Source organism: Cornus florida, unplaced genomic scaffold, assembly GCF_030987335.1.
Source record: "Cornus florida cultivar Cherokee Brave unplaced genomic scaffold, ASM3098733v1 CherokeeBrave_3.0.0_Hap2_Chr09, whole genome shotgun sequence".
In the NCBI taxonomy this organism is placed as follows: domain Eukaryota; kingdom Viridiplantae; phylum Streptophyta; class Magnoliopsida; order Cornales; family Cornaceae; genus Cornus; species Cornus florida.
The window spans coordinates 93468238-93533938 of record NW_026775579.1 but is presented as its reverse complement, the minus strand read 5'-3'; the positions used below and the strand labels follow the sequence as shown (position 1 = coordinate 93533938).

The 65701-nt window shown below is 34.0% G+C and overlaps 6 protein-coding genes and 1 non-coding gene across 7 annotated transcripts; 4 read left to right on the top strand and 3 right to left on the bottom strand.

Moving 5' to 3' along the window:
• Positions 1–8905: 8905 nt before the first annotated feature.
• Positions 8906–14822, top strand: LOC132275285 (uncharacterized). The gene is made up of 9 exons (XM_059776745.1): positions 8906–9070; positions 9211–9366; positions 9503–9615; positions 9963–10055; positions 11993–12095; positions 12180–12254; positions 13097–13192; positions 14318–14393; positions 14653–14822. The coding sequence occupies exons 1-8, from the start codon at positions 8984–8986 to the stop codon at positions 14375–14377; spliced, it is 783 nt and encodes a 260-aa protein (XP_059632728.1). The 5' UTR covers positions 8906–8983; the 3' UTR covers positions 14378–14393; positions 14653–14822.
• A 1728-nt stretch (positions 14823–16550) lies between these two features.
• On the top strand, positions 16551–22497 carry LOC132275283 (probable protein phosphatase 2C 40). Its single transcript, XM_059776744.1, has 4 exons — positions 16551–16898; positions 19613–20818; positions 21462–21726; positions 22062–22497. The coding sequence occupies exons 2-4, from the start codon at positions 19613–19615 to the stop codon at positions 22214–22216; spliced, it is 1626 nt and encodes a 541-aa protein (XP_059632727.1). The 5' UTR covers positions 16551–16898; the 3' UTR covers positions 22217–22497.
• A 5632-nt stretch (positions 22498–28129) lies between these two features.
• LOC132273497 (uncharacterized) lies at positions 28130–33321 on the bottom strand. Its single transcript, XM_059774452.1, has 7 exons — positions 33018–33321; positions 32744–32782; positions 32597–32650; positions 32423–32476; positions 28729–28782; positions 28584–28655; positions 28130–28468 (listed from the first exon to the last, which is right to left on the bottom strand). Exons 1-7 carry the CDS (start codon positions 33072–33074, stop codon positions 28355–28357), a joined length of 444 nt encoding a protein of 147 aa, XP_059630435.1. The 5' UTR covers positions 33075–33321; the 3' UTR covers positions 28130–28354.
• Positions 33322–35916: 2595 nt separating this feature from the next.
• On the bottom strand, positions 35917–36563 carry LOC132275282 (uncharacterized). Its single transcript, XM_059776743.1, has one exon. It carries the CDS (start codon positions 36328–36330, stop codon positions 36139–36141), a length of 192 nt encoding a protein of 63 aa, XP_059632726.1. The 5' UTR covers positions 36331–36563; the 3' UTR covers positions 35917–36138.
• Positions 36564–45555: 8992 nt separating this feature from the next.
• LOC132275281 (vesicle-associated membrane protein 724) lies at positions 45556–50691 on the top strand. The gene is made up of 5 exons (XM_059776742.1): positions 45556–45872; positions 48494–48635; positions 48746–48866; positions 50080–50142; positions 50224–50691. The coding sequence occupies exons 1-5, from the start codon at positions 45683–45685 to the stop codon at positions 50371–50373; spliced, it is 666 nt and encodes a 221-aa protein (XP_059632725.1). The 5' UTR covers positions 45556–45682; the 3' UTR covers positions 50374–50691.
• Positions 50692–53328: 2637 nt separating this feature from the next.
• LOC132273496 (flowering-promoting factor 1-like protein 3) lies at positions 53329–54500 on the bottom strand. The gene has a single exon (XM_059774451.1). The coding sequence runs from the start codon at positions 54404–54406 to the stop codon at positions 54092–54094; it is 315 nt and encodes a 104-aa protein (XP_059630434.1). The 5' UTR covers positions 54407–54500; the 3' UTR covers positions 53329–54091.
• A 5586-nt stretch (positions 54501–60086) lies between these two features.
• On the top strand, positions 60087–60157 carry TRNAG-CCC (transfer RNA glycine (anticodon CCC)). Its single transcript has one exon. It is a non-coding gene; the product is annotated as a tRNA-Gly (tRNA).
• The last annotated feature ends 5544 nt before the right edge of the window (positions 60158–65701 follow it).

Below are 65701 nucleotides of genomic sequence, written 5' to 3'. Positions count from 1 at the left end.
TGGGCGACAAGAAGACGGCCTCGGCTGTGGATAACAGGCTGATAGCACTGACCGCCGGTGGATAGCTTGGCTGGACGGAATCGGCTGCAGTTGGCTCGGTTAATTTCGGAACGGCAGTGACGGGCGCGGTTGACTAACAGTGACGGTGACGGGCTCTGACTCGTCCGAGTTAGACTCGGTCGGGTTCAATGGCTATGCTCGGAAGGATCGATGGCAGAGGGCTCAGAAGGTGGAGAGATGGGGACGACAAATAGCTCGAGTTCAATTGGCTGGGTTTTGGTTTTTAATGGGTTCAATTGGCTGGATTTTTTGTTGGTTTTTCATGGGATCAATTGATGGGTTTTGGTTATGGTGGTAGAGGTTGCAGTGGTGGGTGGAGAAAGAAAGAAAGGGTGGGCAGTATTGGTGGCAGCAGTGGCGGTAACATAGCCAGGTTCAATAGCTGTCTCTTTTTGTATGTATGTACATATAGATATATGTGTGTAATTACCCTATTGTTTTGTATGTATGTATATATAGATATATGTGTGCAATTTTGAATTGTTGGGTTTGTGTGATGGTGGTGAAACAATGAAGAAGATGGTGGTTGTCCAGGTTATGGTGGTGGTGAGTGGTGGTTGTGTATATTGGCTGAGGTTACTTTGGTCATTTTACGTGGTCAAAGGGTAAACATGTACTTTCATCCTGTTTGTGTGTCATTGTTTAAGTTTACAAATTTGGGGGGTCTCATTGTCCAAAAAAGAGCTAACTTACATATGCCTGTCAATACGGTAAATGTGATACCCCTCGGATCCGAGACACGGGTTGATCAGGCCCAGGTCCAAACCCGAGGGATATCAAACAATTAATACTTTAAAACGAACACGGAATACAAAATGAATTTAAAAATAAAATTTAAAAGCTGAAAGAAAACTAAAAAATAATCCTTAATAATTTAAATATTTAAAATTCGATAAACCAAAACTCCATAAGTTAAACAATTCGGGAATCCATCTCCAGTGGACCCCTAATAAAAAATCCCAAACTGAATGAAAGTAAAGCTGAAGATAAAATCCAAATCTATTATCTAGAAAGAAGTCTTACATCGTCGGTAGAGTGAATAGAAACCTCTGCCCAGCACGAACACGTCTAAGTCTGGAACTGTCGTGTACCTGAAAAATAGAAGTGGGTCAGGCCCACGCGCAAGTTCTATATTACTACAATCCAAACAGAGGCCCGATACGCATGTACACTCTAAACAATTCAACATTAACTAATAGTCCGTAAATATATATATAGTCACACTAAAGGACTCTCACTGGACTACAGGCCGGTCTCAACCTGAATAGAGGTAACATGCTAAAACACACACGAAGTGGGCATGTGTACCTAAACCTAAACAGGGTACACCTCTAACTATCGTATCCAGCTATGCATCTCTAATACATATATGCTCCCTAACCGTCGATCCCGAGACTCGAGCTCATATCGAGGTACCATAACAATATATTTAAAATCCATCCTGAATCCTAGTAGTGCCGCTCAACCAGTCGTTGCCATGACACTACAACCAATAGGACTTAACTTTTAGTTAATTCAATTCTTAATCCAGAGTAAGTAGGTTTTGGTATTTTGAAGCCAGACCGTCTCTAGTATACCACCGTCCCATACTGGTATATACTATCCAATTATCCAGCAATTGATAATATCAACAATTACAGTAAACATCAACCAAATCCATATCTCCATCAATGATACTAACAAGCATAGTATAGGCATCAATAAACATAATCAGCTATATACATAAACATGTTCAGTTGTATATCCAACACTGATACTAACAGTCATAATGTGAGCATCAAGAAATATAGTCTCCATATATATATACAAACCTACTCAGTTTAGGTTGTTTCATTAAATATGATATAACGATATAATTATTTCAAATTATCATTCAACACTTAACAATTGATATTACATACATTTAGAGTAAACATCAACGAAGTCCATTCCCCCAACAGTTGATACTAACAGTATTAATGCAAGTATCAAGACAGAATCACAGTATGTATATATACATGTTTAGTTTAGATTGTTTTACCAAAATCTCATTAGTGTTAAATTTAAAACTTAATTCCGTTCAACACTAACATATCCCACCCATGTATAATTCAAATACATGATCACGGTACATAGTTAAACATGTTACAATTATATTATCCGTCTCAAAAGATTACTAGTGCAGAGAGTTAAACTTTACTAGTTTTCCAAATCTAAACACAGTGTAATTATCTGATTAATTCCACTACTGTCTAAGCAATTCCAGGTAATTAGATTAATTAACATTACATCTGGAACCTTAATTCAACCATATGCTTCAACTAGACCTCCCACATCCAGTCCTAAACATATTTGAAAACTCCAGAAAACATCACTGTATGCAAAAACTAGCAGAAAACGAAAAAAAGAAAAAGAAAACTGGAGCAAGAGCCTGCTCCAAACAAGTGTGGAGCCGGCTCTTTTGCCCTTGGAGCCGGCTCCCACACCCTTGGGAGCCGCCTCCCATCAAAGGGAGCCGGCTCTCTCCAAGGGAGAGCCGGCTCCCCCCTTCTCTGCCTCGTCTCTTTGCCTTCTGTCTCCGTTTTACACCTCTGCCACCTCACGCCATGACCTCTAGAGGCTGCAACCCAATCCCAGTACACTCCCAATCCATGCTTAAGTCCAGTTAACATTACATACATAGCTTTAAACAGGGATTTATGCAGCCAAACATTATGTTTTTAACAATTTTACAAGCATAAAACACACTGACAAGTTTCAGTTTAAGCACGAACAGAGAATGTTTTTAATTGATTCAATTAATCCTAAAACTGTTTAAGAATGCAAAGAACACGAAGCCTAAGGGAGAGAGTAAGGATAGAACTTGCCTTTGAGACTTTTGTTCAAAATCTCTACGCCGTCTTTGAAGGTTCCCGGCAATTCCTACTGAAAAATTCATCTGTTCCTCCTTTGCCTCCACAGACGTATACAGGTTTATTTTTCTTTTCCTAAAACCCTAAACAGAGGTAACCTATATATTTATAGAGCTGTACCAAACCCTAAATTAATTCCAAGCCCCAAGCTGAATCCTAATCGACCCAAAGATACTTAATTAAAAACCTACGTCGGCTACAAACGTGACTTCTAAAAATAAAACCCTAATTAAATTAAATTAAATTAAGACAATTAACAATTAAATTAAAATAATTAAACTATTATATTCAATTAAATTAATTTAAATAACACAACTAAAATAAGCCACTTAAACAGAAATAAAGAATTAACTACAACAATTAAATAAAACAAGTCATAATTCAAGTAATAACATTTAAACACGTCACACAATTTAAATAAGTAACAAATATGTCAAACAAACAATTAAATAATTGAAAATTCAATTAAAAGAATAAATTAAATATCAGGACTATCCTTTTGAAATTAGGAGTATTGCAGTAAACCTCAGGGGGTGTCGTTGTAATTAACCCTTAAGCTTTTTATAGTTTATTTATTTCTTTTGCACCTCCATAATATTCAAAATGGTTAAGTGCAAAAATCCCCCCTCTACTATCAATATAATGCAAAACGGTCCCTATGTGGTAAAAAACCCATATACTATCCATTTGGTGCAAATAGGTCCATGTGTGGTATAAAATGACGATAATACCCTCACTGCAGTTAAATAAATTAATAATTATAAATATAGGCAATACAAAATGACCTTTTTATCCATTTATCAAAAAAAGAAAAAACGAAAAAAAAAACTAACCCCAATTGCAAAAACTAGCAGGACCCATTAAACCTAAAATTGACGGCCAAGATTACTAGAGATTGTGTTAATTGCTTCAATTTGGTTAATGGGTTTGAGAATCAAAGGCATGTTAAGGCTAGAAGCAAGAATGATTTCCTCATTGATGATGTATTAGCTATGGGAAGTGGTGGAATCAGAATTGGGTTTGACTTATCGTAATTGGACCCGCGTCATAATTGGAATCAGAATTGGGTTGGACTTACCGTTTTAAAAAAAAATTAAATTATCATAATTGGACCCGCATTGAAGAAACTGATTTCAATTTGCAAACGCTGTTTTGCTATGGATTTTATGTGGCTCTCTGCATTTATATAATTCATATATAAGATTTTTACAGGAATTTGACATATAATAAGGTTTCAAATTTTTTTGGTAAAAAATTTCCGATTTTTGGTATTGCCCCATTGGCAAGGTAGAAACTAAAGAGAGGATGATATCTGCAACAAAGATAAATAACAAAAACATAGAGGAATGAGAAAATGAAGCAACACAGAGACGAGAGGTATATAACAGCATGTGTATTATTAAATGGATGGAGGAGATGCAGAAATCAAAATATCAACGTGGTGGAGTCGGCTAGGGTTTCTGGGATGGTCCATGGAGGAAGATTAGGGTTCATACTGATGCTTAATATTTGAAGTTGTTGTAGTCCAGGAAGACTTATTCGAGGGATATAAGGTTGGAGAGGGAGGGTAAGGGGCCGGAGAACTGGTTTTGTTGGAGAGATAAGGTTTTGAGGTGAGGAAGCTGGTTGAGATCGGATGGTAATTCGCCGGAGAGATCGATATTTGGAGGAGAGGTTGATGTTGAAGAGGATTATCTCATTCCATCTATTGGCCCCCAAAAGAAAGGGTTAATTGAATCAGATTCTTGCCCCAATCTTAGAACCATCATTGAGACATTATAGAGATGAGAGAGAAAGAGAGCCAAACGTGATCAAAACCACATTTTGATCGCATAATAAGATCTACAAGATCAAGACGAACACGATGCTGCAAATAAAAGTCACAGATGATGTTACAAGCGCCACCTGAATTTCTGCGCGTAGATCTCACGAGCCCCATGAGGTTTCTCCGGCGAAAATCCGATTTCGACAAAAATCCGGTCACATCTTCGGCGAGCCAAGCCGTTCAGCCAGTACCAGTCGAGTCGAGTTAGAGGGGCAAAACGAAATCAAAAGGGTAAAATAGGATTTTCATATTTAGTTTTTGTCTAAAAGTGGTCCGATGGGCTTATTTGCACCTTTTATTTTATTTTATTTTATTTTATTTTACTAAAAAAATATGAACTAGTTTTGCACAAACCTGGAGGTTTTTTTTGCACTTAACCCCGTTCAAAACACTATTTTCTTTCTCTAATTTCAGAACGACAACAAACTCAAAAGTATAGCTAAAACTACAACCGTTTGTTCCAAAATGGGTCAACCTGTGATACAGAGCATGATATTCTGGCCATTGGAGCACCCCCACAATTGTCAGATTCAGGTGGAATGACACACAATTATAGGGTTCCACCTTGGATTTGTCATTGAAAAGGAATAAAAAGTAAAGACGCCATAGGCGGAGGAGAGAGAGGAATCACGATGAGCAGCGGAGGCTAGTATGGCTTGAGTGGCCAGAGATGACGACGGCGAGGCCAAAGAAGAGAACGAAAAGATGTCGCGACAGGGCTTTTCCTTGAAGGTGGAAACCCCAGTGATACATTTTCTCCTTCTATAATTTCAGAGAGTGGGTGAGAGAAATAAAACATGTATAGATGGGAGACCTAAAGGGACGAGTGTGATACACTCAAAACTCTCTGTCTATATATATATATATATACTCCGTGTATATGTGCATAAGTTACATAATTATTTGCTTCTGTATTGTTCAACTGAATTGTGAAGTTTAATGTATATGTGCATAAGTTACGTAATTATTTGCTTCTGTATTGTTCAACTGAATTGTGAAGTTTAATATATATTTATATATTTCAATTTCACTGTAGAATTCTAATTTTGGTTTAGTTATTGAACTTATTTGGTTCTGTTATGTGATGGGCGTGAATTATCCGATATTGCCGTTGTAAATACACTCCGTACAAAAATAATTGTTTTCTATAATCACTTTGTTAAAAGTGTACACTGTTAATGAAAAACTAATAAAGTGTCGTCGTAAGATTTATTGAAGTTAATTTAAATCTTAACACAGTAAAAAATTGGTTGAAGAGTTGATTTTTGAAATAAATAATTAAAATAAAACAAAAACAAAAACAAAAATAATAAAAGATAAAATATATGAAATTAACTTCAACACAAATCTCATAACAATATCTAATTGTATCTAATATGAGAAAATTCATTTTATGTATGATTATGATTCGTGTGATTACATGCACACAACGATATCGTCAAAAAGATAAATACACACATAACCAAAAGCCAAGTATAACCCATTTTCGGCTACATTACTCTAAGGTTGTAGTACGGTCCGTCTTTCCTAAGCATGGCCTATCAAATCCCTTGCATTACATGCTATGAAAACTATTGCACAATCATCATTCTCATTGTTAGTATAATGAATGATTTTGAGCTCACTCAAGGTATATTTTATGTCTAGATTATGCAACTATCACACATATGAATAAAATTCCCCAATTATAAGCACAATCAGAAAATCATTACTTGAATGTAATTAACATCAATCCCAAATCAGAAAAACAAAACAAATAAAAATAAAATACAATAAATAGAAAAAAACACAGAACGAGCTCCTGTTGCCCCTTCTTGGACTCCAATCTGTGGCTCTTTCTTGATGTTTGAATCCAAATCTTTTATGAAAATTTATAGCTAAAATCCCAAAAAGTCTACTTTTTGTATGAAAATTTATAGTTGAAATCCCGAATCATAATTCTCCAAGAAATATTTTTCTTGATTCTTTTCGTTCCCATGATTCTTACCGTTCCCATAATTATTTCCATTCTCTATATTTCCTCATTCTTTATTTTCATCATTATTCACTTTCCTTTTATATTTATTTCTTTCTGCATAACGTTGACGAGGCAGTGGGACCCGAATGATGAGGTGACTGGCTTGATGACGTGGAATGGCTGATTTGGCAGGCGATTGATGCTTGCTCTTTGTGTTTTCTTTCGGTAGAAAATAGATATAACATTGTGATGTAACATTGTTTCCCACAGCAATTACTCCCCACTATTTTGATAGTCTTTCACCTGATTTAGTCACTTGTTACAAATAACTAAAAATACACAAATATCTACTAATAAAATAAAATACTAACAAATACAAATTTAGGGATAAAATATATAAGAAATATGAACTCATCATTATATGTGATTTATTTTTTTTTATTTTTTTCACAGGCATACAAACAAGAAGCATTAATTTTGTTAGGTTCATACTTGAAATTGAGGGGACATATTTGTTATGATTGAATGAATTTACTGTTTTTGAATTCAATTATGCAATTTTTACTATTGTAAGGTTCATGAATCATTTTAATTCACCATTTCGCATGAAAAAAATCAGTCTAAAAAATTGAGAATTTATTTATTTTTTTTGTCATTGGCAAGAAACTCACACACATATCACTCACATACCAACTTTGCTCTTTTGGAGACTTGAACTTTCACCATCCAGTTTGGGAGGTAGAGAACCCAAGGCCCCTGGTTTGAAAATTTATATATAATATATACATATAATATACACACATAGAGAGTGTATTTCCTTTGCTGGGAAAACTTAACCTGAAAAATATGAGTTCAACTAATGAGTGCATTGAAAAAAAAAAAAAAAACTAATGAGGGCATTTATGTTATTTAGTTTTTTTTGAGATTTTTTTATTTAAAAAAAAAAAATTAATTATACAGGTAGTTTGATAATTGTGCAATAATATTGGTCGAAAAGCAATCCGTGGGGCAAATTGTTCACTTTTAAAATTATTGGCATTAATTTGCTCACTTTAATAGTATATGAGGGTATTTTGTTAACTTGGTAAAACTTTAGGAAATTTTTTTTTTCACTTTTACCTTAATTTAAAATATCATATCTCTGTCCCTCCTTAAGTTAGAGTATCTCCAACTTAAAGGGTTGCTTTGGTTTTTAGTTAGTTTGCTCTTTTGTTTTGCAGAAACCCAAAAAAAAAAAAAAAGAAAAAAAAAAAGAAAGAGGTTTCATAAGAAAAATGTATTAAACATCACTTTTTAGCCTAATTTTATTTATCTTAATTAACATATTGTTGTTGGACTTTGATATACATTTTGAGTGATTTTTTTAAAAATAGTTTATTATTTTGGACGAATATCTCTAATTTCATTTTGTGGAGATATGAACAGCAAAATGTCAATGGCAACATGAAACCAAGCAAACTTTGTGCACATAATTCAAAAAAAGAGAAGCAAACTTTGTACACACTTCCAAGTGTTATTACTTACAACAACTTTTATTCTGAGTTAGGGAATACAGAATTGAATTCATTAATTTTAAATCAGGGAATTTATTTCAAAGTTTCAATTTTCTGTGTCTCATGAATAATATTATGGTAATTAACCACCATAACCCGCCTTTGTATAGTTAACGAAGAAACTGAAAAAGATCAATCTACATGGAAGTTCTCATCTTTTGTTTTGATCTATCCTCTTATGTGAGAACATTATTGTAAATGAAGCAGAGGACATTATAAAAGTTCGTCTTCAAATTATCTCTCTTGAACTGTAGTTGATAAAACAATTTAAATTGTAAAGCAACACCAACTGTTTTTAAAATGAATAATCCAAATAGATTTATTTAGAACATTCAACAACAAATACTGTATTAAAAGACATTAGGACTAAAAATTTAGTATTTTTTTATTGACAAGAAAAACGCATAATTTTTCTAACGTCTGATCAGAATTAGTATCTGATGGATGGAGAGGAAGAATTAGATTCTACATTATTTTTCTAACGTCTGATCAGAATTAGTATCTGATGGATGGAGAGGAAGAATTAGATTCTACATTATTGGGAGTTAAAAGCGTGTATCTGAAGGATGGAGAGGAGAGCCGTCAAAGTCGAGTGACAAGTGCGATCCGGGGCGGTTCAGCACCGGATCCGGACTTGTAATTATAAATACAGTACTTAAATTGGGGAACCCCAAATGTGGACGATCATTCAGCGACGATGGATCATCTGACCGCAACAAAGCTCGATTACTATGAAGACATGTGGAAGTATCAGTCCACGGCCACCTTACTCTCTCACTTTCAGGTTACCTATCAACTCCTTCCAACTATGCTCAGACCTCATATGCGCGCGCACATATGCAAATTTATACACATATATAGATATGTATGCTACGGCCATCGAATTTGAATGAATAAGCTAGGGTTTTTTTTTTTTTTTGCAAGAGTGAGGACGGCGACGGTCGACGTGCTTTAATATTGGACTCCACTATCTTCCACCCACAAGGCGGTGGTCAGCCGGCCGACACTGGTTTCATCATCATTTCTACCGATTCCGACTTCAAATTTGTCGTCCAAGACGTTCGATCCAAAGACGGAATAGTAAGTTACTTGAATTCAGTATACTATTTTTTTTGTTGGTAAGTAAATTTACATTTTTTTAGCTCCTCAATTATTGTTAATTAGTTTATTTTCTGATTGTAAATGCGTTTTTCCTACTTATTCATTATGAAAATAGGTTTTTCACTACGGGGTTGTTGAGAATTCTGGCGACGGATTCGAATCAAAACTCGAGAAAGGGATTGGAGTTCACTTACATGTTGATGAATCTCGACGCAAGCTTAATTCAAGGTATACAACATTTAGATGAAAACTTAATTTGAAAGCTTTGGATTATTAGGAGTATTTGGGCCTACTTAAGATGTATAATCCATTTCGGTTGCAAAATTCAGTCAAGCTCTGTGTGCGTGTAATTTTGAATACTGCTAGACTCTGCATTTCCTTTTTGTGAATTCCACATTTATCTAAATATTGGCTTTCTAGATATCATAATTTGGTACTGCCCCTTCATCTTAGCATTCAACATATAGACATAGTGACTCGTGACTATTTCAAACTGGAAATTTTGATCACTTATTATTTCGCCTGATTATTTTCATTATTATGCTATTTTATTTTGAGATATTGTCTTTATGCAGGCTACACTCAGCTGGGCATTTGCTGGATGCATGTATGCAAAATGTGGGATTAGGTCACTTGGAGCCAAGCAAGGGCCACCATTTTCCTGATGGGTACGATTTCAACCAGTTAAAATAGCAAAAACTTTCAAGTCTTTGGTGCAAATAATATTGCGTAAAGTATTACCTAAATGTAAATAGAGTATTCTAATAATAAAAATCAATCATATGTCCTTTGAGAATTTATTTTGTTTGCACAATGTCTTTAATCATTTCCAGTTTCTACACAAGATTGTCAAAACACTATGGAAACTTGCATGTTAGTATCAAAGATAATTTCAGTGGGTTGAATGCTCTAATCTACATCAGTTTTTCTTTTTTCCCCTTGCACGTAAAATATTTATTATTGTGTTGAATTAACATATCAGATCTTGTAGTCTTTTAAACATTGTCATAAGTCATGGTGAAACAGATTGATCCTTGGCAAGAAATAATTTATGTGCCCATTACCGACGAACGTAATTAGCTTTTGATTGGCCCTTATTCATGTCTCAATGTGTACCTTAGAATGTGTGTGGCAACTCCTTAAAATATTATATAAGTCCTCCAATCCTGTTTCTATATAACTATATGTGGGAACACTACCATCTATTTGTTTTGCAAAACGAACAGTTTCAATTGTTTTTCAAGGAAATGGATCAGAGATTGCATCTCATTAACCAATTTCACTATTGTGTTTTGAGTCATCAAAAGGCTTATTTCCCTCCCCCCCCCCCCCCCCCCCCCCCCCTTAGATGTTTCACCAGAGATTGATTCTATAACTTGACCTAATGAGAGGCTTCACACGGCGAGTATGGGACAGAAACATTGCATCTCAAATAACAAACAATGGCACTACCAATGGCCTAGTGGTATCTACTCCCCTTTCAAAGTGAAAGGTATGAGGTTTGAGTCTCCCCAAAACATTGTGGGAGTTCTTTGCCAGGACAAAAATAAATAAATAACAGACGATGGCTTTGTTTATTGAGCAATTGAACATGGCGTATAACTTGTAAGTCTGAATTTCAATGATTGCAGCTCTTCCTGGCATTTTGATTGATGCTAACAAACCTGATGTGCTTAAACACATTCCCATCAAACATACTGTACATTTCCTGGTTGTCTTTCTGACTTGATACTACCTTTCCGGTCCCAATGGACTCCTGAATGATGTATGGTGATTTTAGATGTAAAGAACTATGAAAGCCCAAGGAAGGCCTCGATTAATGGGAAATCAACTTATTGAAGCCCTAGCCAACCAATTTGGGCCTTGTTGCAATTATTGTTGTTCTTATTAATGATAAAGAAAAGTAATTTTTTTTTTTTTCAAACAATCATCAATCAAAGTTGGGTGAAGTAGGCTAAGATAAAGGATACAATATGTCAATATTTATAGTGTATGATACTGCATAAAGAAATTTCCATCATTATGTGTTTCACAGTTGACTGTATACATGCATCATGAATAAAGCACTACTTTAAGCAAATATTTTCCAGAAGTTTCTTTGACTATTATCATCAACACGGCCTTTAATGAAGGCATCTGCTCCTTGTGGTTTCCACTGCTTTCTTTGGATAGGTTCCTGATCATTGGTTTACTTAAAAGTAGTGTAAGTGAAGGTTCATTCTCTTTCTGCACATGTGGTCACTTCTGGTGTTGCCTTGTGTTGCAATCATAAGTTGAATCCTCAATCATAAGTTCAATCCTCAAGAATCATGTCAAATAATTTTTACTTATTGAGAGAGGAAAAAGAATACTTATGAACAGAAAGTGAAGTTGCAGTGAGGAAATAAACATTTTTTTGATAGGTAAGAACACACTCACTCACTATTGTCTCCAACGGGGATTTGAACCCTCAATAAGTAAGTTGATGACTGATCTCTTTCTTGCCCTTTTTAAACATCTGGAATATATAGTAAGTCCTGCTTTACCATATCGAGACATGAACTTATATTCATTTGCTGACCTGGTTTCTTGGAATTAATATTTATGAAGTTCACCTTATTGCCAGGCCATTTGTTGAATATAAAGGCACAGTTCCACCAAATGAATTGCAAACTAAACAAAAGGAGTTAGAGCTAGAAGCTAATAAATTAATATCTGTAGGCGGTAAAGTATGTTAATTTACTCTCTCTTTCTGAGTGACTGCTTATTTCTCATGAACTATATTTTCTGAAATACTTCCATGTTTCTGTCAGGTGTCTGCAGCCATTTTACCGTATGAAGAAGCTTCTGAGCTGTGTGGTGGCTGTCTTCCTGATTATATCCCCAAGGTCAGGATTGAAAGCAATCTATAAGCATTCTCTCTTCCCATCCCGCTGCATAAAGAATACACTGTCCTAGTAGAATGGTCAGGGACCTCAGGGTTATTATGTCTCGGTCAGGCCAATGGTAATGCCTGTACCAAGTCCCCCCACTCTCACCACTTTCGAGTAACTGGACTAAATCTGGAAATGGCCTTACTGATGGGTGCCAAATTTACATGGGGAGATTGGTGGGCCAGACACCCCAAGGAACCATGTATAAGAAGTTAAGGACATGAAAGACCCGTTAGATGATCATGACCATCCTTTTTTTTTTTGGTTGGTCGACCATCCCTGTCCTGGTATCACTCAGGATTACATTTTCTGTGCTCACTCATAAAAGAACATCCTAGAGTTATATGATCCCATCGAGTCAATCAGTTTCTTGGTTTGAAGATCCTTATGGGAACATGCTATGGCCTCAGGCCTGTCATCGTAAATTGTGCATTTTCAATTTTTTTTTTTTGGTTGGATGTCACTAATCTCTAATCAGAAAGTACATAAAATAAATCCAATTTTAGGTTTTGACACTTCAATCAGAGCCTAACCAGATAGCCGAATTGTTATTTGGATAAATGTTACTTGAAGCAAATTCTAAGGGAGCAGCTGCAGAAAGCAAGCCCGATATCTCACATTAACGGAGCTTTATGTATATAATGTTGTAGAAACAAATAAATGTAATTCATTAATTCAGTCTTGACATTAATCTGGTTCTCTTCATATTTTGTTATCTTATGGATTTTGGATCCTCCAGTTTCACAAATACGATTTGATAAAGATTTATCCTTTGCCTACTCTTGCAACTCATGCAGGGGAGCACTCCTCGAATTGTGAAGTTAGGGGACAATCCTGGTTGCCCTTGTGGGGGTACACATATTCCTGATATTTCAGAAATCATGAACCTGAAGGTATTTATATTAATTCATTTAACTTCCAAATGATATTGGTTAATGTTCACTGCATGTAATGGTGAGCTGTGAAGAATCTTCAAATCTATGTCCCCATATTCTGTTCAGAATATGCTGTATCTTCTTACTTTGCAAACCTATGAAGGAAGCAGTTCCCGATACTCATGGTCAAGATGATTATGGGCAAGATGATTATTACATCCATTCCATAGGCTTCGTGCCTAATGGATGACTTCCCTTTATATCTTTTATTATCCCTTTCCATCCATTGTTTAAGATGGTTTCATCACCTTGAAGTGCCACCATCTGTAATGATTATGTAGCCTTTAGGTCAATGTATGAACTAAAACGGAATCATGTGTGTTGATTGGCCTTTGGCTTCCCCTCCCCCTCCCATTCCCCCACTGTAACAGGAAGGTAGACATGGCCCACATGGGTGTTTTTGTTCCTGAAGATGTCCGACACAACTGTGCAGCCAAGGGATGTGGTTTATACATGAATATGAGGTGTGACAGATGGCAAAAGAAGCCAAAATAGAAGTCTTCTATCTATAACTTTTTCATTAGACAATAACCATAACATAGTGTCAAGCGGAATGATACAATTGTGGTCATAAGATTTATCCAGACAAGATGGATTGAAACAATGCAGTGGTTGTAATGTGTGTGTGTTTAATTTTATTCTACAAGTACTGCTCATGGGTGTTGAGTTACCTAGAAGTCTTGTGAAATGTGAACCGAGATCTAGTTCAGAAAACTAGATTGACAAGATTAAGTAGGTGATAGCTGTCCTCTATGAGGGTCTTGCTTTTATTAATGTTGGACATGCTTTTGCATCCTTAAAATTTTTTTGTTTCTTGTTGGTACCTATTTTTATGCTGTTGTAGTTGTTATTAGTAGTACTGTTGTCATTTTTTTTCTCACCAGCTGTGGTACGTCAGGCATTGTTTTTCCCAATAGCTGTGGCACTTTAGCATTTTTTTTTTCTCAATAGCTGTGGTACATTATCACAAATAAAGGTTGTGAAACCCCATCTTTTGTGGCTTCATTTTGTTTCCTAATGCCACTGCTGGATTGTTGTAAATATGTTCCTTCTTTTAATAACTCGTTCTGATTTCTTGTCCAGGTTTCTCAAATTCGGACAAAGAAGGGACTGACAAAAGTCTTTTACAACATTGGATCCTAAAGGCTATATCTCGAGGGTATGCCATTTCCGTAAAAGCATATATTATATGAAAGTTTCTCTGTGATGCACAGTTCATGTCTGGCCTCGCTTCATTTCTCTACACTGTTGTAGAACATAGCAAGATTATAAGGTGCATTGGAGTAGCTAAGAAATCCCCGTGTTTTCAGTTTGCTATTATATAGAATCTGTTACTGCTTTTGGTTACTTGGTCTCCCTCCGAACCAAGCATCAACCATATGTCATATTTAGCACCTCTATCTTTTCTCTGTTGGTAGGGAGCTCAGAATAAAGTGGCAGCTTCAATTTACAAATGGCCTGTTGATTCTACCCGTTAGTTTCCAGTCACCATATGCTGTTGCAATGTTATAATCTTTATTGACAAGAAAGTCCCAACATTATGAAAGTACAATATAAATTATACAGAACTGTGAAAGTATTTGAAGTATGTCGGCTATTTGTATATGGTTTTCGGTATTATTTAGATAAGTGCAATGCTTTGACGTGGGACTGGAAAATTGTGGGCTACAAACTGTATGCTATAAATGGTAGTATGTTTAATGAAACAATGCGATGATTTGAACCTGCACTGCTGATTTTGGATTTCCTACCATTTTATTGAATTCATGCTAGACGATATTGGATTGAACGGTGGATGTATGTCAATCTATCAATTCACATATCGAGCTCAAATGGACATAGGACTAAATGCATGCATGGGATTTTGACAACTGACACAGATAATTTCCTGGATAATTCGAAGCGACTATTCGTAGCCACATCCTCACGACTACGAGGCATTCATGTATTGAATGCTGTTGGTTTGTATCAATTCTGTAATGGGAATTTTAGTGAAGAAATTATGGATGGTAGGACTAGTTCGGGATGGTGTGTTCGTGTCTCAGGCTGATTACAAGCTGTCACGCAACTTTTAAAAGTTTGAAAAATTTCTCGTGCACGGCGAACAAGTTGCATGTGTCCACTGGGTTCCAGTCCAGTGTACTAATCTGGTCCACGTATAAGTTGCATGGCCCCACAGGGTTCCAGTTTGAGGCTCCAATCTCCGTGGCTGTCCTGGTCTTGTGTCCCCACTTCCCAGCCCCCACCCTATACAGGCTTGTACCGCATGTAAGCTTGTTTATGGTCCGCGAATAATAGAATGTAGTAAAAAAAAAGACAAAAGAAATGGAATCCAATGTATACATGGTATCTCAGTTTTTCTATCCAAAACTAGAACCCATTGCTTTCAGGCATTTAGAATCCTCAAAAAGTTGTGGCATTTTGAATTTGATACAGAAGTCAATTTTAAACCACTGAAGCTATATCTTGATTGCATTAGGTCTAAATTAATTTTGATGACCACTCAAAATTGTTATTAGAATCCAATTCTGCGGACTGGTAGGTTACTAAGCCAAAAGGATCAAGTAATTTAAAATTCAAGATGCTAAGGGCTTGCCAAATTTCTGGTAATAAGTTTGGTACTTAAATATTGATGGTGACAGACAAAAAAGTGGATATTCTTCTTTTATGTGGTATTGTTTGTATACTGATCATGTCAAAATAGAACTTACCAAGTCCCAATTATAACTGTATTTTGTCCATATAGTTGGCCACAATGCCTCACCTCAAAACCTTCAAACAAAGGTTAAAACCCAATGAATAAAAGAAAAATGAGATATTTTTATTTAATTTTTAATTTTTTTTTCTTCCTGGAATTATATTAGAACTCCAACAAGAAGTTAACACATAAACCAAACTAATTTGAATATTCTCTAACGTATGCAATCAGAATTCTCATCTCTTCAAGAGTTTTAATATAAAATAAAATAAAATAGATGTATTTATAATAATATTACATGGATTTAGACATTACCGAAATCAAACAAAATAAATGAAAACTCTTTCCTTGATTTCAGCTATGGACATAAATATATACCATTTATTTCATTAAATAAAATTGTAGTCTCACCTCAAATTCAACCCATGAAAAAATATATATCAACAAATAAGAAAATATGTATTCATATTGTTTTTACATTTTTTTTTCCCTTTGTAAAAATAATAATAATTTTTAAAAATATTATAGGTCTGCTTCCTAATTGTACGTGGCAAAAGAAATAAACATGTATATATAATAATAAATGGGGTTGATAGGAAGTAATTCAAAGAGACTATTTCGCATCCGTAGTAGAGTCCAATTAAAATGAAATTGGATGGCGGCACTTGCTGGGCCTTGGCAAAAAAAGACCGGTTTTGGTGAATCGACGACCATTCGACCCCAAAATCTGAGCCAAGTATAAATTCCTTCAAATGTTTCGCTAATTTTAGCCAAGTCTCTTCTTCACCATTCAAATCAGATCTAACTCTCACACCATACCTGACAGATTCTCCTTTGCTCCTCTGCTTCGCTCACTATATGTATATATATATGTATAGTCTCTGTATCTATGCATTCTATATATAATTCACATTCTTCACTTATCTTTCTCTGTTGATCTAGGTTTGCTTTTGGAGATTCTTAAAGGTTCGCTCAGTTTTCATCACTCTGTTTCAATTGCTTATTGTGTGCTCCAAGTTCTGATGATATATTAGTATTATTTGACTTGATGATATATATACATACACGTATACAGTATTTATGTTTGTATATTGCGTTTGAAATTTGATCAGATAGCGACTCCAGTCTCTACGTAGCTATTTGATTTTTGGGTCGGAAATGTTAATGTTTATACTTGTTCCTTTATCTCTTTATGCTTAGTAGTTTGATTATTTCAGTTCGATTCAATATTTATTTTTATTTTTTATATTTATCTCACTGTAATATATATTGATTCATCGTCTTAGTACTCACCAATGAACTTAATAACTTATATTAAGTAAAATCAGGGAAACAAGAAATAAGCTTTCTCTCTCATCCATCTTAGATATTTATCATCAGTTATGATAAAGATGAGTTTGTGATGTTCCGAGAAAGTCATTTCTTGTTAAATATTATGCTATTTGTTTGGAAAATCGAGTATGAATATATATATATATATCTGTTAATCTCCCGTGTCGATCCTAGAGTCCTTGATTTCTCGAGTGAACATTCCAAAGTCCTTAGCTATGACTATTAGGAGTAATCAAATTTCCGAGAAAAGAAGAAGAAGAAGCAAGGAGTTATCAATTTTCTATAGGGGTGCACATGGTCGGTTTGGTACGGTTCTTACCGGACCTGAACAACGGTTCTTAAAAAATTAGAACCGGAACCGAAATCGAAATCGGTGGGACATAGAACTGAACCGTGAAGACTGGTGTGGTTCCACGGTTCTCATTATAAAAATTAATAAAATAAGTTGTTTGCTTTTTTAAAAAAGAATTATACTTTTGATATGTTATTTAAATTAAAGCATAAATGCTTACTAATATCACATTTATTCCGTTAATTAGTATGTCTAAGTCGCTTTAATAAACATTCTTATAAACTCTAGTTGCAAGAACCAAACATTTTGGGCTAATGAAGTAATGATCAATAGTATATATATATATTGTATAAACATTGAAATAATACTCCCTTTGTCCCAAATAAGTGTCATGCTTTCCTTTTTTGTCTGTCCCAAAATAATAGTCCCTTTTCCTTTTTCAAACAATATATTTCACATCTTTCCATATATGTCCTTTGAGTTTTAAATTTCAAACTTGAATATTCAAAACTTAAAAGGGCAAGTTAGTAACTTTTTAGACAGACAATGCATGTCCCATTAAAAATTACTACTCCCCCATAAACGACACTTAAATTGGGATGGAGGGAGTAATATATTAGAAAGAGTTGAAGATTCAGAATGCATTAAACCACTCTATATTTGATCCAAACAATTATAATATATATTATCATTATAGTGTATAATTTAAAAATAATATATATTATATACACAATATATAACTGGTTTGGTCCCAAAGGGTCTGAAACCAGAACTGAACCGAAACTCAATGGTTCCAAAATTTTGGAACCGGAACCAAACCGCCGGTTCAGTTCGGTTCGGTTCTCCGGTTCCACCGGTTTTTTGTGCAGCCCTAATTTTCCATTGTGCAAATCTGTATTCATTTTCTTTATTCTAAAAGAGGAGTTTTAAGGATCTATATCAGCATTCACCTTTCAAATAATCTTGAAGCTTTAATTATGAATCATAAACTCTATACTTGTAGAAATGTTTTAGTGATTAAATACAACCTTATTGCTAAAATTGAGTAATGATACTAATATAGTTTTCATTATAGGCGCATTTGTATATGCCTATATAAATGATTGACATCTTTTATCTTTTAAGGAAAATGTGTTGGTTTATTTTTTAGTAAATGTGTTGTCTGGAAAATCTCAATACCTCAATTATCCATTAGAGACTTACAAATTTTGGAATTTATAGACGTCCAACAAAATTGTAAAGCTTGTGTAAATTTCTGCATCTAAAAATATTTTCTGAACTTGTTTTAGTTATACAGATGTATGTGAGTCATGTGATCTTACAATTGATATCCACACTGGGCAAGCATAAATTTGATTCTTCATTATCTACACATTTCTTACTCTTTCAATAACTTCAATTACACAGTTTTCCCTACTTGAGTGATCTTTTGTTTACTTGTCCAACTTGGCCCATCAGACTTGGAAATCTAAAGGTCAAACACACCACTCGGAAGACTATGACTTTTGTTCCATTAAAACATCAGGACAATGGTATTGGACTCCTGAAAAAATCTCCTAGTGAGCTCAAACCCACAGTAAGATCTACTTGCAATGACCATGATATTTCTGATTGTATTCCTCGAGATATAACCACTAAGGCTGACACTAGCTAAGTCAGGATGAGTATTAGAGAAACCAACATCTCCAATTATTATCTCCTACTTATATTGATTGAAGTCTCTAATAAATATTGCATGTAGCCTCAAGAATTATATCTTATAAGTGAATTGTTTTATTCATGAGATTCCAAGTATTGTTTTCCCCAGTAAACTTGGCTTCCCGAAAGTGATCCCAATATCATTCCATCTATCGTGTTCGTTAATTTTTTTTTTGGTTAATTATTGTTATCTGGTTAATCATTGGCAAGAAGCCACTCAATTTGATTCTTTGAAAATATTTATATGTTTGGTAGAAAATTTTGTTTTATTTGTAGCAACTATTGCACTAATGCAATGTCATAGTTTTTCTCTATTAAGGAACTAGTAATTTAGATATTTATAATGTTTCATCCACAGATGATGCTTGAAGATACAACTGATGACCCAAGCAGAGAAATTAAAATAAGTTTTGGTTATCAATGTAATGACAAGATAGGTAATTGTTGTGACTTGCATGACGGCTGTGAAATCTCACCTGGATTTAAGCTCCAGAGGACTAGCAGTTCCTTCTCTTGTTTATCTGGGGCCGCCTTAAGTGCAAATGCCACATTGGCTAATACAAATATCTGCAATGGGTTAATTGGGGCAGAAATACTTCCAACTTTGGACTCTCCTAATTCATTTAGGAAGATTCCCTCTTCACCCTCCCTCTCGAAGTTGGATCTACTATCATCTTCTCTCCACAGTAGTATGTCAAACTTAAGTTGTAGTCCTTCCACTCCGAGTGGGCCGCCTGAATATGATTCCTTTTTGTTGAAATCCATGAGTGCTCCTTCTAGAAGTGAAGGTTTTCTTAATGCTATGGAAGTACAAGTTGCAGGTGGCGCTGCTGGTGAAGACAGAGTTCAAGCTGTTTGTTCAGAAGAAAATGGGTGGCTTTTTTGTGCAATCTATGATGGCTTCAATGGACGAGATGCAGCTGATTTTCTGGCTGGAACGTTGTATGAAACCATTGGGTTCTACCTTAATTCATTAGACTGGGAACTGAAGCAAGATTCTATTGGATCATCTGATTGTTTGTGTCGAGATGGGTCCCTCCAATATATTTTGGAAGATAGTACTACCAGCCATGGTGGTAAAATTGCTCCAAGATATGGTAACGAGGATCCATTTATTGACTATTTCACCCAGAGACCCTTTGGTGTTAAAGTGGAAGGATTATCTGGCTCATTTAAGCATACCGTGCTTGATAGCCTGCAACGTGCTCTTAGTCAGGCTGAGAATGATTTCTTATACATGGTTGAACAGGAAATGGAGGAGCGCCCTGATTTAGTGTCTATTGGATCTTGTGTCTTGGTTGTACTTCTCCATGGAAAGGACTTGTATATGCTCAATTTAGGTGATAGTCGAGCTGTATTGGCAACATATGTTGAAGATGTGGATATGAATGAGAACAGAAGGCTGCAAGCCATCCAGCTCACTGACAGTCATACAGTGGACAATGAAGTTGAAAGGACCCAACTTCTGTGTGATCATCCAGATGATCCTACAACAATTATAGCTGGAAAAGTTAAAGGAAAGTTGAAGGTCACCAGGGCATTCGGAGTTGGTTATCTGAAAAGGGTAAGAACTTTATATTGTGTTTCTCTCTATAATTAGATCAGCAATCACATTGCATCTCCTTGGTGTACAAAAGGATATTCCATACTTCAACCGAGTAACTAACAAAGACTAGTATTAGTTAACAAAATTCAAGTTTTTTTTTTTGGTAAAAATTACTCGAAGTACGAGACATGAGGACCATAACTGTTTTGTTTCCTAATTAATTGGGAATGGTCTACGGATAGAAGAACTGGACTGCACAATCATTGGATCCTTTGAACTATACTGCCACTAACAATTATTTACTGCATGAAGCAGTCTTGGAAGGGATTCAACACAATTGGGCAGATTCTCATTTATATACTTGTTATAGCAAAATGGGCAAAAGAAGTTTTTCTTTTGCAAATCTTATATCCTAAAAGGTTAATTGGTGTAAGAGGTATACAGCAATACATTTGTTTTGCTCATAGGGAAAAGTTTACAAAGTATATGTGATTAAGAGACATCACCAGGGGCAAAAAATGATCTATGTTTGACATGTATGTTCCATAGGTTGGAGCTAACTCTTGAATTGCCCAGATGTCATTTTAACCCATATTTCACTGTTGTTTCTGTAGACTTAATTCCTCAATGCCATGTAAATAGTTATGATTTCTTTTTGCAGGAAAAAATGAATGATGCTTTGATGGGAATTCTTCGAGTTCCTAACCTTCTAAGTCCTCCTTATATCTCCACTCAGCCATCACTGAATGTCCATGAAATCTCAAATTCTGATCACTTTGTTCTACTTGCAAGTGATGGCTTGTTCGACTTCTTCAGCAACGATGAGGCAGTAAAGCTTGTTCATTCTTATATATTAATCAACCAATCTGGTGATCCAGCAAAGTTTCTATTGAAGCAACTTGTAGCAAGAGCGGCTGATTGTGCAGGTACAACCCTAGATATCAACTCTTAATTTTATAGAGTCATTGTCTCAGTTATATGATGAAATAGGTGTTGTAAACCGTTTCTGATCTTCACTTCAATAATCACATATACTATTTTTTGATGCTTCATTCGACAGTATTGATGCACTATGGTTCTTCTTATCATTTACCCTAGAAACAAATTGAGCTAGGTGGAAATTCAGATATAATTTTCACATATGATTCTTGTAGAACAGTTGATAAGAGTAACAAAAAGCACTTCATACTACCAAATCTATTTTTAATGTCAGCATATTAATTTATATCCACGTCTTAAAAGAAATTAGTTTCTATTTCAGGTTTCAGCAGTACGGAAGAATTAATGAGTGTACCAGCTGGTAGGAGAAGGAAATATCATGATGATGTAACGGTAATAGTAATCATTCTGGGGACAAATAAACGCACATCAAAGGCATCAATTTGTGATCCATTTACTCTTCAATATTATAATTAATATTTATTAGGGTAGTTCTTGGATTGCATTGTTCTCTATTAATTTTTTTTTTTTTAATGCAATGCAATGAACCCTTTGTAAATAATATAATAGTTTTATTTTTGGCATCAACGTGGAGGTGGGTTATATATTACTGGTGGGTTATATATAATCCATTTAGCTGGTGGGTTATATATATGATCCATGAATCCAACGTGCAGGTGGGTTATATTTGATCCATTTAGCTGGTGGGTTATATATGATTCATTTATTGGAATAAATAATATAAAAGTTTTTGTTTTTTTTTGCCTGTTGTTGGATTATATTAGTTTTTGTTTTTTGCGTGTCGTTGGATTATATTAGTTTTATTGTTTTTTATATTAATTGACAAGCTTGCAATTGGAAAGCATAAAATGAAAGTGAAGAGATAAATAAAATAACCCAAAGGGCTACATCACTTTGATAATACTCTCTCAATTCATATAAAATACAATCACTTTGATAATACTCTCTCAATTCATATACAATACAATGGTGGAAGTTCCTTTATATAGGAGAAGAAATTATGAAAATGGAAAGAATTAGAACATAGGAAACAAGGAGGATTTTTCTCCACTAATTCCTAGCAACACCAAATTTTCAATAATGGGAAACAATATCAATTACTGAAAGATTTCTCCACTGATTCCTCCATTAAATCTTCAAGTGTGAATGATGAAGGGAGAGGAAAGAAGACGAAGAACAATGTTACCAAATACACCAGTAGTCCAAATAAGTCCACATAGCACCGAACACATGTCGAAAGTTACGAACAATGATACCAAATACATCGGTGGCCTAAACAAGTCAATAAAAACTACCTGAGCTGCCGAAGACACGACAAATGCGAGGAAAATACTGCCAAACACACCGGCAGTCCAAATAAGGCAATAGATACCGTTGCAAATATGGAAACGGTGAACAACATGCTACTAAACACACCGGCAGCCCAACAAGGCAAAGGACAACGCTACCGAACACACCGGCAGCCCAACAAGGCAAAGGACAATGTTACCGAATACACCGGTAGTCTAAATAAGGCACAAATAGCACCGAGAGACCCTTAGCACATGTCAAATGCTAAGGGGATATCCCCAAATAAGGGGTCTAAACCTGAGAGGAGAGCCTCCCTACACCGGAGCGATCCATCCGAGAGATGAAAAAGATCCGAAATAAAGTTGGAAATATCGCCAGGAAAAAGGTTGTGCAATATTCTCTTTGACCAAAAGAAAGAGCTCCAACGAAACAAAGACCTTAAACAACCCAAAACAGAGAACTCCAATAAAATCAAATGACGAAAGAGAAATCTTAAAAATCAAATATGAAATCTTAAAAATATATTCTCTTGGACCAAAAGAGAGAGCTCTAACAAAATAGAGACCTTAAACAACCCAAAACAGAGAGCTCCAACAAAATCAAATGACGAAAGAGAAATCTTAAAAATCAAATATGAAATCTAAAAAATGAAGGGGAGGATGATGGACTGCCATCGAAGATGAGACTTATGCCGCCATCTCCACGGTGACTCTGATACCAAAAAGAAATCTGAAAAAATTGGCACAAAAGTCCTAAATATTAGTCTATAATAAAGACCCAATAAACTTGGCACAATCATCAAGTCAACTTATAGATATAATTTTCAACAAAAACATCTTAAACCACACTACCATTAATTTTCATTAAGATACTTGATTCGCAACTTCTTTTATCTACCAAGCTCTCATATCTTTCTCTTTTCCAACTCAGCACTCATATCTATAAATGAAACTCCTACTATTTATATAGAGATCCTCCCGCTACTCTTTATCTAATCTACAATTCTAAATCACTCTCTACTTTTTTAGAATATTTTTAAGTCTACATATTACTAAAACTTTCTTTAAATCCCTAACACTCCACAATTCTCTAAATAGTCTGATTCGACTTGTTAGTGGTCGTTGCTCTTTCGAGTGGTTAAAAGTAAATTATATAATTAATATTGTTTATTGGTTTATTTATTTATTAATTTATTATATAGTGATTTGATACGCTTAAATCTTAATAATTCAAAACTGTCTTGTTCTTCAAAGCAATATTTGAAGAACATGACAATTCCACCAAAATTAAGTGCCCAAAATACACACACAAAAGCATCTATATCTAAAGATGTTCAGTGACTCTATATATATTGTGGCTGAAAAACAAACTTGTCTCGAATAAGAGAAACAAAAGGCATAGGGAGTATTTGAAACAAATGATTCTTTTTTAAAGGAAAACTCTTAATTATAAACCCAAGTGTGTTTATCATGAGTAGAAGATCAATAAATAAATAATCCATTGTGTAGATGATTTATAACTTCATGCTACTTAAAAAAGTAACATGGTGTTGGAAGAACTAAAATGGCATTGCTGTAACATGGTGTTGGAAAATCTCCAGACAAGCATGACCTTTTTATAAATAAATATCAATTTATTTAGTCAAACCACGTGAAATGAGCAATTTTGTCTTCATTGTAAGATTTAAGAATTTACTTTCTCCCTTGTGATCCAAAAAAAAAAAAAAAATTACTTTCTCCCTTGTGAATGGTACAACCAGTATTATCATGTCTTGCCTTTAGATGCAACTTAGGCGGGTTGATGACCTACTTCTCACTTGTCTCAATATCTAACATTTTCAACCCTAATCCAATTTAACTCAACCCTCAACCTAACCTAATCAACTAATGCCCAACTCATCCCTACTTTTATCTCTTTTGAAGTCTTGCAAATATGGTTGAATTTTCTAAGTTTGAATTTATTGATATTTCAAGTTATAATTCGGGTTGCTATATTAACAAATAGAACAACCTTTAACTTTTTCATTATTAAAATAATTGAAGATATATTGGCATGCCATGATAAAAAATTAATAAGTTCAATATGTTATTTATGTTACAACCAAATGAACCTATTAAATTCCACGCAGCTAACATAAATACATATACATATATAATATATTAAAATCTATGAATTGGATTTTATTGGATTTTGTAATTGGAGACTTGCTTGGATTGAATTTTAAATTGTCCGACATAATAAGTGTGGCCTAAAATGAAATTGGATTTTTACTTTTCAATTCAAGCACAGATCGAATTACAACTTACACAGTCCAAACTCAAAAACTTTTAAATTGGTCCAGGTTGAACCATCCTAATTACCCTGGCCAAAGCAAGATTTTTAAAACATCACAATTCCTCCAGATTTAGGGGGGCAAAATTGAGTGCCAAAAAAAAACTAATCTTCTATATCTGAAGATGTCCAGTGACTCTTTTGCAATGGAGAAGGATGCATATAGATCTTTTGTGCCTCAAAAACAATATTGTCTCAAATAAGAGAAATATAAAAGGCAAAGGGAGTATTTGTAATAAAAGATTCCTTTTCAAATCTTATTATAAATTTTATCAGGAATAAAATTTCAATAAATAAATTATTCATTTTTATAGATGATTTATAATTTTATGCAATTTATACAAAAGAGGTCATTCCACCCAATAAACTTAGCGGTCTCATGAAATTTAAACTTTTGGAGAAATCTGTCCCGGCCAATCTAACACTTGATGGGGTCATCACATGGTGGGACCCGTATTGGAGATCTCCAACCATTTTGTGCCTTGTGTCAGTAAAATCAAGCCAAAATGTCTACTGCGCCTCTTTACCCTTGTTTTTTTTTCTTCTTCTTAACCACTCTTGTTTTTTTGTGAACTACTTTTAACCACTTTTCATTCTGCAATTTCTATTAACATTATCTACCTTTTTTTTTTTTTTTTTTTTTTGGGTAATTAAAATTCTCTAATATTTTCATCCATGAATGTGTAGTATTCAAGTACAAAGTTTTCCTTTTTAATAAATGAGCCAAGCCAACTTGTGCTTTGTTTAATTGTCAACTATAGTTCTGATAATTATAGCAAAGAATTGATTTTCAATATTAAAACATACAGATATGGACCACTGAAAATATGAAATCTACCCTCTAAAGAAAAGAGTGGTTGGAGCCCACAATACATATTATTTACATACTACAAAAAATGGATATGGAATTAAAAAAAAAAAAAAAAAAAAGAAATTCAAGATATAGTTGACTCTCTCCACTTAATCATCATAGATCTGCCACAAAACTTGGCTTATTCTACCAACCCAAAGGAACATAAAGGAGGAAAAAGATTACGTTAGTAATTAGTAAAACAATATAGTGACAATACATCATTCCCAATATAATTATTATTTTAATGACAAGAAATGTTTAGAATAGATGGTCCCTCAAGTCTAAGATGTTAGGTACCGTAAACAAATGTCTTGTGGCCTTGTAAATATATTAAAGTTTTTTTTTTCAAATTAATAATTTATTATTCTTGAAATACTAGTAGTAAAGAGATTACAAGTTTGCAAAGTAGTTACAGAGCGGATTTGCAGTAGTTTTGTTATTAAAAAATAAAATAAAAATCTATCAACTTTAAAATATTAAATATTACGATCTATCCTTTTAATACATTAAAAATCAGTACAATATTATGAAATACATCATCCCATCCAAGCAGATTTATTATTTTATCTTTGTTTCACAACACACCACAATAACTTGGAGAACTACAATAATTGCCAATTTCAAATTCTTTCTAAGATATAGGATTGAAACATATTCAATGAAACTCCTCTTTTTATAGACACTCTCCCTATGATAGGTTGGATACATGGCCGTCCGTGGAACACTATTCTAAAATATCCAAATATTTACAACTTACCTTACTCTCTAATTTTTTTTTTAGAATATTCTCTATCCTACACATTCCTATAACTATCTAAAATCCTCCAACATTTCCAAATTTTCTAAATGTGGAAGACTTTACCTTCCATCCTCTCATTAAAAATATGTTAAGAAGAGGCCATGCAGAGTCTACCCATTCCTATACATTTCCAAATTTTGTTTGCATTCTAAGATTTAAGAATGTGAAGTGCTTGTCGGTGCTAATTGACCTCTCGAGTTTCTAAAAGTGAAATTACTGTTTGTGCCATCTATATTCTTATTAGTTTACAGTATTTATTTATTTTATAGAGATGATGATGCACTTAAATCTTAATAATTCTAAACTGTCTAAGAATATGGTGTATCTAATGATGTTCAGCGACTCAAGTAAGAGAAACAAAAAGCAGGGAGTATTTTAAATAAATGATTTTTTTTATATATATATAAAAAAAAACACTTTAACTATAAACCCAAGTTAAAAACACTTAACTAGCATGAATAAAAAATCAATAAATAAATAATCCATTCCGTGGACAATTTATGAGTTTTTAGCAACTTGAGCGAGAGGTCGTTCTGCCAAAAAATCTAAACATAGGCATCATGAAACGCAAATCATCATTACTACTCTAAGATAAGGCATGGTTGTAAAATGGTGTTGAAAACACTCCATACAGGCATGGCTTTCTATTACTTCGAATTATTTTTCAATATCAAAATATAGAAAATAATGTATTTTCAATATCAAAATAGATGTATATTAAATCTACCCCTTCAAGAAAAAAGTGAGTGGTTCTTGCCCACACAAGACCGTGTGTTGCATATTACTTACCTACTGAAAAAATATATATGGTTACAGAATAACTATTCCAAAAAATAATTTAAAAAATTCATCGGGAATGAAATTCAAGATATACCCGACTCTCCCCACTTAATCGTGATCATAGATCTGTCATAAAACTTAGCTTATTCTACTACCAAAAAAAAGATTATGCAAGTAAAACAATATAGTGGCAATACATCATTCCAGTATATAATTATTTCATAATAAGAAAAGGCCTAGAATATATGGTCCCTCCCGTCTAACGTTTATATTACATTGCACAGTTCATATCATATTTGAAATTTATGCTTGATATCAGTAAAATCAATTGCAAAAATTAGGCCAATTTTAAAGCATAACAATAAGTTCTCTTTGCACCATTGAAAATATAAATAAAGACATACAACAGACGACGATCTGTCCTGAACTAGACGATGATGTGGCGTCTCTTTTAACTTAGGAGCACAATGCACAACATTCACAAATGGTGTCATAAATAGATGATTGTCTAAAAATTTATAACAATGCAAGGAAAATAAATCTACTTTTCAGTTTCTTTACCAGTATCCTCTTCAGCTAAAGCTTCGACTCTCTCATCATTGGCTTCAACCTTGGAGCCTTCGTTTTGTTCAACTTTTCCTGAAACATCCTGCAACTGCAAGAGATTCAAGATAATAGATAATGTGATTGCATTGATTTTTGAAAGCATACAAAAATGTTGGAAAATAAGATGAATTCCCCGAGGAAACAAATGCTTGAAAATTGCTTACCCCCAGGTTTCTTAAGCTGGCAGTGACATCCTCCTGCTGCTGCTGGAGAGTAGTCTTCAGTTGTTGAAAATCCTAGTTTCAAGCAAATAAGATAAGCGTCCTAATTATTTATATTTTGAATATAAGTTATAAGAGTGCCACTCACATATCTAAGCTGCTCCACTTCAACATTCAGTGATTTCTTGACTTCTGAAAGCTCCTGCATGGTGCAAGGAAATAGAATCAGAAGAGGAATTTGTTTTCATAAGTTCAATCAGCAGGAGCTAGGAGTGAACCATTTTATGTACTAATAAAAGACACTATACAACAAGCAAAGACAAGAAAGAACGAAATAAAATCTTATTTATATTTTGCTTATTTATTACATGTAGAAACCACAAAATACCTGGTGCTGAGGGCGATAATTCAGCTCACATGAGACACAGCATGGTGACAATTTGAGAGAAACAAGACATTTTTAAGGCAATCCTAGTAGAATAGATACCCAAGCATTGGTGGGGTTGGAAATAAATGAATAAAAAGTGACAATATACTGTGGATATAACATAGAAGGCAAATTCTTTACTGAAGAAAAAAATAAAATAAAATTCATTGAAGCCAATTTACAATGGCAAGTTATTTTACTGGACCAACGGCCACTGATTTAAAAGAGGATCACAAATTCCAGAAATTCTTGATTACTCAAAGCTTTCAATAGTAATATGACTGCAAAAAATTCACAAGACCAAGCATGCAGCTTGCTGACTGCATGCACCCTTCACACATGTGTCACTGGAATAAAGATTAAGTTCAATCACCACCTAAGTCATCCTCAGTATGCACCTAGAGTAAGAAAAGCATACTGCAAGCTTTTTTGCTTTCACTACACGGCTCTTTTGCCTTTAATATATATAAAATAATGTGTTAACATATCTTATGTTATCCATTCCTTTATTCTTCTAGTATCACTTCTATCTTTCTATGACTCACTTTCCATGTAAACAGATTGGAGCTTAACCAAGAAAATTTTCTTTTCTTCTTCTCCTCCTCCTTCTCTCTCTTTGTGTGTGTGTGTGTGTGTGTGTGTGTGTCTGTGAACCTTGCTGTCTTCCCTATTCTTTCATGATCTGAGCATGCACATATTCTTGAACATAAATTGAAACTTCAGATGTGAAAATCTTATAACTCTTTGAGCTGGATATAATTTTAAAATATTACATTTGGAGTTAAATTGGTTTTTGTTCTTGAGGGTTCTGGTACCTTTCTAATGTTTCCATCCCCTATGGTAATTCTGCATCTATTAATATTTCAACATGGTAAGTGGTAACTGTTTTTAACCAGTCTGAGGATTAGACTTCCTGACACTATTTTAACCCTTTGTCTCTTCCACAAATCATTTGAATGTAAAAAAGAAAGGTATGAAATTATGAATAAAGTGTTTTTCAGACATTAACTAGTAAAGAAAGGAGGGTTAATTTCACTTTATGAATGATGGCCTAATTGTTTTGTTAGCTGATGTAGTTCAGAAAAACTTTTCAACCCACAGTTGTCGTTTTTCTACCAGAAATTGCGTTATTAAACTGTGAAGTCTAAAAACTTCCAGAGAATTTAGACAAGTGTCTGTCCTTAAACGATGATGTTTAGTCCAGCATGTTACACCTACAAAGATAAGCTTAGTGCTTAGTGATTTATCTCACTTGTCATGTGCTCTTCTCATGTTCATGGTCTCATTTTCATCACACATACTGTAAAGGGCAAAACAGACAATTCAACTACTAATTCTTTAGCAAATGTGATTCCCAGCTTTATATCTGCAAAACCTAAGGTGACATTGGGGTGAAATGATAATTAGAGCGAAGGCAATACTAGGAAACAGCAGTAGAACCTCTATGATCGTAAACATATAACAAGAACCAAAATGAACTGGAATTGTCGTCACCAGATTCTTGTCAACCCTGAGAGATTAAGAAACAACTTACAATTTTCCCACAAAGTGTGCACTCTTAACTATAAGGTACATCACTGAATTTGAATGTGAAATTTTTACTGTGAAAGTACCCAAGCAAGTAAGGGTAATGAATCCTTTACATCCAGCTTTCCACATCTAATTTTCAAGATTAAGTGATAATATAATAGATGGATAGCGGGCATATGCATATCCTTTTTACTAGGGACCTGCAGTATTCTTAGCTCTTGAATTGCTTAATCCACCATATATGGCTGCCTCTTCCACTCTTACATTTATATGCAACTTTTCAATTTCAATTTTTTGTGAAATTATCAACCGTCACCCAAGGCTCTGATTTGGTCAGAGTGTGACCATTCAATTGGACCTAGAGAGGAGGTCTTGTGGATATTAGCTTGAATTTTAACTAACTTTTGAATTGTCGCTGATACTAGTTAATTATACTATTCAATTTCATCCATGCAATCACACAAACACTAAAAGAAATAGAGAGAGCAAGGATACAAGAAATTTTAGTGGAAACACCAAAACAGGAAAATATCACGGAACCCCCGTCCAACCATGAACAATCAACTATATAATAAAAAGGCCAAAACCAGGTTACACTAAACTCTCCACTCAATTCTCAAGGTTGGAGCTCTGTCAATAGATCCACTACTTAAGCAATCTACTTCTCCATGGTTGTTCAATCCTTCTGCTCTAATATTGATCGTTTGAATTGCACTTGATAGTAAGCTGATGATCTCCTCGTAGTTGAATACTCGATCACGTCTATTGGTTAGTATATTGAAAACCCTAGGATTGAAGAACAAGTATTTTCTCTTTCTAAAATAAGGCTTCTATTTCAAGAACTTGGAGGCTTAATTGGATATCCTAAACTGACTTAACCCCATGTTTATGTATAGGAGACTCATTTATATGGTGGGTTGAATCCATTTGAAAATCTGATTTAAGAGATCTTTCAAAAATGAACTTTTGCAAGGTTCGATTGATCGAGCCATCCTTTATCACCTATTGGAGTCCTCTCAATCGATCAAGGCCTATTGGAATTCAATTCAGAAACTTTGAAAAAACTTTGATTAATCCATATATCAATTGAGGCTTATAGGAGCCCTTGATTGATCCGTGCACACTATTTTCCAATAAATATCAATTTTGAAAAAATTTCAGCAAACATTAATTTGAAAACTCTAATTGTAAAAACAAGTTCAGAAGAAAAAAACAATTTAAGCCGTTTTAAGATCAATTGTAGGTCAACTAAGGTCTATTTACTTGTGACCTAGATGTGTGATTGAGTTAAACGGATTTTACGCCATGTTCTTCGCAAATCTTTGTCTCCAAAATCTTCAACAGTTGTAGACAAATGGTTCTGAACACTTTGACACATCACAACCTTTTGTGTACGAAATTACTAACACATGACACTCATTCCTAACAAATCTTTTTAAACTCTGAATAGTTGTTCAAAATTGTAGTACCTATTAATGATTTTGCTGCGTGATACAGACTCAATCAATTCCAATTGAATCTTAACTTTGTTATTATGTCTATGAAATTCAAAACAGAATCCTAAGGAGCTTGCAAGTTTTGAAATATAGTTCATTCAATTTTTATTTCAGGATTTTCAGCTAAAATTTTCATCTAAAGAAATGATTCACATTATTAAGATTCAAAATCAAATAAGTGGACTAGCACGGGATAGCACAAGGGAGATTAATATTTAAGTTCTACCAATTCCAGTCAAATTTTTCAGTGCATCCAAAGGTAAAGAGAAGCTGAAACAATATGCAATAAAAAAAAAAAATGCTATCAGTGCATGAAACAAAACATAGCATAAAAATTGATGATACAGAAGACAATTTTTCATCATATAGAATTAGCAGCAGCCACTTACATTGCGGTAGGTCTTAACTTGAGTGTCGAGTTTCGACCTCCAACTTTGAAGGTCCTGAAATGAATGTGAAACAAAGATTTATTTATAGTTTTTACCAACATATAGATATGGGAAATAAACTCTTCAATTGCACAAATACAATTGCATACATATATATATATAATTTGGTATCACCTGTTTAAGTCCTTGAATCCTATTGAGAAGCTCCGCCCTTGATTCACTCAATTCCTGAAAACAAAAGCATAACCACATTTGACAAAGATTTTAGGTAAAATCAAACAATGCGATTTGGTAATATGTAACCTAAAGCGCTCAACGTACAGAGATTTTTGAGCTCATAGGCGTTATGTTCTCCTTCTTCTGCAATTTCAAAATAAATTAAATATATATAATCATCAGTATATGCAAACACGAATAACCAGATAACAATCTAAGCAAAACTTAGAATCATCAGTAAAAAAACAAAAGCAAAAAAAAAGAAGTCATCAGTAAAAAACAAAAAACAAAAGCAAAAAAACAACAACAATAACAACAGCAACCAAAAAAACCTTAGATTGATATATACACACACAGTAACTTGGAGAGAGGAAATTACGGAGGAGAGAGGAGGAGCAACGGCAGGGACTGATGATGTGGAATCCGAGTTTGCCATATCAGAGATGATATAACGATCGGTAATGTAGATTGAGAAATCTAGGGTTTTCAGTTAACAAAAAATAAATCTGGGGTTTTGGGTCTGATTGAAATGTACGAATGTAGAGATGATAGAGGCAAACTAGTTGTATGTTTGAAATGAGGGGTCAAAGATAAGAAGAAGCTGAAACTATGGTATGAATTTGGAGAGAGAGAGATTCAAATATTTGAGCTGTCGGTGATGTTGCGTATTTGGGCGGGCGAAATGTCTGTGAAGAAAGACTTTCTTAACCCTAACACTGTTATTAAGTAGGAGTTATTAATAAAAGGGAGATCCACTTTCCATTTTTACTCCATCTACACAGCACTTGTATTTAAATTACGTAGTATATAATTTTGAAAATTACTATAAAATACTCCGTATTGTTCTTTTGAGAGTTATTTTGACATTTCATTTATTAAAATTATTACTCATTTCGTGTCAAAATAGTTGCCTATCTTTCCATTTTAGGATGTTCCAAAAAAACATGTCCTATTCCAAAATTGAATGTACTATTTTTTATAATATTTTCAAACTATCCCTTTAACTAAACAACTGTATTAATTAATGAGCACTATTTTATTTTTTAGTAAGGACAGATTTGAAATTTCACTCTTATTAATATAATAAAAAACTATTAAAACTCCATCACCATCAAAAGTTGAATTTTTTATACAGAACATGTATTGTGGGACGGAGGGAGTAAAGTGTAGTACGTGTAAAAATATAGAATGTGAATAATTATTAAAAGAAATTTTAATTTATAATTAACACTTATATTTTTACTTTTAAAACTTCCATTGCCTAAACTTTTGAATCTGGCTCGTGGACCATGAATTTTTTTTTTTGGGAAAGTTAAGCAACTGACCTTAATATTAAAATAATTACAAAGTTTGGGGCCAAAGCCCAATTACAAAGTAAGTTAAATACAAGCCCAATGGGCAACAAGGGCACAGGCCCAACCAAGTTCAAATGTGTCTCCCATTAATTTCCATAGAATCGTTAATGGAGAGAACTAAGTCAATTCCGGTGAATGATTGTAGCCGGATTTTAGCCGGATTGACGGCTAACTTGAATGATCCGGAGGACGAAGTGGTGGACTACAACATGATGAAGGTAGATTCCAATTCCGGATTTTTCTTTTTTTTTCCTTAGCAAACAAAGTGGACCACACGTGAGTTGCATGATTAAGCATTTGGTATAATAAGGTCACAATCTTAGGGTCCGTTTGATATAGCGAAAAAGAAAAGAAAGGATAACATTAGTTGGGAGGAAAAATAAATAAAAGAAATGACATGATAGTATTAGTTAATTGTTGCGTTTGGTTGATTAATAAAAAAAAAGAGAAAGGAAATGATAGTAATCATGTTTGGGGAAAGAAAAGAAAGGAAACTAATGTAATGAATTTACAATTATACTTTTTTTCATAGAATTTTTCTCTTATAAATATAAGGACAAATTTGGTATTAATAAAATTTCATTAAAAATATTAGCTTTCCTTCCATTTGTGAGAAGATAACAAAAGTTACTGTTTATATGCTTTAGTCTTTCCTTCCAAATCCCTTCATTTCCTTCCATTTTCATACTTTTTATTTTCTTCCATTTTCTTTCTTTTCTTTTTCTCCATTGTACCAAACTGAGCCTTAATGAGTTCTAGAAGGGTTCGAATTGCAATTCGTCCGCGAAGGAGTTCAAATTCCACCGCAGTGTGCTTTGAGTCGAAAGCTAAGAGAGTTTTTTTTTTTTTTTTTTTTTTTTTTGGTTAGTTAAAAGAAAGCTAAGAATATTGTTGATGCTTTGTATGGTGCAGTCAATATGGTTTCGACACTTCAATTTAGTTAAGAATGAGCTACCTTGTTTTCATTTCGTTGGACATAAAACAAGGTAGCTCAATGAAGTTGAAATTTAGGCCTCCGAAAAAATGGTTGGTGAGATAAAATATATATATAAATATATATATATATATATATCTCGTATGCTAAAATTTTGGTCAATGACACTTAAATTTTGGTCAATGATACTTAACAGATAGCTAGCTAATTATTCTTTCTAATTTCTATTAATGTTACTAAGTGGACCAACATTATTTAATTTTGATACAAATACTAAAAATAAAATAAGAGAAATTATAGGCTAATGGAATAAAAAATGATATAGCCGAATGTTTCAACAACCTATCATCCCTTGAGGCATTTCTTTCTTTTACGTAAAGAAGAAGGTGGAAAAGAAGAGTGGAGTATTAAACTGTTATACCATTGAGTTGGATGCTTTTTAATATTAAAATTATTATGTAACAATAAATTTAGTTATTTCAAAGTAATAGAGCAAATTAAATTAGTAAATACTCCAATTTGAATCTTAAATCCGTGCATTAGTTTATTTAAGAAAAGAGTTTTTCCACAAATATATAAGAGATATTGTTTACAACATGTGTAAATTATCTCAATATTTATTTCATAATTTCAAAGGATGGTTGCATCAAAATAGGTGAGCTAATGCAAAACAAACTTGACTCAAAAAATAAAATAAAATAAATGATATATACAGTATATATCTTCACTTGACATAAAGCAATAACAATTTGGCTTAGGTGATATTAGAACCATGACACACACAGTAACCTTACTTTGTGAATTGTGGTGTACCATTGCAAAATTGATGATCCAATTTGACATTTGGCCAAATAAAATAGAAATAAAATTAAAAAATTAGGTGGAAAGGTAGGTTAAATCAATTGGTCCATGAGCTTTCACCTAATAATTTCTTAAACATGAACACGAAAGAAAAAAAGAGGCATGAAATGAAATTGATCCTCCATAGATAGCAACAAAGAAAAAATTAATAAAAATTCCCAATATAATAGAATCAGTGACTACATTGAATCCTAATCAAGTAGCAAAATAACAACAGTATTAATTCATTAAAGAATGAAGAAATTAACTTGAAAGAAGAACACAAACCCCCATATATTTTGTACCCACAAACCCAGCAGATGGATTATAGAACAAGATTTGAAAGAAAAAAAGATTTGATGATAGAAACCCTAGAACGGAGGAGGCACACCCACACCCATGAAGGGTCTTCCAGATGATGAAGAGGTGTCGCAGTTATGAATTGTGTCCTTCAACTTGTGAAACCCATCTTTGAATACCCCAAATCCAAACAGAAAACCGATCACAATCACCACCAGTATTAGGCATGTGCACAACATGCAAATCTTGCTCCCACAACACATCTTTAATTCACTCTCTCCCTACAAATATATATAATGGACTCTGTTTGTGAAATTTTCAGATCTAAAAATATATATATATATATATATATATATATATTGAGGAGACGAGACGAGAGGAGATTAGGGTTTGATTGTGGCAGAGAAGAAGAGGAGTCTAGGCCGGAATTCTATCCATCTCTAATAAGTGAAGTGTGTGTTAATGTGTCGCTTTACAAACAAAAATTAGATGCTTATCTATCCAGACATGTTAGACAAATACACTTACTGTGTCTCGGACACTATATCATAGGTCGCAATTTCAGTTTGTTAATCTTAGAATTACTTTAATTACATTTGGTCACTTACTTTACTTTTATTTAATTGAAATTTCATATTTTATTAAAATATTAATTTCATTAACACTCTTTAAATTTGACTAAATCTCTCTTTCAAATATTATTTAAAAATAACAATCATTTAACTCCATTTTCATTCTTTTTTTGTCACCATCTCAGTTAAAAACATGTAAAAAAATAATTTTACCACTAATTTTTTAATCTCTATATCATTTTACTTAAACGACCATTATTCCTTCGTTATTACACCCAAATACGACCACAACCCACACACCCACCACAGACTCACAGCCACCACTACCATTTCCACCTCCACAAGGATTACCACCATCACAGTATGATGAACTTACTTCTCTTAATTTCGGAACTAACCTAACCAGATTCACAATCTGGTATAAAATCAAAAACATATTCACACACGTGTGTTTGATTAAACCTAATTTATTTTTTTTCACTAATTGAACCTAATTTCACAAAACAAAGTCGGCATCTCTAGCTGCCCTGATGGCATCTTCTTCAACCAAGCCAATGTTCATCATGCACCATACACAGATATCCACTTGCGACATGATAAATATCATTCGATCGGATTATTTGACTTAGGCTCGAGGCTCTCTGTGTGTTGACATCTCGAAGACGGATGATGAATTTAGGCAAAAATTTCTTCGTTTTAATTTGAGTGGTTGGGTTATAGAAATGGTGGTGGTGGTGGGGAGAGAGAAGAACTGTGTTGTGGTGGTGGAGAGAGAGGAATGGTGATGGCGGTGGTGGTGGATAGAGGAATGGTGGTGGTGGTGGAGAGAGAAGGAGGAATGGTGGTGGTGGTCGAGAGAGGGAGGAACGGTGATGATGGTGGTGGTGGAGGGAGGAACTGTGATGGAGAGAGATAGGAGTATATATGTCTGTGTGTAATATATATATATATACACACACTCCATCTTTCGCTGGTTGAATTAGGCCCTATCTATTTTCTTTCCTAATTGGCTCTTTCTATATATTATATTACTTGATCTTAGAACTCTGTGTGTGTGTGTGTATAATTTGTAAATTTATAAAATTTTAAGAATATTTTAGTCTTTTAATATAATTATTTAGATTAAAGAGTTGTTTTGACAAAATTAAAAGATATTTAATTTATGGCAAAAAAGCATAAAACCCCCCTCAAGTATTAGGAATCAGTATAAAACCCCCTTGAACTACAAAATCGAGCAAGTCAGTCCCGAAACTATCAAAATTAATCAGTTTTACCCCTTGGCTGTCCTTTCCAGCTCATTTCTTGTACCAGCATTGTACATTTACAAAAATGCCCATTATAATTAACATTAAAAAAAAAAAGCAAATGAAATATAATTTGTGAAATACCATCAATACCCTCACAGTCATGTACGGCTTATATTGGTAAAATTCCTAAGTGAAGATAGTGACTGAGTGGTTTTGAGTTCTTAGAGAAGAAAAGAGGAAGGGTCGCGATGCTAGGGTTTGTGAGTGTGACTGCAATTTAGGGGATCTGAAGTACGATTTCTAGGATTTTGTTGGGTGAATTATTGAACAGTGTTGAGGAAGAAGAAATTGTGTTTGTGATAATCAATCGTGGAAGAAGGATATTGTTAGTACACCCTGAACTACAGAATCGTAAGTGTTCTTACTATTTTGATGTTACTTGTTCGTCACTTTATTTATTGTTCGTCACTTTATTTATTATTTTGATGCTATCTTTATTATTTTTGTTTGGTACGGTTATTGAATAGAATGTTCCAATAAGTTCCTAACAGAATCGTAAATATTCTTACTATACCAAAAGGTTGATTTTTCTTTTAAAATCGTCACTTTATTTATTATTTTGATGTTATCTTGATTAATTTTGTTTGGTACGAAGTTTCTAGGGTTTTTGACTTTTGTGTATAAATAGTTTGTACTATGTGACCATTGAGATTTTGGAATGAAAGAGCGTTTTTTGTCTTTTGATTTTTGGTAGGGTTTGTGAATTATTTGAAGCTTTTGTGAGTTATTTGTTTTTTACTTTTTTAGAACTCTGCGAGCACAATATTTGAGATACTGGCATGCATGTGCAATTTTTTTACGTGTATTTAAACAGTACCCTTAGATCTATTAAACTATATTAGACCCCACTATCTATTGTGTTGTGCTTTTGGGGTTTGTTTCTTGCTTTTGGTCAATGTATTGGAGTTATTGTCACTGTATCCTGTGAATAGATATAAAGACATCATTTACTATTGTTAGGTCATTGTCTTGTGGTTTTTGTTGTCCCCACTATGTTCCCTTTCAATTATTAGTTGCCTTGTATTTTGTAATTTTTTTTTATTTTTTATTTTTTGTATATTTTTTTTTTACAGATAATGCGCAGGTTTGTTACTCTAGAAGTTCATTTTGGAGGATTTTTTCAGTGCACACCCCTTAAGAGTTATACAAGCGGCACTGTGACTTTGATTCATAATGTAGACCTTGATTTCTTTAGTTTATTTGATCTCAATGAGGTGGTTAAGGATCTTGGGTATGATGAAAGGAGTCAAATATATTATAGGAATCCAATGGTGGCCAGTGATGAAGGGATTAAACAAATAGTAAAAGATGAAGATATATTGGGCTGCATTAATTGTCATCAAAGATTTAGTTTGGTTAAAATATTTATTATTTCTCCCACTACTTCAATGGTTGATGATGTGGAGGAGGAAGCAATCAATGAAGAGTGGGAAGATGAAATCCTAGAATGGGCTACTGACGCAGCAAATGGTAATGTTGACTTACCAGTGAACAATGGTGAGGTAGAACAATTAGCTGCTGAGGGATTCCATGCTGTGACAGATGTGAAAAATGAAATGGGACATCAATCTATTGACATAGAAGATGACAATAACCATGGGAATGTGGCTGAGATGGAAGATGAGGTGGTGGAGCTTGAACATGTTGATATGGAGCATGATAATGCTACTGACATGGAAGATGACATGGACCATGGGTATGTGGCTGAGATGGAAGATGAGGTGGAACTTGAACATGTTGACATGGAGCATGATAATGCTACTGACATGGAAGATGATACAGGATATCAATCTGCTGAGGTGGAGCTTACTTTTGCTAATACTGAACATGTTAATCCTGAAGTGGACCTTGATCTACATGACAGGGAATTCAATTTTTCTGACATTGAGTCAATATATGCTCCAAGTGATGAGTTTCAAAGCTTAAAGGGTTCATCTGAGGATGATGATGAGAATGATGTTGGTAACCTACAGAATCCAAGGGTTAATGGTTTTGAAGTGGGAAAGAAATATGAATCTGCAGAAAAGTTTAGAATGGACTTGAGAGCTCATGCTATTAGTCAGAAATATGATATCAGATTTGTCAAGAATGAGGCAAAAAGAGTTACTGCTAAATGTGCTTCTAACTTTGGGTGGAGGATACATGCATCCATCAACTCTGAAGATGGTAGTTTTGAGATAAAGACATTTAGATCAACTCACTATTGCTCTTACACTAAAATAAACAAGCAAGCTTCTTCAAGTTTCTTGGCAAATAAATACATAGAAGCCTTGAGGGATGAACCTAACTGGAAGACTGGTGCAACGAAGAAGGCAATTTTAAGGGATTTAGATGTTATTGTTACACCATATAAGGTTTATAGGGCAAAGCTGAAGGCAAAGTCACATATTCAGGGGGACCATGGGAAACAATTCAGTAGAGCTAGAGACTATTGTCAGTTAGTTCAAGCCACAAACCCTGGGAGCATTGTAGTCACCACTGTTGACAGAGCAGCACTTGAAGAGCCTGCAAGATTTGAAGGGTTATTCCTTTGCTTTGATGCAATGAAAAGAGGTTTCTTGGAAGGGTGTAGGCCATTCATTGGAGTGGATGGATGTTTTTTAAAGGGTCCTTACAAAGGCCAACTGTTAAGTGCAATTGGAAGGGATGTAGACAATGGGATTTTCCCTATAGCTATTGCTGTTGTTAGATCTGAAACAAAAAAGTCATGGAAGTGGTTCATGGAACAACTAGAGAAGGCTTTGGGTCCATTACATCGATTTACATTTATGTCAGATAGGCAGAAGGTATTTTTTTAACTTTTAATTTTATTTATGTTATTCTAATGTATGTTTGTTTGCATGTTCATTTAATTAATATTTATTTTATTGTTTCTTTAATAGGGATTAGTTGAGGTATTTGAAGACATGTTGCATGGTTGTGATCATCGATTTTGTGTGAAGCACGTGTATGAAAATTTCAAAAAGAAGTTTAAGGGGGTGAAGTTAAGAAATGAGATGTGGGATGCATCACGTGCACTTACCGAGAGTGTATTCAAGTATCACATGCAGATTATAAAGGACATTGATAAGGATGCCTATGAGTGGCTTGAAAAGGTGCCTCCTAAATTATGGTCAAGACATAAATTTGATGATAGTTCTAAGTGTGATTTGGTTGTCAATAATCTTTGTGAGATATGGAATGACAATGTTAGTGATTCGAGGGATAAAACACTCATTACTATGTTGGAGTGGATTCATGGTTATGTGATGCATCGCTTTCAATCCAAAAGGGAGTGGATACAGAAGGAAACTGGCTTGTTGTGCCCTAGTATAGCTACTGAATTCAATAAGTCAATGGATGACTGCAGATATTGTACTACTAAAAAAGCTGCTGCAAATATCTTTGAGGTTTATTATAAAGGTGTTAATGAGACTGTTAACTTGGATAAAAGAACGTGTAGTTGTCGAGAATGGGATATAAAATGTATACCATGCATTCATGCCATTGCATGTATACTTTTAGAAAGGGGGCAACTTGAACGTTATGTGGACAGTTGTTATCATAGGGAGACTTATTTGAGGATATATAGCCCTATAATATATCATATGCCCCTTAGGCAATTGCAAAGAGAAGTTGGCACTAATCTTATACACCCACCCATTGTAAAACCTGTAATTTAAAGGCCTAAAAAAGTAAGAAATAAGGCAATTGTTGAGGTCAGTAAAGTTGGTGTAGGTAGTAGAAAAAAGAAAAAGCTGAAATGTGGTAAGTGTGGGGTAACAGGTCACAACACTAGAACGTGCAAAGCAACTGAGGCAATACCTAAGACAAGAGGTCCAGTAAAAGGTAAAGGAGGTAGACCTCATCTGCCTGTTATTTCTGGTATACCTAGTGTACTTCCAGACAATATAGATGTAGTTGTCAGAGAAAATGAAGGGCTTCAAATAGGTACTGGAGGTGCTGCAGGTTGTGCAAGAGGAAGAGGGCCTCGAGGTGCTACAGCTTCTGCAAGAGGAAAATGGGTTGGAGGTGTTGTAACTTCTGCAAGAAGAAAAGGGGTTGGAGGTGCTGCAGGTTCTACAAGAGAAAGAGGGGCTGGAGGGGCTGGAGGTGCTGCAAGAGGCAGAGATATACTTGATAATGCAAGACAACTGCATGAGGTTCAATGGTTAAATGGTTTTCTATTTTCATAGTTTTTAAAATATGTTATACCTAAGATAAATATTTTTGTTGCATAGGTGACTTCAATACCATTAAGGTATGGGAATATGTTGAATAATTTGTCGCAATTCTCATCAGTTGATCTGAATGTGTTATGGAGTAGTCAAACATCATCATTATTAGGAAGGTATATCTCTTTTAAATAATTTCCATTGTAGTCATCATCTTCATCTTTTTTAATTGATTTCCATAGTAATTAAACATCATCATAATCATCATTTTCATCTCTTTCCTTATGGCAGACCTACTACAAGGGACCCAAGACTTTAGCCAACATTGGGGATAGATGGTGGCAGACAACTTTTTTTGGTGTAGCTCATGGACTTATTAATGGAAAGGAACAACTTTTGTTTTTTGGTGTCTTTATGGTACTTTAACTATTTTTTGTGTCTTTATGGTACAATAGCTGTCAGTATACATTTTGGGTGCACTTGTATGGATAAAGACACAATGGCAGTAAGCTAGTATAGATTTTGGATGCAATTGTTGGAGCTTATTACTAAGTTGGTGCACTTGTATGGAAAGGAACAACTCTGTGTTATTGGTTTGTTCAATTTTTTATGGTACAATGATTTATGAGTGTGGTGCATCTGTAATTGCAGTTTGTATGCCTTTTATTATTTTGCTAGGTTACAGTGACTATGGTGCATTTCTTGTAGTTGTGTTACTATGCTATGTCTACTGCGTGTGTTGAGAGTTGGTATAGGTTTTGCAATTTGTGTTACTATATGTATATCATAGTATTACATGATAGATAAGAAACAATTGCTTCAATTATATTCATTAAAAAAATATTCCATTACAATTATATTTGATTTACTAACCATACAATTAACATCATGATACCACAAGATATAAATCCTAACACGAAAATTTTAAAATTAGTGATTACATTGTTTTTAGTCGTGCTACTTGGTATAGGTTGTGCACCCACAAAATTCATATTATCATTAATGGGTAAATGTTGCACCTCCAAGTTCATATCTAAATTTCGCATCCCAACTTCTGCTCTCAAATATGATATTCTTCTCATAGCCATCCTCTTTCTATCTGGTTCCAATTAAAATCTCTTTGAAATTCATTGTGTTGGGGATCTATCCATCTCAAGAATCCACAACTCCTCATTGGATAACTTCCACATCCGTAGAACCTCCGCCTTAAATATGCCGTTGTTGTTGCTCTTCTCAAAGGAGATCTTATTCCACAATAGCAATACAATTCTTCAGGCATTCTATCACAATAAGATACATTCTTCGAGCTTCTGGAGGTCCTAGATGGTTTTATATACCTACAAATAATTTACACAACTTTATCAATACATGTTCACTATATAACTTTAAGAAAATACAAATTTTTATATTAAACAGTAAACATATATCTACATATACATATATATATACGTGGAGAATATATATATATATATATATATATATATATATATATATATATATATATAACACAAATACCTTAACTTCTTCAAACTGTGATGGAGGAATTTGTAGGACTCGGTGAGGGGAGCTGTTGTTAGAGGAGGAAAAAATGAGGTTTGGAGCCTATTTATAGAGACAGGGGTACAACGGTCATATTGTAAGGGCAGTTTTGGAATTCTATCAAAAAGTAACTTCACGCGCTTCATCTGTGCCGAAAATGAGCCGGAAAGGACAGCCAGGGGGAAAAACTGGTCAATTTTGATAGTTTAGGGACTGACTTGCTCGATTTTGTAGTTCAGGGGGGTTTTATACTGATTCCTAATACTTGAGGGGGGTTTTATGTTTTTTTGCCTTAATTTATTGGGTAAAGTATAGCCACACCTCTTGAGGTTTGACAAAAAGACACTCAGAGGAAATTTACCTGTTTTTTAGACAAAAACACCCCTTGAAGGTTCAAAATGAAAAAAGACACCCCTTTACATGAGAAATTGACCAAATTACCCTTTGACCGTTTATGAGACTTTTTTAACTTTACAATTTAATAAATTGGACCAATCTACCCTCATGAACAATTTATGCATAAAAAAATGTAAAATAAAAAAATAAAAAAAAAGTTTAGTTTGCAAATATCATACATATATATATTGTTTAAATTAGCTCAGTGCAAAATAGAAATTTATTTATTTATTTATTTCTATTTCTATTTATATATTTTTTATTATTTTTTAAAGGCAAAATAGAATGGGTTGACTTGTACAATTTACATAACTCAATTTATATGCATTCACTTACGGGTGGCTCAGTCGAATTTTTTTGAGTAATGATGTGATTTAAAGGTATCTCTTGTTGGAATTATTATTATTATTATTATTTTTAAGGAAAAACAAAAAACAAAACGCAAAATCTATTTGCACGTACTCACTGTGTCAAACACTCGAACCATGTTTTATTTTAGTCAAGTAAAAAAAAAAGTTATAGTTTTGATTTTTTTTTTTTTTTTTTCCCTTTTTGCTGGGGATAGAAAAAAATTGATATGTTAACTCTTTGTAACTTTTTGGATGTGGATCAAAGCATCAAAATCATAAGCATGAGGAAAAATTTATAATTTTAATCATTATAATACATTTGAGATAAGAAGAGGTATAGTATTTTTTTTTTATATTGGGAAATTCATAATATTTGATATATAATTTAAGATGTATAAATTTATAGTGGTACCAAATTTTTTATTTATAAGGAAAAGAGATTGGTTTAATTTTTTTACATGAAAGAATTAAGCAACTTAATTTAAAAAAAAAAGAAAAAAAAAAGAAGTAATAACAAAATATAATTTATTTGAAATGTATGTATTGGATCAAAAAATCATTTTAGATGTCTACAATTTTAAAAAGTTGGGACATTTATAAAGTAAATAACAAAAAAAAAAAATTACTTTTTTTTTTTATGCATAAATTGTTCATAAGGTTAGATTGATCCAATTTATTAAATTGTAAAGTTAAAAAAGTCTCATAAATGGTCAAAGGGTAATTTGGTCATTTCTCATGTAAAGGGGGTGTCGTTGTCTATTTTTGAACTTTCAAGGATGTCTTTGTTCAAAAAAAAGGTAAATTTTTTTTTTGAGTATTTTTTTGTCAAACTTTAGAAGGTGTGACTGTATTTTATCATAATTTATTTTATATCATGTTAGAGTTATTCAACTAATAATTAGAGTTTGAGTGAAAAACAAAACAAAAATTTATAAAAGTAAAATTAACTTTTATTGAATTACTTTAAAGTTTAAACGCAGCCGAAAAAGGAGTTTTTGTCTCCTGTCAACTTTTGCTTTTTGATAAGTCAAAGATAACGAGAAAAATGAAAATTTTATACACAACCCATTTTGTCAAGTGGGATTTTGATCCATACAAGAAAAAACGACGCCGTAGATGGAACTTTCTCGAACCATTTCCCATTTAAAAGTTGCCCTGTCAAAATAAACACCGTTTCAAAAATTAATAGAAATGCTTAACTTCGCCGGGAAGTAGAAAAACCACTACAGAATAACGGAGTATGAGTGAGGATCTCTCTTTCTCTCTCTAAAACTCGGAGATTGACTCGGTGAGCCGGATGGGTCAGGAATCGTTCATATACAGCTTCGTGGCTCGGGGCACGATGGTGTTGGCCGAGTACACCGAGTTCACTGGCAACTTTCCGGCGATTGCGACTCAATGCCTCCAGAGACTCCCCTCCTCCAACAACAAGTACACATACAACTGCGATCACCACACTTTCAACTTCGTCGTCGAAAATGGTTATGGTAAATCCTCGTTTACTTCCCGATCTCTTCCTTTTCTAGTACAGTCCTGTGCATCTTCTCGAGAAACGAACATGGTGACTGTGGTATTCCAAGTTAGGGGTAATTGGATCTAGAAATTTTTTGAGGTGGGTCGAAGTTAGAGCTTTTTCTATTTAGAAACTAAAAAGTCTAAAACCCTAAAACACAGAAGGGTATATATGCTATGCTCTGTTCTGCTGCGTTATTAATGTTATTTGTGCTGATTTTTAGCTGAATTGCTGGGAAAACTGGTGAACAATAAACGAAAATAACAATTGGTGTTGGGTCTATCTATTATATTTTGTCTGTTCTGGCTTGGACAGAAGTGAAAAGCTAAGCTTAATTTAGCCAATTAGTTGTATTGTGCTGTTTTAGAGTTTGGGATTTGTATTCTATTGGGTTGCACGACAAATATCTTTATTTATTTATTTTTTTTTCTGCAACCAAACAATCTATATGTTTAAATGGATTCTGTGATTTATATCCAATCTAGCTAAGATTTGGGCCCTTACAAATATCGGTTATGGCTTGAAATCTACTAGAGATCTTTGACATTGAATTGCTATTTGAGCTGTTTTAAAGTTTAAGCAACTGTAAAGTGGGGTGGCTTAGAGTTGGTTAGTTGGATTGATTTATGAATTTAGTACCTAGATATGCCTAGGATCAATTAATTGATGATAGATATACTGGAGGTATATACTTGGGAGCTATGTATTAAGGGTGATGCAGGCACTACTTACCATAAGTATAATTCTTATTGTGATCAAGCTTATATAGTTAGTGATTTCTAACCAAAACATTATGTAATTCAAATCCAGTTCAAATGCCTTCGATATTTTTGTTATCTACGTGTTTTTAACTTGAATGCTGAGAGATTGGATAATATTACCACTTAGCAGTCTTAGCCTGAGATGAACCCAACTATGAACCCTTGGCGGCGATCATTCAACTTACATTTTTCATCTCTCTGTTTTTTTTTTTTAATCTTTTTTTGGCCCTCTTGTTTTTTGTTTGGGTCAAATGCTTGTATTGTATTAAGAGAGGCCACATGCTGTTTTATCGTCTTCTTTTTGTCAAAAGTGGAAAATAAGTAAAACACCACCTAAACTCGATCCATGGTGACAAAGTCAAGTTTAAGTTTTTGTATCGCAATTCACAAGGTTTGGATACATACAACCTGGTCATCCTTTATTCATAGTCTACATTTCTTTTTGTTCTTTCAAGGCTATATTTGCCATCTATTCTACTGCTTCGTGATTTATGCTTTCTATTGTCTTAGCTCCCACCTTGGCAGTTAGCACCTACACATAGCAGTTACCTATTGTAATATGGGTCATTCTAAGTTGTGGACCTTGTTGCCATCCTTGTCTCATGCAATGATAGTAGCCAATGTTTTCTGGTCAGATATTTTCCATGTTAAAGGTAATCAAACATTTAAAATACACGAACAATGAAAGAACTATCATCTAGCTAGCATATGCACGAGTTTTGGTCCATCTTCTCTCCAACAATCTTGAAAAGAAAAATGTCTTTTAAAATTATAAGGTGCCAATGAGCTATGAAAGCAGTATTCCTCTGTGGCCTACTATTTTGTCGTCTATTACTTATTCTTCCATTTACAAACATTTGTGCTGTTGAAGGATTTAAATATTTAAGTTACACCCTCTCTAACAAGTTAAGCTTTTAGAGTAGATGGTTGTTAACATATACTTTTTGATATGTAGTTGAAGGAGGGCTATCAACAGGGCTATATGGCACAAGATCACATGCAAATTATTGAAGAAGTTGCACTAAATAACCGTTACGAACAAATTCCTACTTGAAGATAAAATGAGCAAAAATTGACTAAGATGGTTTTTTATTTTCCTGGACTAAGATGGTTTGGCCTATTAAAAGAATAATAATAGCTCTGTGCCACAATAACATATTGTTTAACAAATTTATGGCCCTAAAAAGAATGGATTTATGAAATAGATATATGTAGTCTACCCTAAACAATTGGGACAAGGTTCTATTGAATTGAAGCAACTAAATACTTTTGGAAATAATCTTTATATATTCAATAGATTTCTGAATTGCAATGTGCTTAGTTGTTTTAGAACGTGACCAGGTTATATGAGCTTGGTTGGCAATCCTTTGTATTGACTCATGTGATAAATGAATCAATCTTGATCATATCTTGAAGGTCCTTAATTTATTGAGTTTGATCTAAACTTTGCTCAACTGGCAATAAGCATATTTGATTTTACGAAAAACATCTCAGCTGAAGATTTGACTGATCAGAGTCTTACTCGAGGGATATGCAAGCCAACTTGATCATATTTTGAGCTCATAATTTTTATTACTCGAGTTCGAACGACACACTGCTCGGCTTTACATGGCCTGTCTGTCACATCTCGTCTTTTACAACCCTATTTTTAAGCACATCTTTTCATGCTTTTATTGCATTATAATTCCTGTGAAAGGAACAAAAAATATCCAACATCTGCCTTCCTCTTCTCAATTCCTCATTCTTTAGTTTTGTAGATAGTAAACTGTATTCAATCATAGAGTTCTGGAGTTTTCTACTTCAACCCTCTTGAGGAGTTTGTTGAAATTTGCAGCTTATTGTGTTGTTGCCAAAGATTCTGTTGGGAAGCAGATTTCTATTGCATTTTTGGAACGTATGAGGGCGGACTTCAAGAAAAGATATGGTGGTGGTAAAGCAGATACAGCTGTTGCCAAAAGTCTCAATAAGGAGTTCGGGTATGTCTAACAAAAAACCTTTGAAGGATGAAATGTTGATATTTCTATTCATTTGAGTAGTGAATTTGTACAAAAGTAATGGATTTTAATAGAATGCTCTAAATCTACAGACCGATTATGAAAGAGCACATGCAGTACATAATTGACCATGCTGAAGAGATTGAGAAGCTATTAAAAGTGAAGGCCCAAGTTTCAGAGGTTAAAAGTATTATGTTGGAAAATATTGACAAGGTATGTCAAAAACATTGGAGAAAAACATGGGTGTTCTTCTAGCAATATGCTTTCAGCTTTCAGTTTCTTTTGTACATATGGTGTCTTATTTCTTCATGTTTTTGCATTCCCAAGTCCTGTTTCTTCTTGGATGCTATTTTGATGCACTAAATTTGTGTTCTAATCTCACCTTTACATCCGTACATCCTTTAAAAGAATATGTACTATTTTCCTTTGATTAGCTATTTAGAAACTTCAATCGTTTGATAATTGAATATGAGCCCCCTCTATGCAGTTAAAAGATCTCGTCTTCTTTTTTCCATAATTGTCTACATTATGGTAGAGCAACAATGAGATATAATAGTTATTTTTGTGCATTCTACATATTGCGGATGGGAGAATCTTTTGCAGGAAGATGCTCTCCTCCCCCTTCCATTTGTGTCTGTCCATGTCTGTATGATTCTACCTGAGTGATACTCCACGGCTGCCTACATGCATCTTGATTCACAATTCCACTCTATCTTGGGCACTCTTTTGTTAAATCATATATGAGAATCTTTCTCTACTTTCATCAATGAGTTATCTGCGGTCATCCCTTGACCTAGCTGCTGCTTTAATTAATTAATAAATTTTTTTTTTGGGGGGTAGGCAGCTTGAAAATTTTGTTGGGAGTGAAAAGAAGATTTTTTAAGGGTATGGCCTGATTTTTTAAGTCCAAATTCATTAGATAGATACTAGCTAGATACCCACTCTGCATGTTCAATTTGCTCTCCATTATAATGCTGCAGTAGGGTCGGAAGGGAAGTGCTACAATGTCGCTTATGCGGGATGTGATTTAGTGATTGCATTAGAATGAACTTGTATGTGTTTTGAAACTGAAAGGCAGAATGTTATGACTTGTGAGGGTTTAGTGTGTTTTACCCAGTCGGGTAAAGTATTTCTTAGATCTATTTCGATATGGGATGAGTGAGAAGGCAACATTTTTATTTTGTTTTATTTTAGGCCTCAAAACCTGCAAAAGGTACACTATATTCATCTATGAATTTTTCTTTTCAAAAGAAAAATGTGTGACCCTTGCTCCTATGGGAGAGCACTTAAATTCATGAATCTAATGCAATGTATACTTGCTACATCATCCTCAGTGCCAATGTAACTATTTGCATGAATTACATCATTCAAATCTCTATTGCGTCACAACAGGGTAATAATCTGACATTGTGCATACACTTTTCAGGCTATTGATAGGGGGGAAAACTTGACAAATCTTGCCGACAAGGCTGAAAATCTCCGAGATTCAGTATGTTGACCCCCATCTGCAACTCAAATCATAATCTGTTCTTTAAGAAATGTGCTGAACAAGTATTCTTGCTTTTTACAGGCCCAACAATTCAAGAAGGCAGGGACACAAATCCGACGGAAGATGTGGTATCAAAACATGAAAATAAAATTAGTTGTTCTTGGGATCCTTTTACTTCTGATCTTGATAATCTGGGTTTCGGTATGCCATGGTTTTAACTGCACCAACTAGCATGCTCAGTATGCAATTGGGCCTCGCTAGTTGAATCACCAGATATATTGTCCGTCGCTTGTAAGCTTCTTTGTGAGTTGATTTCTGGTAATTTCAGATCAGCTACAGAGTTACAAAATGAACATTTTCTCTTTATAATACCTTTTTCTTTTTTCTCTTTCTTTTTCTTTTCTCATCTTTTTCTCTTTCTTTTTCTTTTCCTTCTCTCTCTCTTAATTTATTTGTTTTTGTTTTTGTGTGGGGCTTGTAGTTGTATTTAGGAGCTGTAATTGGTTGTGGGAAGGTCTGTTAAAATAATACAGACATAGTTTTGAAGCAGTTTTACAACTTGGTTTGGTGCAAATTAATGTTTATTTCATCCATGTTCTGTTGTTTGTACATTTATCATCGATCTGTATAAAATCTCATGTTTGCACGTTTATAAGTGGCACGAACCTCACCATTCTGCGTCCCTAACCATTCGAAAATTCTGTCACAATCATATGATTCAGCAAAATTTGTAGTTCTCATTAAGCTTTCCAATTATATCCGGACCCTTTACAGAACATGAATTTTATTTACTTTGTGCTAGTTGCATCTTGGGTGGCAAATTACTCCACGGGTGGGAGGGTAAAAACCTCAACTCGCACCGTTACCATCCTTAACTGTATGGGAAGTCTTTTGTTAGACGGTTTTGGACGGAGGGAGATGATCTATTTTGTTAAATGGATACAGAGTTCGAGAAGGTGTCATCGGTCACCCAAACTCACTTCGTTGCCATCCCTAAGTACATCTCCGACTTAGCATGGCAGAGTTTCCCAAGGAAAGACTTAAGAGTGCAAGGAGGGACCCAAATGTGACTAGTCATAGCTCGTCAACCACACTTAATGCTCCAACTTTTCAAGTAGTGAACGTCTCTTAATTCGCACGAAACTATGGTGGGTGCCGGAAAACCATTTGTAGAAGAATAGCATCATTTTTTTGTTTTTTTGTAGTTTGGAGAGAGAATAATGTGCGATAATAAGAAAATAACAAGAATCTCAGACTCACTAAATCATAAAATAAACCTTACAAAAGTTTGTGAGCGCCAGCAATGATGTTACCTTATACTGTCCCTATACATTCAGAATCAGTAGCAACAGCAGTGTTTCTTCATGTTTTAAAATCTCACAAAGAGAGACAGTAAAATATAATATATGAACGTTCCATTTTTTTTTTTCTTTTTCTTTTTCAAGCATAAGGCAAACTAGGCTACTAGTTCTTGCCAGTTGCCACGCCGTCCTTTCAAAGAATCAGGATTCTCTCCTTTGTCAAAAGTATTATATGCACCGAGTTTTGATATATACACAAGAACTTCGTGCAATCTGTCCCGTCAAATGGTTTTTTTTTTTTTTTGGGGTAAATTCCTTTCAAATATTGTAACAATGAAGTACTACTTAGAAGAGTGTTAATATTTAACAATCTTGTTTTTCAGTGCAATTCGACAGAAAAGAAAACATTGTTAAATATTACACTGTTCTGAGTAGTACTTCATTATTACAATATTTCACCCGAATTCAATTTATAATCTATTAAGAACTGTTAAAAGTTTATATTTAATTATTAAGTGAATCTTGGATGTGATTATTCTATGAGTGCTACCTTTTCAAGTTTTAGAACCCTATACTGCTATACATATATATAGTTAATTAGGAAAGCACGGTATAAGCTAATATGAAAATTGTCTCACAAAGTTGCAGATACCCCAAGTAGTATTGGGTTCTACAAAAATCTTCCATTGGTTAAAATATTTTAGAACCAGTAGCAATGTTAAAAAAATAAAAAAAATATACCTAGCTTAAAGCCACATTAATTATGTAATTGTTTATGTGTATGTAGATGGTTATATACTTTATTATTATTTTTTAAAAAAAGATAATAATAGTTGTCTATAACGATTTAAAGACTCAAGAAGTAACCATAACTGTCATCGAAAAGTAATCATAATTGTCCACGACGATTTAAAGACTTTTTAACAAACAATTTAAACTAGATCAAATAACGTAACTCAAGACTGTTTTCTTAATTCAAATCAGAAATTTTCATGTCATAGTGAAACAACATTACCGTCTGCCCTTGTTTTTTATGTTACTCATTATATTAAATAAGAAAAATGCATTTTAATATATATATATATATATATATAATAATAATAATTTGATATGAAGTCAATTGCAAAGAGAGCCTCACTGTATGGTTCCAGTACAGTACAAGAAGGCATCAAAATCAAACTCATAACAAGACAAATGGGATCTCTCTTGCCCATCATTTATAGATAGAATAAGATGAAGAAGCTCACTCTTCTCTCCATCAACCCTTTTATGATCTCATCCATTCATTTCCCTTCTTTTGGATGAAATTAACTTATAAAACTGACTCTCATCTCATGCGTGTGTCTTCATATATATAGACACACACACACAAACATTTTTATACAGAGACAAGTCATAGTAGCCCATCCAAGGAAGGAGTGGCCAGGGCTTGGACACGCATGGATATATATATATATATATATATATATATATATACACAAGAACTCTTTAGAGTGTTCTTATGGGGTACTTTTAGATATAGCAAGCATTAGACACGTGTTAATTGATAAGCCTCTTATCTTCAGCAGTCAGTGTGCCTATGCACTTCCGCAGAATGTTAGGCTCCAATGGATATAGGAACCCAGAGACATATATCCTCAACCTTCAAATTTATATATATATATATATCACTTGTACGTAATTTGGATTTTGCATGGTCCTATAGGTAGTTTGCTGAATTAATACCTTATCAATTGTTATACACACACACACACACACACACACAAATATATGCTGTTCGGGAAAATATATTACTCTATGTCCCTATGTATCAAACAAATTAACAGGACGTTTTTAGGTTCTCATTAATTAGTTTATATTGCTGTTAGGGAAAATATATTTTATGTATATCTGTTACATTAATATTAATAGAATATTAATAAATATTGTGATTTGATATATTTTAATGTATATTTTGTTATGAAAAAGGCCGCAAAATCAAGATCACAATCAAAACATGAAAAAAAGAAAAGAAAAAGAGATTACATCTTTCACCAAAAATCCTAAACACATATATTGAGGTACAAGAGATTTTACAATGTCCACTACTGAAAAAAAAAAAAAAAAAAACTAGTTAACATTACTTGAGCTGAAACAAAATTCGGGCCACAATTTCACACAAACATCTATCAACTTCTGGAGTTATATATTCCACAAGAAGAGTAGATCACTTGTCATCACTCCCTTCACTCCCTCATCAGTTCATGTCATCATCAAAATAGCCACCTCACTTTCCCAGCAAAATGTGAGCTTTTACATGATTAAGCTATAATATGTCCTATATATGTGTATATATGATATACATGCATGCTTAACAAAACAAACCCAACTTTTCATTGCTGAAATACAGCTTTATTATGATTTCCCCAACATTTACATTCGCTTCCCTAGCCTAGTACCAAGCTTGATCACCTACATCTTCACAAACAAAAAAACCCATATATATAGAGAGAGAAACATACGTCACTAGAATCAATAAAAAACAACTGAACTAGCCAAACTAAATCAACCAAAACCAGGTAACAATCCAAATAGAAAAAGAAAGAAAAATAATTCACACACAAACACGACTTAACGGGCACCCACGGCGGACTAGTACGTACCAAATGTCACATGTCCCTAACCTCGAACATGTTACGATTTTTTACGACGATGTCATACATGTGCATGGACTTGAATCTGTTGAAGTCCTTTGGAAGAGAGATTAGATGAACTGTGGATCGTTTATGGAACTGAAGAAGGTCAGGATCGTCATAGTATCGCTCCCAACCGAGTGACGAAAGCTTCCCTTCAAGCTCTGCATATGAAGTAATGACTTCATTAGTCGGAACGTGGACTAAAACCTTGCGACGACCGCTCGAGCACTCGGCCCCGTTCTCCACAAGCCGGACTACACCATTCTTGAACACCCAAACACCAGACATGTTTTTTGAGAGAGAGAAAGCGAGTGTTGGAGTTAGCTAGTAAGCTTGGAGATGGAGTTACGAGGATGGGTGAGTTGGGGTATATATAAGGGAACATTATGTCTAGTGCTATATACACTATAGTAGTTTATGTAATTAATATAGTAACTTGGGTGTGTTTTGATCGAGGGTATGTGTGGATATTGGTATAGCTAAGGTGGGGTCATTTAGGGGATCGATGTCCAAGGATACATCCAGGGTCAGGCTGTTTGGTACACACGTACTAGTGTATACTATGGGTTTGTGGGCATAATCAGATTTCGTAGAATCCAATTTCATCTTCCAAGCTTTTAACCTCACCTATGGAATCTTTGTCCCAAGAATGTGTTGAAATGAAATCGAGTTTTTTTTTATACAAAAAGAGGTTCGTAGAAAATGACTTGCATGCATAAATCTTAATCAAAGCAGCATATATTCTTTCTACTGTAACTCTCAATCTTTCTTTCAAGGATGAGAGATCGTATTATTAAGATTAGTGACAGAAACTTAATTATAGTCGTTTTGTCGTTGAGTGTCCAGAGTAGTAATTTGGTCTTCTTGAAGCGGAGAGAGAATCTTCGGTATGGTTGAGTTCAATCTCGTCTAATCTAAAATTATCTAACTAGTGATATTCATGTTCAGTACATCGTAAAGTTAATTAGGTTGCGGAGCATAACCGCCTAATTAGTGATATTCGTCTTCAATGCATCATAAAGTTATTTAGGTAGCGAATCAAAATCACAAAGCTAATAATATTCATGTTCAACTCATCATAAAGTTAATTAAGGGATAAGATGTTGATGGTTATGAAAGATAATTTCATACCAAAGTAAAATTCTTGCTACACAACTTTATGTTTGTGCGTGTCTATATATGTAATGTGAGAAAAGTAAACGAGTTGAACGATCATGGAATTGATTTTTTGTAATAAGAAAGGAATGTATATATATAGTTAATTAGTATAGGTGCGGTGATTATTCCAATATATGTGAATGGAATGGCGAAATTCTAGAACAGTGTGATGGTTGGTGGGGACCAAAAACAAAGGGATTCTCAGTTCTTCTTCTTGTTGGAATTGTGGTTCACACTTCCCACAAATAGTGACCAATATGAGGTTTTTTATCCAGACAAGTATTTTGCCTAATTGTTTAATTATTCGTTAATCTATCTATATATTATCAATCCCGTAAAACATTCCCAAATGAATTCACTCTTGACATCACATAGGGTCATAAAAGAGTATATTACTCTGGTTCTTCTACTGCAAAGTTTGGAGACAAAAGATTTGAGACAGTCCCCACATATATCATTTCACGAGGCACCCCATTGTATAAAAGCAAGCTGCCCCCACATCATATACAAGGTGGGAGAAAGTATACATTGAATACTTAACATGTGATATCCTTTCCAATGTTTTTGTTCAAAAATTTCAAATTCTCTATTATTAAGGGAAATAAAACTTATTATCAAGGAAAAAACATACGAGTATATGCGATATTGTATACTTTGGTGGAATTTCTTTGCGGTGAGAAAATTCTATAAGACTTTGGAGGTATTCTGACACGTAATACACACTTACAATCAAAATTCTCTGTTTTTTTTTGATAAATAGAGAAAGGGGAGTTTCACAATAAATAAAAAAATTTAATTAAAAAGAATATCAGGATTCACAAAATATCTTCGAAGTATTGTAGAATTGCTCGTGGAATAAGTAAGTCATAGTGCATTTGCCTAGTGTCTTAAAAAAGTCAATATCATATGGAGCAAGCAACAGCTTTCCATTCGATAAAAGTTAATTGCAACACCCCGTTTTATCCAAACATTCGAATGGCCAAATGTATTTGTTGTAGGGCTTTAGGGCATACATTTTTTATCTTTATCAACCACCATGGTCTCAACCCTGTTAGATTATGATGCCCCATGGTCCTGTTTGACCGGGATCTGACCGACCAGACCTAGCATTTTCACGAGCCAATCTCATCATCACAAAAGATTTGATCACTTGGGACCCCAAAAAAAAATATCTGCAGCTTCTTCCATCTTCATCTCTATTTCATCTTGGACCACTTTAACCGGTAGCTTTCAAGTTTCAATTTCACCAACTTGTATTGGAATTCTTTGAAAAATGAGGGTTGGATCACATTTTCACAAAGAAAAGGTTTTTGACTTTGCTTTGCATTATTTGATTTTCATGCATCGTCATTGTCATCATCATCTTTGTCGTTTTTTCAAATGAATGGTCACTCAATTCCTTAATTATCGTTTTTTTTTAAATGAATGAGTTGATCAATTTCTCTATTTTCATACTTGTGAAACACACAAATATATATTGGTATATAGAAATGATAATTCATCTGATATGGTAGTCCAAATGAACTAACTAGCCAAATTTAAATAAAATTTTCATCTATTTTAAGTTTTAGCTTTAATATTACTAATTGGTTAAATATTTATGTTCTGTTGTAACAATTGCAATGAAATCAAGATTTTATTGTCACGTGAAACTCTAAAATTCGGGACAAAACCATTGTGATCACAAACCAATCAAGGAAATAAAAAAAAGTTATTCTTTCCTTAGAATTGGTTCTAAAGGCTATTTCAAATATTGGTCAATTACGGAACGAATAATTGAATTTACGTTTAAGGATGACGAAGATGCTGAGGCGTCATTACCCAACATTCCCGCCACATACTATTTGGCCACGTCAGATATCCAATATTACACTGTGTGGTTCCACGTCGCGCCACATCAGCACATCTTTATTCTCTTCATGCTTCAATGTTAACATAAAGTCAGTTATTCATGGAACAATTTTGAGCCCCCACCCGACAAGCTTTATTTTAACCCTAGATCAAGTTGAGAATTACAGAACAATAGGCTCCACAAAAAAAAAATGGAAACTCTCTCACCCATCAACATTTGATACAGGCCCATATGATCACACCCTTGAAAGAGCCAAAATCTAATTCCTACATTTAATCAAACAACACACTTTGTAGTGCACATACCTTTCCATACTGACCTCATCTTTTTGTAAGAAAAGCAGTTGATCCATCCTAATCACTAAAGGGAAATGTTGGTGCCCTGCTAGATAGTTCATGATCGGAATTTCATAAAGAATGTGTCGAGAATTGTCTCTGTTGAAAAAATATTTATCCATATACATATATTATACATGTGAATAATGTTATTTGTGTAGAAGGACCACCGAAATTGTTGACGGAAGCCTTTTTATGCGTTGGATGTATCAAGGAAGCTACTAGTAGAATGTGATTTTGTATATATACGTATTGACAAGTGATGCGTTAGTCGACTGAAATTGTTATGCATAAGATGATTTGAGGTGGGACTCATTGACTAAGCCTTCTCCATGCGTTGGATGTATTGGGATAGCTCGTAAAGAGTACTGCTAGTAGAATGTGATTTTGTATATATAGGTATTGACAAGTGATATGTTAGCTGACTGAAATTGTTATGCATTAGATAATTTGAGGTGAGAGTCAATGCATTAGATAATTTGAGGTGAGACTCATTGACTCGAGCCTTTTCATGCATTGGATATATTGGGGTAGCTCGTAAAGAAAACTACTAGTAGAATGTGATTTTGTATATATATACTGACAAGTGATACGTAAGCCGACTGAAATTGTTATGTATTAGATGTACTGATGTAGGGAACACAATTTCAGACGGTTAACAAATCATTTTTTTTCTTCTTTTTTTGAAAGGTGGTTAACGCATCACTCGTGAATGCGTGTATATACCACATTCTACTACTAGGGACGGACCCATGTGATGCCCCAGTGGGGGTACTTAAAATTCTAGTTTTTACTTAAAAATTCTTGTTAAGCCCTCATTGATTTTTTTTTTTTTTTTTTTCCCCTTTCTCACTCACACCCTCATTATTGTTTAAAATCGGCCCCCCCTAAAACAAATTTCTGAGTCCGTCACTGTCTACTAGTAATATTTTCTAAGAATTACTAACAACAATTTCAGTCGGCTAATGTATCACTTCTCAATGCGTACATGCAAAATCACATTCTACTAGTAGTGTTTTATACAAACTACAAAGTTGTTAAGTACAAATGTATTGTATATACGTGTGTGTGTGTGTGTGTGTACGTGTGTGTGTGTGTGTAATGAAGCATCATTAAAGTTAAAGAATGGGAATAGTTTGCATTAGATGGCTTAATCTGGACATCATTCGTTTGTTAGTAAGCAAAATGGAGGTCTTGATCCTTCCTTAATACACAAATGGAAAGCAACTAGAAATCACCAATAGTTGTATCGTTTTTTTCCATGGAGTATTTGTTTATAGATGGAATGGAATTTCTCTAACAAAGTAGTAATCTTTGGAACAATAACCATCTTAATCGTAGAATGGGCATCTTTATTTTAAATCACAGATAATTATGTTTTTATTCTCATTAATGCAACTTAAATATATGGTATAAACCTCATTGGGTATGCTAAAAGTTGAATTTTTGGCAAAAGCATTTGTTTTAGGTACCAATTGGAATTTTTCTTACAAAGAGAAAGTGAGATCGCATGTTTGGCTATAAAAGGGAATAAGAGATGATATGGTTATCTATTATTAGGTTTATGCCCAACTTTGATATAAAAATGATGGAATTAGACCAATTACATAGATTATGAGAATAAAGTCCCTAAACATTTGGAATGAAGGATCAATTCCTTCGAGAAAACAAATTAGCAGAATTTTAGGTGATTGTATTCCATAATCCATTGATAATGATAGGTTCATTGTGTCCTAATCAAACTAATTAAGAATAAGATTAAAATTCCACAAAGCTTATATAATGCAACGATTATATGCTTTTCTATATTAATAAATGTCACATCGCTTTTGGGGCATCATAAGTTTATTAAAGATAGTTATGCGTGTCCATTAGAAATGTAAAGGTTCTTGATTAAAAATGAAAAGTGATAACGTAAAATCGCTAAAATTATAACCAATATATATATATATATATCTAGGTTATTGATTAAAATTGAAAAGTGATTAGGTAAACCCACTAAAATTACAAAAAAACCCATCTAGGGTCACTTTTATGTCATCTCATGATTATCGTTTTACCTTTTATTTTTATACCTTTATTATCACTGAAAATTAATTTTGTTTTTTATATTTTATTTTTGACAAAAAAAACTCACACACTCATTTATACCTAAATGGACTCCCACCCTCACTTGTCAAGAGGTACCATTGAACTAAACCTTTAGTGTTTACTCACCAACCCGTGTGAGTGTGTGTGTGAGAGAGAGAGAGATCTAGAACAAATATGCCAAGTCAAGTAATCTAATGATTGTTTTAAGGGGAAAAAAAAGTGTAATGTGGAAATTCAGAGATATGGACCTACTCCTAAGCCCAGTGAGGCGAAAAAGCTTTCTGATGGGCTTTTATATCCATGGATACATATACATAATTATAGTGGGCCAGAAGAGATATACCAAGATATAAACATGGGCCTACTAGTGTTGTTGACCCTGCTCTGATCAAAGTCCTAATAACCCTGGTCCAGTAATTCATTTTATTTGATTCTCAAAACCAACGGGCTGCTCTCTTGCTTAGGAAATCAACTTTACTTGTTTCACTATTTGCAACAATATATGTATGTCATTACAAGATTAGCAAGACGAGCGCATCTGGTGTAGTGGTATCATAGTACCCTCCCACGGTACTGACCAGGGTTCGATTCCCTGGATGCGCACAAGTCACTATTTTTTTTTTTTTTTTTTGTTTTGTTTTTGGTAATAGGAATAGAAAAGGAACAACCAGAAGATGTTCTGCATATAGTAACTATAGTTGATACAGTTTTTGTAGAAACTGATGATCTATCATATGGTAAACAAATGGGGAGTCAGTAATATCTAGCCTCCCCAACTTTCTCTCCCACCTCTCTCTAACAGTCAACTTCATCTTCTTCACTTTGCCTCCCTGCTCCCTTCTATGGGAGGAGGGAGATGAAGGCCGCCTCCCACAGTTGCAATAAATTCGGCTATTTCAATAAGTGTGCTCCGTGGGGGTTTTTTTACACCATTTTTTTGTTTTCTTCGGCTATTTCGGATCGCATGGGCGGATATGTTGTTTTCTCCGATTAGATCTCTGGTCTAGGTCGGTTTTGTTTTTCCCCGCCTCGATTTAATCTTTTTCTCCTTGATTTGATTTTGTGCGGGGTTTCTTGGGTATTGAAGCACTTTGTGGTTGTAACTTTGGAGCGGTTGCCGTGATGATGGTCAGACCTTTCAGTCTTTGCTGCGTTCTCCCATGATGATTCCGTTTACAGAGTGTTGGCCTCTATTTCATCCACATTCTGGAGCATGTCTTTCATTTATTTGCTTTGCTTTAAGATTCATTTATTTACTTTGCTTTAAGATTTATATGTCTTTTCTGACTTGACTTTATACCTCTGTACTGCCATCTTGGCTTTTGACCTTTGTGCCTTTGAATGACAAAAAATAATAATAATAATAAATAAATAAATAAATACAATAAATAAATATGGCAAACAAATTATACATAGGTGAAAATTATTCAAGCAAAGGTGAAACAATCAGAACCTTTGATTATCAATATCTTTGTGGTAGCAATCAGCCGTGTTTTACATCTATTTTCAACATATTATTTCATGTTTCAACTGTAATTAAATGTAGATGAAAGTGCAATGAAAAATGCTACAGCACCAAAGGTGCCACGCCAAAGGATCCGGCTCATCCTTCAGAGCAAACACGGGGTATTCCAAATATACAGAGGCTGTTTGTCTTAGCAGTCAGCTGTGTTTCACTTTCATCTACATTTCAATACAGACAAAATTGTATCGCACTCACACCTTTGGCGCTGCAACTGCTGCAGCATTTTTCTTCACACTTGCATCTTTATAACGCATTTCATCTACATTTCAATACGCTTTAAAAAAAAACTCGCTGAAAATCTAATCTAATTTCAAAAAACTTGAGATGCAATTTCATCTCTGTCTCTCAACTCCTTCGTCAGAAAACCCTAATATAAGGTTCTCATCCCACCACACCCCACCCCACCCCACCCAAAAAAAAAAAAAAAAGTACATGCAACAAAATCCCTTTTACAACCTTATTTATCCACTGCCATCTCTTATTTAATTTACAAATTGAAACTTAAAAGAGAGCTCAAAAGCCAACAGAAATCTAAAATGTTTTCAACTGAAAGCAACTTATCAAGCACTGTGAATGGACTCGCAACAAAATAGTGGAGATGCAATTGAACAGAAGCCAATCAAGACAGTTAATTCCAACACTGAATTTGCATATACAACTGTGTTAAACAGTTTACACACACATGGGCGTGCTTGCGCGCGATTTAATAATATCCTCAATCAAGTAAAAAAACGGCCATACATTCATCAATCCTTCACTTCCACCAGACACTTCCAGTTACTACCTCAAAAAATTTGACACAATCATGAATCCCAGTTAGGCGATGACATGTACCTGAATATGCAACAGCACAAGACATGAAACAACAATAAGTTACTCTTTATATGGACGTCAATCTTTGACGTGTCATTTTCCGGTATGTTCATTCAAAACTACCATTCACTGCCACCCTAGACTGCCTGATATCATATTGAAAGTTCAGCAACCTAGTTCCTGCAGACTTTTTACTGGAGGTATCTTTCATGGAAGAACATAAAAATGAGAGCACAAATAAAGTTGGAGAATACAGGGGAAGCAAAAAGAACAGGAAATATTATACTTTTACGGTATTCAAACGGATCAAAAAATATATTAAGATTTTTAAGGGGTTCATTTTCTTTAACAGATCATACAATCACGCAAACTCAATATTTTTTTTGCTCATCGGGCAAAAGAATACTTCCCCAAATCTATTCCTTCTCCTGAGTGGAATGGGAAAAAGGTACAAAACTGAGGTATTCGAACCTGTGATGATGATAAGAATGTGTGAATCAGTCAAAAATTGCTTCGAATGCCCCATAAAGGTAACACCTAACATCAAAAGTTCTTCCCTTACACTTAACAATGAGAATAAGGCCAATGATAAGGCAAAACAAAAGTAAAAGTAGCTTCACCTTCTAAAAATCATCTTGTCCTTCATTTTGTAGTACGAAATAAAATGATATCTTATCCTCACCCAACACTTTCAGATTCTCTCCGAGAAAAAAAATTTTCCTTTTAGATTCAATATGAAGTTTTGTTTGTCATTAATTTGACAGAGTGGGAGTGCAGGCAAGTTATGGTACAAAGAATAATAAGTACTACATAAAGCAAAAGACATGAACAAAGAAAACATTTTGATAAACTTAAAACCACCACTGACAACCATAGTTGAGATGGCTTACTACATATCAGTGTCCGGTATATATATATATCATCAAATTTATGAATGCGGTCAATCCACAAGCGAATCCTAAATAGCCTTAATTCTTCAATTTAGTGTCAAGGACAAATATTCAAATAAACAGCTAAATGCAAAATCTATCCCCCATACCAATTGCAACAAGAATGCTGGTATGCGGTAAGACTTGTCGAAAGCTCCCATTTTTTCTAGACAGAGAAGCAAGAAGAAAGATTTCATACAATATTAATAAACACAAAAGCCTCAAATCAAATTCATTAATAATTTCAAATTTCAAGTAAATTGTGCCAATCACCACATTCATATGACAAAACCAGTTCATCTAGTAACGATGTCATATTACTTAAAGACTGTTTTCATCCAATATGTAAAATTACCATCTCACAAGAACTCAGAATAAGTTCTAAGCTTTAAATGTATGCATGAACAATTCAAAGAGACCCCAAAGATTTGCTGGACAGTAACAAAAAGCTAATTCAACTACTACCAAAGAGTGTCAACTCATAAAACATTACAATCGTTAGAAGCAATTACTCAAAAGGCAATCCTGCACCTTGAGAGTGAATCAAGCAACAAATATATTGATAGTATACCAACAAAAGCAAGATATCATGTTAACTTGAGCTCGAGATTAATGTTATAAAATTAAATCACTACCACCATTAAACACAGATTTTTCACAAAATGCATCAAAGCCACTTGACACCTTCAGAGCCCCCAGTGGGCATTTATCAAACAATTATTATGCTACCACCACCATAAACCTTCCTTGGCCCAAATTTCTCTGAATACAGACCGTGCTGCACTCAAAAGGACTCTCAAAAACCCCAAAAATTCAAACAAGCATAAACGCTACCCTACCCTACTGTAATAGAGCAACAAACAAAAGGAAAATTAAAATAAAAAACCCAATCAATCAAAAGCATAGATCACATATAGACTAGAGTATCTAAAAAAAACAAACATACATGTTTTTCTTCTCTGCTACATAATGTAGACATTTAAGTATTCCCAAATATATGAGCAACCCATGACTTGTATTAGCATACAAGTGAGCAATCAAACTAGTAGTGATAGTTGAAGGGTACCTACACATTTTTCCACAAAAGAAAACATGTGCTATCATATGGAAAAACAACCACAACCAATGTAGTTCATTTCACATCAAGAAGGCTAGTTTGATGAAGAGATGAAGACCTATATACCAGCCAAACTTAATAGCCTCTAAATTTCTAAAATATCTAAATTAAGTCCAATGATCATACAACTTATCAAAACAAAATTCCTATGATCATACATAAAGATATAACAAAACATTTGAACTAACTCTCGAGTGCTTTTTTTTTTTTTTTTTTTTTGATAAGTTCAATTTTATAAAAAAATGCTCAAAAGGGGAGCGAATCCCAAAGAAAACTCTCGAGTGCTTTTTACATATCATTGTATATATACTGACAGTTAATTTGTAATTAATATCAATTAAGACTTGATTGAGGATTAGTCATAAAAAGTTTCAGGTACTGTCAAAGTATATACAAATATATGCAATGTTTAGAGTAATTCCCACAAAACCAGTCAACAAAAACTGCAGTAACATGGTCTCTCCTTGCCCATAAATTGGGTAAATGCAGAGCACTCACTGCAAGTAGCAAATTGCAACTGCAATTAACTCATTGAATTATTGTTGCAATCATCTCCTAGTTACCTTATCACAACAGCCATGGCCTTTGTTACAAAAGCAACCCCAATTGCCAAAGCAAAACTTGGAATTGACAGCGGTCTCCCTCGATTTGATGGCCGTCCAAGAGACCCTCTTTTGCACTTTGAATAGTAGTACGGGTGTCAATGGCACTGCAACCCCAGTTTTTCCCAGTTAAGTCACCCATGACTGTAAAAACAATGATCACAAAATTCCAAACCGCTATCATATTATATTATTGTTGGCAATACCTATTGCATGTACATCTTGCTTTAGCTAGCTAATACTCTATTGTATGTATTTAATCCCACCATGCCTTGGTATCAACTTCTGGGGTTCACTCATACCTATAGCTGTACCAAATAGTGTGTAGATGGATAAAGCAAAAGAAAGTGGTAGACACAAAAAATCTCATCACTCACTAAAAAATTTCCTTCAATTCTGTATAAATTTTTACTAATGAGATAAAAATATATAACTTAAAAACAAAAGAGACTTGTCAAAAAAAAAAAAAAAACACAAAAACAAAAAACAAAATAACAAGAGATGTCACATCCTAAATAAAATGAACTGTTAGGATAAGCAACAATGACTTTTTTTAATTCAACAGGAGATCATACACCATCAGATTATGTTCAAGATATATTGGTCACACCAACAGATTAATAATTTCCGCACACATTAATATTGCTCAAACCCCTCCAAGTGAGTCCATAAAGAAAGCAGAATGACAAATCTCATGGGTCACTATGTTGAAAACAGGATAAAATTACAGAGAGAAGAGCTCATAGTGCTGCTTGTAAACCAGTTGTAAAATGCCATTGACCTCTTGATTGATAGCATACACAAGGCTTCCAAATGGCGTAGGTATGTAACATCAGACTCTAAGCCACCCTGCACCCAACTATCACACCGTTTACTAGTGCATTTGTACTTCTTATTGTTGCCATCCACCTTCTCCCTACAACGCCCACCAAACCCACCCGCAATCCAGCAGCAAAAAATAATAATTAAAAAATAAAAAATAAAAAATAAAAAAAAAACAGAGAGAGAGAGAGCAGAAAAATAGGTTTTTAAAGTTGCAATATAATTTAAATTCCATAGCGATATTCATCTTAGATTCTTGAACAATCCAACAACTAAAACTCTAGAAAGCAAACCAATAGAAAATTACTGGGCAAACGTGTCATAGCTAACCAGGTCTTT

Bases quoted from the DNA above. Each gene is read 5' to 3' on its own strand.
- LOC132275285 (XM_059776745.1), top strand. From the start codon at position 8,984: ATGGATCATCTGACCGCAACAAAGCTCGATTACTATGAAGACATGTGG. The intron at 9,616-9,962 runs GTATACAACATT...GTCTTTATGCAG, and splicing joins CGACGCAAGCTTAATTCAAG to GCTACACTCAGCTGGGCATT. The intron at 10,056-11,992 runs GTACGATTTCAA...CCTTATTGCCAG, and splicing joins GGCCACCATTTTCCTGATGG to GCCATTTGTTGAATATAAAG.
- LOC132275283 (XM_059776744.1), top strand. From the start codon at position 19,613: ATGATGCTTGAAGATACAACTGATGACCCAAGCAGAGAAATTAAAATA. The intron at 20,819-21,461 runs GTAAGAACTTTA...TTCTTTTTGCAG, and splicing joins GAGTTGGTTATCTGAAAAGG to GAAAAAATGAATGATGCTTT. The intron at 21,727-22,061 runs GTACAACCCTAG...TTTCTATTTCAG, and splicing joins AAGAGCGGCTGATTGTGCAG to GTTTCAGCAGTACGGAAGAA.
- LOC132273497 (XM_059774452.1), bottom strand. From the start codon at position 33,074: ATGGCAAACTCGGATTCCACATCATCAGTCCCTGCCGTTGCTCCTCCT. The intron at 32,477-32,596 runs GTGATACCAAAT...CATTCATTTCAG, and splicing joins GGATTCAAGGACTTAAACAG to GACCTTCAAAGTTGGAGGTC. The intron at 28,469-28,583 runs GTAAGCAATTTT...AATCTCTTGCAG, and splicing joins CCAGCTTAAGAAACCTGGGG to TTGCAGGATGTTTCAGGAAA.
- LOC132275282 (XM_059776743.1), bottom strand. From the start codon at position 36,330: ATGTGTTGTGGGAGCAAGATTTGCATGTTGTGCACATGCCTAATACTG.
- LOC132275281 (XM_059776742.1), top strand. From the start codon at position 45,683: ATGGGTCAGGAATCGTTCATATACAGCTTCGTGGCTCGGGGCACGATG. The intron at 45,873-48,493 runs GTAAATCCTCGT...TGAAATTTGCAG, and splicing joins CGTCGTCGAAAATGGTTATG to CTTATTGTGTTGTTGCCAAA. The intron at 48,636-48,745 runs GTATGTCTAACA...CTAAATCTACAG, and splicing joins AGTCTCAATAAGGAGTTCGG to ACCGATTATGAAAGAGCACA.
- LOC132273496 (XM_059774451.1), bottom strand. From the start codon at position 54,406: ATGTCTGGTGTTTGGGTGTTCAAGAATGGTGTAGTCCGGCTTGTGGAG.